Source organism: Triticum aestivum, chromosome 6B (genome assembly GCF_018294505.1).
Source record: "Triticum aestivum cultivar Chinese Spring chromosome 6B, IWGSC CS RefSeq v2.1, whole genome shotgun sequence".
NCBI classification, from domain to species: domain Eukaryota; kingdom Viridiplantae; phylum Streptophyta; class Magnoliopsida; order Poales; family Poaceae; genus Triticum; species Triticum aestivum.
This window is the reverse complement of record NC_057810.1, coordinates 483,851,210-483,923,298: the sequence shown is the minus strand read 5'-3', so window position 1 is coordinate 483,923,298 and position 72,089 is coordinate 483,851,210. Positions and strand designations below refer to the sequence as shown.

At 46.9% G+C, this 72,089-nt stretch overlaps 2 protein-coding genes across 2 annotated transcripts; both read right to left on the bottom strand.

Annotated features, from left to right (window-relative positions):
- Positions 1-37,019: 37,019 nt before the first annotated feature.
- LOC123134270 (CBS domain-containing protein CBSX5) lies at positions 37,020-38,943 on the bottom strand. The gene is made up of 2 exons (XM_044553542.1): positions 38,517-38,943; positions 37,020-38,375 (listed from the first exon to the last, which is right to left on the bottom strand). The coding sequence occupies exons 1-2, from the start codon at positions 38,840-38,842 to the stop codon at positions 37,535-37,537; spliced, it is 1,167 nt and encodes a 388-aa protein (XP_044409477.1). The 5' UTR covers positions 38,843-38,943; the 3' UTR covers positions 37,020-37,534.
- A 4,626-nt stretch (positions 38,944-43,569) lies between these two features.
- On the bottom strand, positions 43,570-69,999 carry LOC123137599 (uncharacterized). The gene is made up of 3 exons (XM_044557416.1): positions 69,541-69,999; positions 68,475-68,597; positions 43,570-44,064 (listed from the first exon to the last, which is right to left on the bottom strand). Exons 1-3 carry the CDS (start codon positions 69,800-69,802, stop codon positions 43,922-43,924), a joined length of 528 nt encoding a protein of 175 aa, XP_044413351.1. The 5' UTR covers positions 69,803-69,999; the 3' UTR covers positions 43,570-43,921.
- Between the last annotated feature and the right edge of the window lie 2,090 nt (positions 70,000-72,089).

The window sequence follows — 72,089 nt, the reverse complement described above, 5'->3', positions numbered from 1 at the left end:
AGATTCGGTCCCAGATAAGCTTTGCATTGCAAAGATGCATAATGTGCCTGAATTAATCTCTGGATAGGCAGGAACAGATGATATCCTTCGCCAAGATGTCAAGTCGAGTGTACTTGCGAATATCATCAGCGTCCGCCATCTTGCATAGATCAGTCAGACCAATCTCAGTGACGGTCCACAGCTCGCTGTTCATTGCCATGAGGCGCTTCCTCATCATGGCCTTCCACCTGGGATAATCATGACCGTCAAAGATAGGGCATGTCACTTTCTTCATACCTGTGGTCGACATAACTAAAACTCCAGGCGGTTAAACCAAAATCACATAGAACAAGGGAGTACCTTGCTCTGATACCAATTGAAAGTGCGTTATGTCAACTAGAGGGGGGGTGAATAGGCGATTTTTATGAATTCTTCACTGAGGAATTTGCCGGTGAGGAAATTCCTTAGCGAAGAACTATTAGCAGTGGAATAAGTACTCAGAAGTAAGCATAACAGAATACAAGCATGGTCATCATGATGAAATGAAGACTAGCACAGAGTACAGAAAGCGTAATCACAGGATAACACAAGATGAAGACAAACAGACTGAAGAAATTGAACTGAGGAAATTGAGAAAGTCTTCAGTCAAAGTCTTCAAACATAGATATGAATAAACACTCAACACAGTAATGAGGAAATGAAAGGGTTGAGGAAATAGAACCAGTTAGGTTGGTGAAGACAATGATTTGGTAGACCAATTCCAACTGTTGTCTCAGTTGTACGTCTGGTTGGAGCGGCTGAGTATTTAAACTCGAGGACACACAGTCCCGGACACCCAGTCGCTGAGCACGCAGCTCAGGACACCCGGTCCTCTCCGTATTCTCCTTGAACTAAGGTCACATAGACCTCGTCCAATCACTCGTGGTAAGTCTCCAGGCGACTTCCAAACCTTCATAGACTTGGTCACTCGGCAATCCACAATTCCTCTTGGATGCTCTAGACCTTGACGCCTAACCGTCTGGAAGAAGCACAGTCTTCAAAGTTAACAAGCGTCGGATCCACGCAGGATCAATTTCTTCAGTGATGCTCAATCACTTTGGGTTTGTAGGGGTTTGGTTTTGGGTTTTCCTCACTCGATGATTTTCGCTCAAAGTCCTCGGAGGATGGGTTGCTCTCAAATGACAAGTGTCAAGTTCTCTTGGAGCAGCCAACCAGCTAGTGGTTGTAGGGGGCGGCTATTTATAGCCTAGGGAGCAGCCCGACATGATAAGACATAAATGCCCTTCAATGATATGACCGTTAGGTGGATAAGATATTTTGAGACAGCTGGCGCGCAGCACAGCAACGGTCGGAAATTTGACTCTCAAATTCCTCAGGGCTATCATGTTCCTCACTGTGTAGGTAATTCGCACTGACGAATTCCTAACTCCTCAGTCAGAACAAATTCATCAGCGACCAGAAGAACTTCATCTCTGTCACTGAAGAAAGTGACTGAACTGTATGAGATTTCCAAAGGCTTCACTCGAAGGGATTGGTAGGTGTAGGATTTTGAGTTGAGCATCACATGGAAATTTTTCCTTAGTATTTCCTCGACCCCCTTTAACAGTACGGTGTTTCCTATGACTCAAGAAAGAGAAAATGAAACTACGAAAAAAAAAGTCTTCACGCTTCATGTTCCACAAATGAATACCAAGTCTTCAAGGTCACACCAATTTCTTCACTTTCAAAGTCTTCAGAAAGTCTTCAGAATATCAAAGTCTTCAGTTGAAGAACTTCATTTTTAGGGGTCGACTTTCTCTGTAAATATCAAACTCCTCATAGACTTATAGACCTGTGTACACTCACAAACGCATTAGTCCCTTAACCTATAAGTCTTCAATACACCAAAATCACTAAGGGGCACTAGATGCACTTACACTTTACTTTTGCAAGCTTACTTGTGTTGTATCTATTGCTTGCTTGTGTGCTAGTTGTCATTGCATCATATAGGTTGTTCACATAGTTGCATATCTAGACAGCCTATTTTGTTGCAAGGTTTAAATTGATAAAGAAAAGCTTAAAAATTGTTAGTTACCTATTCACTCCCCCCCCCCCTAGTCAACCATATCGATCCTTTCAATTGGTATCAGAGCCTCGTCTCTTTATTAAGGACTTTGCCGTCTGAAGAGTATGGTTGACACCGCAGACGGTGCGGAAGAGCACTCCGGTGTGAATCCTATCTCGTCTACGGTCGATGGGGGAACCTTGGTCTCTCGTGAGGAATTCAATGTGGCTCTAAACACATTGAAAGACTCCATGACGACCAAGGTTGAAAGCATGTTTACTAAATTTCTAGAAGGACTTAAACTATCCACCTCGCCGATGAAAGTGGGTGATTCCACAAACAAGGTGACGGATGCTACCTCCGACAAGGGGGAAGCTAATAGTGAAAAGGGTCCTTCTACTAGTGGTAAAAATGGCTCCGGCATCTTTGCCCATGTGGAACCTCCCACTTATGGTGGACCAATTCCCTCTACTCATTTAAATCATGCCGGTCCTCCTCCTAAGATTGTGAAAAATGAGGATTTTGATTCTTGGGTGTATCGTTTCAAGCATCATTTAAAACATATGAATACTAATCTTTGGAGAATCATTGAAGAAGGTTTCTATCCACATGACCCAAGCAACTTCACCCCTTGAGAAGTCGTGGATAATCAATTCAATGAGAGTGCTCTCTTCATCATCCAAGATGCAATCCTTCCCAAAGATCTCCCTCATCTTCGACCTCATGACATGGCCAAAGACGCATGGCAATGTGTTGTGTCTCTCTATCCAGGAAGTGCTAGCATTCAACGCTCCAACTATGAATTGGTACAAGATGAAGCCGATGAGTTTGCAATGAAAGAAGATGAAGAACCTCGTGAGCTCTTTCGAAGAGTGACCAAACTCGCAGTCTCACTCCGAGATCATGGGAGCAAGGACACGGATGACAATTGGATCAAGCGCAAGTTCCTCAAGGCCATGATGCCCTACAACAAGTCCATGTCCTCCGTCATTCATCAAAGACCGGACTTCCACTCCATGACCTCGAGTGAAGTGTTGGACGAGTTTGTTGCAATGAGCATTTTGGACAAGACCGCCGACAATGCGGTGCTTCGTTCCCAAAGGGCAAAGAAGCCCAACCTTGCTTTGAAGGCCAGGGTTAGTGTGGAAGAAGAGGAAGAAGAGGAATATGAGGAGAGCAACCCCGAAGACACCAAATATGATTATCATGAGCACATGGCTCTTGCTTCAAGACAATTTTGGAGCAAGAAGAATACAAGACCCAACTTCAACAAGAACAACTCAAGTGGCTTCAAGGGCAACCAACGAGTTAGAACTTGCTTCAACTGTGGCAATGTGAGCCATTTCGTTGCGGATTGTCCTTACGAGAAGCGGGAAGACAATGGTGGCAAGTTCATCCGAAAAGACAAAGCCAAGTCCTTCCCCAACAAGAACAACTTCACCAAGAAGACTCCTTCTTGTGGGTTGGTGGTTCAAGAAGAATACCATGAGGATGACGATGATGATGAAAATGGAGAAGCAATGGCCATGGCTCCGTTGCCATTGATACCACTCCCCGGGTGTCTCTCTTTGATTCACCCAACAAGAACATCACCGCCAAGTGCCTCATGGCTAAAGCTTCCAACAAGGTAACCCCCAACATCAAAACCACCATCATTACTAATCCTTCCTTGGAGGATTGCATTGATGAACATGATGGGTCTAATGAGGAAGTGAATGAATTTGAGTCTTTTATGAGTAAGCTCAAGGGAAAATCCAAGAAGCACTGTGTTGCTCTCTTGGAACAACTTGGTGAGGCCAATGACATGATCGAGGCTCATGAAGAAACCATCTCTAAGATGGAAGGTCATAGTCGTGACTATGCCGATGAGGTATCAGATCTCTCTAATGCTCTTGAGGAAGAGTGTGTGCATCGTTTGACTCTTGAGGAGTCATACAATGATGACCATGCTAAGTTAAAGAAAGATCTTGATCATGCTCTTGTCGTGTCTCGTGTGCTAACTTCCGAGAAGGCTAAACTTGGGGTTGATCATGCTAGACTCAAGGAGGAGTTTGAGGTACTTTACAACGCCCACAAGGTCGAAGGGTGCTCACGCTAACCTCAAGGAGTCTCATGCTCAACTCCAAGTTAAGCTAACCAAGGAAAAGGCCACCTTCCCTCATATGGTATTAATTGATAATGCATATGCTACTAACCCGTGTTGTGAGCATGTGCGTCTTGTGGAGGAGAATGCCAAGTTGAGGGACCAACTTGAGAAAGGCCTTGTGACTTGCATTCAAGGTGAGAAGAACCTCAACGACCTTTTGAGCAATCGAAAGGAAGTTGTGGCCAAGAAGGGAATTGGGTTTGCACCCAAGTCCAAGAATAAGAAGAAGAACGACAAGACCGAACGTCCTCCTCCTCTCAAGCAAACTTTTGTGAAAGAGGGAGAGGGTGCTCCTAAGGAGAAGAAGGAAAAAGTGATAATGCATATTGTATTAATTGATAATGCATATGCTACTAACTCGTGTTGTGAGCATGTGCATCTTGTGGAGGAGAATGCCAAGTTGAGGGACCAACTTGAGAAAGGCCTTGTGACTTGCATTCAAGGTGAGAAGAACCTCAACGACCTTTTGAGCAATCGAAAGGAAGTTGTGGCCAAGAAGGGAATTGGGTTTGCACCCAAGTCCAAGAATAAGAAGAAGAACGACAAGACCGAACGTCCTCCTCCTCTCAAGCAAACTTTTGTGAAAGAGGGAGAGGGTGCTCCTAAGGAGAAGAAGGAAAAACTGAAGGACGTTGATGTCAAAAAGGGCAAAACCATTTCCTCCAACAAAGCCGGCGACTTTAACCCGTCATATGTGTTGTGTCGTGCTAGTGATGGACATGCTTATGCTAAATTTGTTGGTTCTCCTTATGAGTAATTGAATGGTCTATTTGGGTTCCTAAGACCCTTGTTACTAACATCAAAGGACCCATTACTAAATGGGTACCTAAAACCAAGCATTGATCTCTTGTAGGTGTTTGCTTCCGGTGGGGGATCATGGTTGCTCGATAGTGGAGCAACAAATCATATGACCGGGAGCAAGGACTTGGTGGTGGACGTGCAAAAGATTCCATCTATGCCCACAATGTCGAGTGGGGTGATGCCTCACATTCTAAGGTATTGGGTCTTGGCAAGGTTGTCATTTCTCATGATCTAACGATCGAGAAAGTCATGCTTGTTGAGTCCCTTGCATACAACTTACTTTCCGTTTGTCAACTTGCACTCATGGGATTTGCCACTTTCTTTGACATTGATATCGTGGCCCTCTTGTGGAGCAAGACTCTTAAAGTAGCCTTTGTTGGGCATGTCGAGAACGGTCTCTATGTGATAAACTTTTCGGAGCGACCCACTAAGACCGCGACATGCCTAATGGCTAAAGTTGACGTGGGATGGCTTTGGCATCGCCGTTTTTCCTACGTCAATATGAGATCTTTGCAAAGTCTTCTCAAGGGGGACCATGTCAGTGGACTAACAAATGTTAGTTTTGCCAAAGACCGTGCTTGCAGTGCTTGTATTGAAGGAAAGCTCCATGAGAAGGCTCACCCTCCCACGACCATCATCTACTCGAAGAGACCCTAGGAGCTCCTTCACATGGATCTCTTTGGGCCCCCATCATTTGATAGTCTTGGAGGTAGAAAGTATTGCTTGGTGATTATGGATGATTATTCAAGATACACTTGGGTATACTTCTTCAAGAGGAAGAGTGAGACTCAACAAACCGTCATCGACTTTGCAAATGAAGCTCAACGTCAACATGATGCAAAGATCTTGACAATAAGGAGTGACAACGGCACCGAGTTCAAGAACTACACCTTGGATGAGTTTCTTAGTGATGAGAGGATCAAGCATCAATATGCTGCACCATATACCCCTCGACAAAATGGTGTAGCGGAGAGGAAGAACCGGACGTTGATGGATGCAGCAAGGACCATGATGGCGGAGTTCAAGTCTCCACACAACTTCTGGGCCAAAGCCATCAACACAGCGTGTCATGCATCCAATCGGCTCTATCTCCGCAAAGGTTTGAACAAGACTCCTTATGAGATTCTCACCGGCAACAAGCCCAATCTCAAGTACTTCCGGGTGTTCAGGTGTAAGTGTTCCATTCTCAAGAAATGTGTTCGTTTGTCTAAATTTGAGGCTAGAGCTTATGAGGGCATATTTGTTGGTTATGCTACAAACTCTCATGCTTACCGTGTTCTCAACAAGTCCACCGGACTCATTGAGGAGACGTGTAACGTGGAGTTTGACTAAAATAACGGCTCCCAAGTGGAGCAAAGTGGTACTTATGATGTAGGTGATGAAATTCCTCCTCAAGCCATAAGAAGAATGGGTATTGGTCATATTCTACCCATTGAGGAACCCCTTGTGGCCAAAGGAGAAGGACAATGCTCCACTCAAGTGGAGCCATCACCTCCTCAAGACCCACATGCTTCCGAAGAACAAAGTGAAGGCCCTCAACCTCGTGAACAAGACCAAGGGCAAGATCAATCTCAAGATGGTGGTGGACCTCCAAATTATGCCCAAGGTCAAGTTCTCCCCCTCGAGCAAGTTCAAGATCATGAGCAAGCTCAAGATCAAGAACAAGCTCAAGACGGCGCTCAAGATAATCAAGTTAACCCTCCTTCTTCCACAACTGAGGAGGAATTAGAGCATCGTGCTGTGAAGATTGCTTCCAAACTCACCACCAAAGGCCATCTCAAGGAGAATGTGGTTGGAAGCCTAAGAAAGGGGGTAAGCACTCGTAGACAATTAGCAAACTATTGTGAACATCACGCGTTTGTCTCTTGTGTTGAACCCCAGAAGGTCTATGAGGCGCTCGAAGACTCGGATTGGCTCAATGCCATGCATGAAGAACTCAACAACTTCGAGTACAACAAGGTGTGGAGATTGGTTCCAAGGCCATCGGGGAACCACAACATTATTGGAACCAAGTGGATTTTTTAAGAACAAGCAAGATGCTCATGGGAACATCGTTCGCAACAAGGCAAGATTGGTAGCACAAGGCTACTCCCAAGTCGAGGGTATCGACTACGGTGAAACCTTTGCTCCCGTTGCTCGCCTTGAATCCACTCGTTTGTTGATTGCTTATGCTTCCCATCACAACTTTAAGTTGCAACAAATGGATGTGAAAAGTGCATTTCTTAATGGTCCTATTAATGAGTTGGTCTATGTCAAGCAACCCCCCGGGTTCGAGGATCCCTACTTCCCGGATCATGTGTATCAACTCGATAAGGCACTCTATGGCCTTAAACAAGCCCCACGTGTATGGTATGACCACCTTACCGAGTTGTTACAAGATCGTGGATTTGAGGTGGGGCAAATCGATCCCACTCTTTTTACTAAGAAGGTCAAAGGGGAGTTGTTTGTATGCCAACTATATGTTGATGATATTATCTTTGGTTCCCCTAACAAAGCTTTCAATGAGGAATTCGCCGCTCTCATGACCTCCAAGTTCAAGATGTCTTCGATGGGAGAGTTGAAGTTCTTCCTTGGTTTTGATATCAAACAAAGAAGAGAAGGAACCTTCATCAACCAAGCCAAATATACTCAAGACATGCTAAAAAGATTCAAGCTAAGTGATGTCAAGCCGGCTTCTACTCCAATGCCTACCAAGTGCCAACTTGACATTGATCCCAATGGTAAAGCGGTGGATCAAAAGGTATATCGCTCCATGATTGGCTCCTTGCTTTACCTTTGTGCATCTAGACCGGATATCATGTTGAGTGTGGGAATGTGTGCACGGTTTCAAGCGCACCGAAGGAAAGTCACTATGTGGCGGTCAAGCTAATCTTTTGATATTTGGCTCATACCCCAAACTTTGGCTTATGGTACCCAAGAGGGGCAAACTTCAAGCTTGAAGGATATACGGATTCCAATTGGGCGGGAGACAAAGTGGATAGGAAGTCCACCTCCGGAGGGTGCCAATTTCTTGGTTGCTCTTGGTGAGTTGGTCTTCCAAGAAGCAAAGTTGTGTGTCTCTCTCGTCCACCGAAGCGGAATATGTGGCAGCCGGTAGTAGTTGTGCTCAACTCTTATGGATGAGGCAAACTTTAAAGGAGTACGGTGTCATTTCTGACAAAGTGCCTCTTTGGTGTGATAATGAAAGTGCCATCAAGATTTCTCTCAACCCAGTGCAACACTTCAAGACGAAGCATATTGAGATTCGGTATCACTTCATCCGGGATCACATTAGGCGAGGGGAGATCGAGCTCAAGTATGCCAACACTCATGATAACCTTGCAGATATTTTCACGAAGCCCTTGGATGAAGCAAGATTTCGCGAGTTAAGGCATGAGCTAAATATCATTGATTCGAGCAATGTGACTTGAACCCTTGCACCCCCCACCACACTCAACTTGTTGTCTAGTTTAGGTGTAGGCATGGACATAGGGGGAGTGTTGTTCTCTCAATGAAATCTCCCTCCCCTCATTATGCATAAATAGATCAACTCTTTCACATTAGCCATTTTTTATGGTACTTGTGCTTCAAAGACGAGTTTTGGTCATGGGCCCAAGGATAATTCTTCGCGGTGCCATACCAACTAACTCAAACATAGGTGGCTCTGGCCACCGCCCTCTCCTTTTGAGAGGTTGTGTCGCATGGTGGTTTCTTGTTGTCTTTCTGCCTTTGGGTTGTGCGTGTTCTTGTGGTGTCCTTTGTGCTAAAAGTTTCCTTGCAAAGATCTTCTTCTTTTGTTGAAACCTGCTTTTTCTTGAGCTCACGGTACTACCGCAGCCAGCTACGGTACTACCGCGTGTGGGGAGCACGGTACTACCGCCCCCACGCGGCAGTAATTTTTTACTGCCGCTTGGGAGAGCGGTACTACCGCTTCGGTGGCGGTACTTCCGCCCAAGCGGTACTACCGCGATGACATGCGGTACTATCGTGTCGTCATATACGCATGCGGATAAGGACGGGCAGGGGGAGTTCTAACTCCCCCATACCCATTCGTCAGTTCCCCCACATCGTCTCTCTCTCTCTCTCCCACGCTCAAGAACGGGGCCGGCGTCCGTCGCCGGATCTCCGCCTCCGGCTGCCCTCCCGTGATTCCGTCCGGTGGGATCATTCCCCGCCACGTGCTCTTGCCATGGACCAAGGTCTTTCCCCAACTCCCTCACGTTTTTTTTGTGTTCTTTGCCTCTAGGTTTTTGGGGGAGACTTGTGTGTTCTAGAGATTCTTAGGCTAAATCTATGCAAGAGTAGGATGAAGGAGAGTAGTATTGCGTAGGAATTATACTTGTCTTTTTGTCCTGTGCTAGATTTGATCACCGTAGCACCGTCGTTGTTTCGCGGTTCTTTTCAGATTCAAAATGTCGTTTGGATCTGACGCGGTGCGGTACTACCGCCCGTCTGGCGCGGTACTACCACTAGTCCGGTACTACCACCCGTCTGGCGCGGTACTACCGCACTCGCTGTGGCACTAAAGTTTTACTACCGCTCCCACCACGTTACTACCGTGACCTTGCAAGGTACTACCGCGACTTAGAGTGGTACTAAAATTTTAGTACCGCAGGCTCTGGCAGTACTACCGTGGATCACATCTATCTCATGGCAACTTTCACGTATACTTTCTATGTGTTTCTTGTGCTTTGCCGTGGTCTTTGCATTGATCCTTTTTGCGTTTCACGGGTGTTTTGCGTTTGTGTCTCAGGTGGTGGCTCTCGCCGTTCCAATCCCAGTCGTGACACGGGCTCCAAGCGTCTACGCAATCCAGGTGAAGCACCAGAGGGCTCCACTGCCCCCAAGCGCCATGTCAAGACATCCGCTAGCAAGCACAAGGAACCCACTATGGGCATGGAAGAGATACCCCAATCTGAGTACGTCCGTCTCAGGCAGCTCAACCCTTATGTGAACCCTCGTGCTACTGTCAGAGGTTGTGAGCTGTTTTGGAACAAGCAACCGACTCTCACTTATCTGGATGTCATCAAGAACAAGCAGAATACCTATGTGGATGTCAAATGGATAGAAATGCATCACCTGAGGAACGACAAGCATCGTGAGTACTTTGGAGAAGCTCTAGACTTGGTGGAGCAGTTTGGTATTGAACATGTGATCTCTTTTCACCTCGACTATGACCCTGAGCTTATCTGTCAGTTCTTTGCCTCAGTATACTTTCACCCTGATGAGGAGCGGAGGATGACCTGGATGACCAATGGTCGTAAGTTGACTGCTACTTGGAAGGAGTTCATGGATCTGCTCCATGTTCCTGATGACGGGCTCGCCACTCCCGTGGGTGTCTGCCCCCATGCTAATTCTGAGTCTGCTAACAAGGACAAGCTTCAGCCATACTATGTTGAGAAGGCGCTTGCAAATGGCAAGTCGGCGTGGGTGCTCAACTCCTTTCTAGATATCATGCATCGCATCTTCCGCAACTCATTGTTTCCCCGCATTGGTGACAAGGACAAGGTTCATGCCTATATGGTGGATATGATGCTCCTGTGTGAGGAGGCTCGTGTGTCTCAGACTCACCCACTTGATGTCTCACACATCATGTGGTGTGAGCTTCGGTTTGCGGTGTTCAACCGCAAGGTGCCTATCTATGGGCCATATCTGTTTCTGCTGATCTCGAAGACTTGGGAGAAGATGTTCCCTGGTGATGAGTTCCTTGCTCCAGACTGGATTCGACATGATCCCATCTGTCTCCGTGTCAAGCCCAACTGGGCCAACACTACTACTCATGCTGAGGCGTCTGCTCCTAGGGCTGCTGTAGATGAGGAGGATGCTGGCCCAGAGGATGTTGCTGAGGGCCGTGCTGCTAGATCTTCCCAGAGTTCCTCTATGCCCTCGTGGGCCAAGAAGCTGAAGGACAAGATGAAGACTCTTTTCTGCATGCAAGCCAAGGGGCAGTACAGGACTCACGTGGCATCTAAGGAGAGTCGCCGCCGGGACAAGAAGATCTTGCAGCTGTATGGCGAGGAAGTGTCTGGCGGTTCTGAGGATCGCATCACTCCAGAGGCCGAGTGGATGGAGAAGTAAGGCTACAGGTGGACTGATTCTGAGGAGGACATCGAGGAGACCATCCCTGCCGTCGAGGAGTCTGACGAGGAGCATTGGGATGAGTTCCCTGCTTGAGCCACCCCTTGTGTGTAGGTATCCTCTCTGCCTTTTTGGCGTCTCGATGACAAAGGGGGAGAGAGTGTAGGGATTTGCGAGTCGTGTGTCGTTGTTCGTGTTCGGTGTGTTTGCTGCTTGCTCGTTTGAACCTTGTTTGAACCTCGTTTGAACCTCGTTTCAGTTGCTTTGGGTTGCTTTACTTCATATGGTGTAAGACATATGCACTCTATCTATCTTAGCGAGCTTGTGATATATTGTGCTACCTTTGGGCTATGCTCTGCTTAGATGTTAGTTATCATGCCTTTGTCTCTAAAATATAGGGGGAGTGTTGATCCTAGTCTGTGTCCTATGCAGTCCAAAGCATCCATCTAGACTGCACACATCTAGGGGGAGCCCGTCTATATTCTAGAGAGGAGGGGTTTGCCTTTCCTCAATATTATCTCATCTATGTGCAAATCCTGTATTGTCATCAATCCACCAAAAAGGGGGGGATTGTAAGGGCATATTTATCCCTTGGGTGTTTTGGTGATTGATGACAATGCTTTTGCGGACTAATCGTCTGCCTTGAGTTTCTCAGACGCTTCATCACTAGGCACGAGACGATTCGGTGCCCCTCGAAGACTATTGAAGACGGCGTTGTTCTATGTTTCTTTTTGGTGGATTTGAGTCGTAGGAGAGCCATACTATTAAGAGGGGGTCCACGTCGGAAAGGTTCGGGTGGAATCATCACGTATACGTTTCCTTCCTTGCCTCCACCTTTCCCTTGCACTTTGGAGCTTTCCTCCGTTATCCTCTTTGTGCTTGCTCTGACGGCTACTGTTGTACTTGCGGTAGTACTGCTCTATGGAGCGGTAGTACCGCAAGCACCTGCGGTAGTACCGTTGGGGTTCACGGTAGTACCGCTCCTCTGGAGCCTTAGTACCATGGCTCCCAGGCCTAGTGCTGCTCCAGTACGGTAGTAGGGGCGGATGTAATTTTTTACATCCGCGCCCACACGGTAGTACCGCACGTCCAGCGCGGTAGTACCGCGGGAGCCCACGTTAGTACTGCTCCCCTGGAGTCGTAGTACCGTGGCCCTCATACCTAGTACCACTGCATCGCGGTAGTAGGAGCGGATGTAATTTTTTACATCCACGCCTCAACGGTAGTACCGCGCCTCGTGCGCGGTAGTACCGCGCGCGGCCTGGCTCAGCTAGGTTACGGTAGTACCGCGTCTTAGCGGTAGTACCACGTCAGATTTTTGCACTGTTTCATTTTCAGCGGAAGTAGGCACAGATGTATTTTTATTCATCCGCTCTCTTCGTAGGCTAGGACTTTCCTGCCTTGCGGTAGTACCGCAAGGGGGAGTGGTAGTACCGCGCTAGCAGAAGTACTGCTCTCAGTCAGGCAAGTCCCAGCCTCTGCTGCTGCCGCGGAAGTACCATGGTCCACCACGGTAATACCGCGTGGCCTTGCGGTAGTACCGCGCTCCTGGAGCGGTAGTACCGCATGTCGCAGGCTGAACATGTGGATAACGGTTGGATCTCTTCCATGACTATAAAAGGGGCGTCTCCTACCTCTAGTTGACCACCTCTTCCATCCCTAAGCTCCATTGTTGCTCCAAGCTCCATTTTCGGCCGATCTCTCTCCCTAGCCAATCAAACTTGTTGATTTGCTTGGGATAGGGTGACAAGGCCCTGATCTACACTTCCACCAAGAGATATTCAATTCCCCCCACTAATCCCTAGCGGATCTTGTTACTCTTGGGTGTTTGAGCACCCTAGACGGTTGAGGTCACCTTGGAGCCATAGTCCATTGTGGTGAAGCTTCGTGGTGTTGTTGGGAGCCTCCAATTAAGTTGTGGAGATTGCCCCAACCTTCGCCTTCAAGGGCACCAATAGTGGAATCACGGCATCTCGCATTGTGTGAGGGCATGAGGAGATTACGGTGGCCCTAGTGGCTTCTTGGGGAGCATTATGCCTCCACACCGCTCTAACGGAGACGTACTTCCCTTTAAAAGGAAGGAACTTCGGTAACACATCCTCGTCTCCACCGGCTCCACTCTTGGTTATTTCGTGCCTTTACTTTTGCAAGCTTACTTGTGTTGTATCTATTGCTTGCTTGTGTGCTAGTTGTCATTGCATCATATATGTTGTTCACATAGTTGCATATCTAGACAACCTATTTTGTTGCAAGGTTTAAATTGATAAAGAAAAGCTTAAAAATTGTTAGTTGCCTATTCACCCCCCCCCCTCTAGTCAACCATATCAATCCTTTCACTTTACCTAACCTTTTCACTCCAACAGAGATTGAAGCTTTCAAGATGATTGAGTTAGCTCGCATACAGAACAAGTATCTCACACAGGAGAATATTCTGTTGAAGGATCATATCTCCGGACTCAAGGGCATTATCCGCAAGTTGGAGCAGCTATTACGCTCAATGTGCGATTATCCACCGTCATCGCACCACCTCCATCACCTCCGAGGACATAATCACATGGGTATGAGCACTCCCCTTGGCAATTGCCAAGCTTGGGGGAGGTACCACCTATCTTTACCGCTTTATTTAGTTCGATCCTTTTAGTAGTATCTTGATCTAGTAGATTGAAGTTTTGATATCAAGTAGTTTGAGTTTTGCTTTGTGATCTCTTTTTTTAATCGAGTCTGTGAGCTTTCTATAATAAAGATTAGTGTTGAGTCAAGGGCTTTGCTATGTTGCTATGATCTTGAGAAAGTAGAAAGAATAAAAGAGTTCATATTGATCTTATGGATAGTGATAACTCCACACATAGAAAGTATGAGGCATAAAAATTGTTGAGAGTTGATGAACGTAGTTTTGGTCATTGTTGCAATTAATAGGAAGTGATAAGGAAAGAGGGGTTCACATACAAATATATTATCTTGGACACCTTTTTATAATTGGGAGCACTCATTAGGTATGACATGCTAAAAGAGTTGACGTTGGACAAGGAAGACAACGTAATGGTGTATGTTTTCGCGCATCTCAGTTAAAGTATATTGTCATTGACCTTCCAAACATGTTGAGCTTGCCTTTCCCCCTCATGCTAGCCAAATTCCTTGCACCAAGTAGAGATACTACTTGTGCTTCCAAATATCCTTAAACCCAGTTTTGCCATGAGAGTCCACCATACCTACCTATGGATTGAGTAAGATCCTTCAAGTAAGTTGTCATGTTGCAAGCAATAAAAATTGCTATCTAAATATGTATGACTTATTAGTGCAGAGAAAATAAGCTTTGTATGAACTTGTTGTGGAAGTAATAAAAGCGACGGACTGCATAATAAAGGTCCACATACAAGGGGCAATATAAAGTGATGTTCTTTTGCATTAAGTTTTTGTGCATCAACCCTAAACGCACATGACAACCTCTGCTTCCCTCTGCAAAGGGCCTATCTTTTACTTTATGTTTTTTACTTTATGCTTGAGTCAAGGTGATTCTCACCTTTCCCTTTTTCATTTTATCCTTTGGCAAGCTCCTCGTGTTTGAAAGATCATGATATATATATCCAATTGGATGTTAGTTAGCATGGGCTATTATTGTTGACATCACCTAAAGGTGAATACGTTGGGAGGAAACACAATAAGCCCCTATCTTTCTAAGTGTCCGGCTGAAACTCCATAACCACAAGTATTGCGTGAGTGTTAGCAATTGTAGAAGACTACAAGTTAGTTGAGTATGTGAGCTTGCTGAACAGCTCTATTGTTGACTCTTTCTGATGTTACGATAAATTGCAATTGCTTCAATGACTGAGATTATAGTTTGTTAGTTCCCAATGAAGTTTTTGAACCATACTTGACATTGTGAATTGATTGTTACTTGAGCATAAGAAATCATATGATAAAATCTATATATGTTGTTGTTATAAGAATGATCATGATGCCCTCATGTCCGTATTTTATTTTTATCGACACCTCTATCTCTAAACATGTGGGCATATTTTTCGATTTTGGCTTCCGCTTGAGGACAAGCGAGGTCTAAACTTGGGGGAGTTGATACGTCCATTTTGCATCATGCTTTTATATCAATATTTATTGCATTATGGGTTGTTATTACACATTATATCTCAATACTTATGGCTATTCTCTCTTATTTTACAAGGTTTACCATGAAGAGGGGGAATGCCAGCAGCTGGAATTCTGGCTGGAAAAGGAGCAAACATTGGAAACCTATTTTGCACGGCTCCAAAAGTCCTGAAACTCCACGAAACATCTTTTTGGAATTAATAAGAATTTTTGGGCGAAAGAAATACACCAGGGGGCCCACACCTCATCCAGGAGAGTGCCCCCCCCCCACTGGGCGCGCCCCTGTCTCCTGGACCCCCTGGTGGGCCCCCGGTGTCCATCTTCTGCTATATCATAGCTTTTACCCTGGAAAAAATCATGGGCAAGCTTACGGGACGAAACTCCACTGCCACGAGGCGGAACCTTGGCGCAACCAATCTAGGGCTCTGGCGAAGCTGTTCTGCCGGGGACACTTCCCTCCGGGAGGGGGAAATCATCACCAATGTCATCACTAACGATCCTCTCATCGCGAGGGGGTCAATCTCCATCAACATCTTCACCAGTACCATCTCCTCTCAAAACCCTAGTTCATCTCTTGCATCCAATCTTGTATCAAAACCACAAATTGGTACCTGTGGGTTGCTAGTAGTGTTGATTACTCCTTGTAGTTGATGCTAATTGGTTTACTTGGTGGAAGATCATATGTTCAAATCCTTTATGCATATTATTACTCCTCTGGTTATGAACATGAATATGCTTTGTGAGTAGTTACGTTTGTTCCTGAGGACATGGGTGAAGTCTTGCTATTAGTAGTCATGTGAATTTGGTATTCGTTCGATATTTTGATGAGATGTATGTTGTGTTATGTGAACATCGACTACATGACACTTCACCATTATTTGGGCCTAGAGGAAGGCATAGGGAAGTAATAAGTAGATGATGGGTTGCTAGAGTGACAAAAGCTTAAACCCTAGTTTATGCGTTGCTTCGTTAGGGGCTGATTTGGATCCATATGCTTAATGTTGTGGTTAGGTTTACCTTAATACTTCTTTTGTAGTTGCGGAGGCTTGCAATAGGGGTTAATCATAAGTGGGATGCTTGTCCAAGTAAGGGCAGTACCCAAGCACCGGTCCAGCCACATATTAAATTATCAAAGTACCGAACGCGAATCATATGAACGTGATGAAAACTAGCTTGACGATAATTCCCATGTGTCCTCGGGAGCTCTTTCCTCATTATTAGAAATTGTCCAGGCTTATCCTTTGCTACATAAAGGATTGGGCCAACTTGCTTCACTTTATTTACTTGATTTACTTGTTACTCATTACCATTTATCTTATCACAAAACTATCGAAAACCTATAATTTCAGTGCTTGTAGAGAAAACCTTACTAAAAACCGCTTATCATTTCCTTCTGCTCCTCGTTGGGTTCGACACTCTTACGTATCAAAAGGACTACGATTGATCCCCTACACTTGTGGGTCATCACTCCGCTTCACATGTAGATCCCGCCATGACGCTTTGTTTAGAACTACACCAACTGACAGCTCCACCGTTCAATATAAACATGTATCCGGTTTGTGACTTAGAGTCATTTGGATCAGTGTCAAAGCTTGCATCGACATAACCATTTACGACGAGCTCTTTGTCACCTCCATAAACGAGAAACATATCCTTAGTCCTTTTCAGGTATTTCAGGATGTTCTTGACCGTTGTCAAGTGATCCACTCCTGGATTACATTGGTACCTCCCTGCTAAACTAATAGCAAGGCACACATCAGGTCTGGTACACATCATTGCATACATGATAGAGCATGTGGCTGAAGCATAGGGAACACCTTTCATTTTCTCTCTATCTTCTGCAATGGTCAGGCATTGAGTCTGGCTCAACTTCACACCTTGTAACACAGGCAAGAACCCTTTCTTTGCTTGATCCATTTTGAACTTCTTCAAAACTTTATCAAGGTATGTGCTTTGTGAAAGTCCAATTAAGCGTCTTGATCTATCTCTATAGATCTTGATTCCCAATATATAAGCAGCTTCACCGAGGTCTTTCATTGAAACTCTTATTCAAGTATCCTTTTATGCTATCCAGAAATTCTATATCATTTCCAATCAACAATATGTCATCCACATATAATATTAGAAATGCTACAGAGCTCCCACTCACTTTCTTGTCAATACAGTCTTCTCCAAAAGTCTGTATAAAACCATATGCTTTGATCACACTATCAAAACGTTTATTCCAACTCCGAGATGCTTGCACCAGTCCATAGATAGATCGCTGGAGCATACACACTTTGTTAGCATCCTTTGGATCGATAAAACCTTCAGGTTGCATCAGATACAACTCTTCTTCCAGAAATTCATTCAGGAATGCAGTCTTTACATCCATTTGCCAAATTTCATAATCATAAAATGCGGCAATTGCTAACATGATTCGGACGGACTTAAGCATCGCTACGGGTGAGAAGGTCTCATCGTAGTCAACTCCTTGAACTTGTCAAAAACCTTTCGCAACAAGTCGAGCTTTGTAGACAGTAACATTATCGTCAACGTCAGTCTTCTTCTTGAAAATCCATTTATTCTCGATGGCTTGCCGATCATCGGGCAAGTCAACCAAAGTCCACACTTTGTTCTCATACATGGATCCCATCTCAGATTTCATGGCCTCAAGCCATTTCGCGGAATCTGGGCTCATCGTCGCTTCCTCATAGTTCGTAGGTTCGCCATGGTTAAGTAACATGACCTCCAGAACAGGATTACCGTACCACTCTGGTGCGGATCTTATTCTAGTTAACCTACGAGGTTCGGTAGTAACTTGATATGAAGTGTCATGATCATTATCATCAGCTTCCTCACTAATTGGTGTAGGGATCACATGAACTAATTTTTGTGATGAACTACTTTCCAGTAAGGGAGCAGGTGCAGTTACCTCATCAAGTTCTACTTTCCTCCCACTCACTTCTTTCAAGGGAAACTCCTTCTCTAGAAAGGATCCATTCTTAGCAATGAATGTCTTGCCTTCGGATCTATGATAGAAGGTGTACCCAACAGTCTCCTTTGGGTATCCTATGAAGACACATTTCTCCGATTTGGGTTCGAGCTTATCAGGTTGAAGCTTTTTCACATAAGCATCGCAGCCCCAAACTTTAAGAAACGACAACTTTGGTTTCTTGCCAAACCATAGTTCATAAGGCGTCGTCTCAACGGATTTAGATGGTGCCCTATTTAACGTGAATGCAACCGTCTCTAAAGCATAACCCCAAAACGATAGCGGTAAATCAGTAAGAGACATCATAGATCGCACCATATCTAATAAAGTGTGGTTACGATGTTCGGACACACCATTGCGTTGTGGTGTTCCGGGTGGTATGAGTTGCGAAACTATTCCGCATTGTTTAAAATGAAGACCAAACTCGTAACTCAAATATTCTCATCCACGATCAGATCGTAGAAACTTTATTTTCTTGTTACGATGATTTTCCACTTCACTCTGAAATTCTTTGAACTTTTCAAATGTTTCAGACTTATGTTTCATTAAGTAGATATTCTCAAATCATCTGTGAAGGTGAGAAAATAACGATACCCGCCGCGAGCCTCAATATTGATCGGACCACATACATTAGTATGTATGATTTCCAATAAATCTGTTGCTCGCTCCAAAGTTCTGGAGAACGGCGTTTTAGTCATCTTGCCCATGAGGCATGGTTCGCAAGTACCAAGTGATTCATAATCAAGTGATTCCAAAAGTCCATCAGTATGGAATTTCTTCATGCGCTTTACACCAATATGACCCAAACGGCAGTGCCACAAATAAGTTGCACTATCATTATCAACTCTGCATCTTTTGGCTTCAATATTATGAATATGTGTATCACTACTATCGAGATTCAACAAAAATAGACCACTCTTTAAGGGTGCATGACCATAAAAGATATTACTCATATAAATAGAACAACCATTATTCTCAGATTTAAATGAATAACCGTCTCGCATCAAACAAGATCTAGATATAATGTTCATGCTCAACACTGGCACCAAATAATAATTATTCAGGTCTAAAACTAATCCCGAAGGTAGATGTAGAGGTAGCATGCTGACCGCGATCACACCGACTTTGGAACCATTTCCCATGCGCATCGTCACCTCGTCCTTAGCTAATCTTTGCTTAATCCATAGTCCCTGTTTCGAGTTGCAAATATTAGCAACAGAACCAGTATCAAATACCCAAGCACTACTGCGAGCATTAGTAAGGTACACATCAATAACATATATATCACATATACCTTTGTTCACCTTGCCATCCTTCTTATCCGCCAAATACTTGGGGTAGTTCCGCTTCCAGTGACCAGTCCCTTTGCAGTAGAAGCACTCAGTCTCAGGCTTAGGTCCAGACTTGGGCTTTTTCACTTGAGCAGCAACTTGCTTGTCATTCTTCTTGAAGTTCCCCTTCTTCCCTTTACCCTTTTCCTTGAAACTGGTGGTCTTGTTGACCATCAACACTTGATGCTACTTCTTGATTTCTACCTCCGCAGCCTTTAGCATCGCGAAGAGCTCGGGAATTGTCATATCCATCCCTTGCATATTATAGTTCATCACGAAGCTCTTGTAGCTTGGTGGAAGTGACTGAAGAATTCTGTCAATGACACTATCATCCGGAAGATTAACTCCCAGTTAAATCAAGTGATTATTATACCCAGACATTTTGAGTATATGTTCATTGACAGAACTATTCTCCTCCATCTTGCAGCTATAGAACTTATTGGATACTTAATATCTCTCAATCCGGGCATTTGCTTGAAATATTAACTTCAACTCCTGGAACATCTCATATGACCCATGACGTTCAAAACGTCATTGAAGTCCCGGTTCTAAGCCGTAAAGCATGGCACACTGAACTATCGAGTAGTCATCAACTTTGCTCTGCCAAACATTCACAACGTCTAGCGTCGCTCCTACAGCGGGTCTTGCACCTAGCGGTGCTTCCAGGATGTAATTCTTCTGTGCAGCAATGAGAATAATCCTAAAGTTATGGACCCAGTCCGTGTAATTGCTACCATCATCTTTCAACTTAGTTTTCTCAAGAAACGCATTAAAATTCAACGGAACGATGATACGTCTCCAACGTATCTACTATTCCAAACACTTTTGCCCTTGTTTTGGACTATAACTTGCATGATTTGAATGAAACTAACCCGGACTGGCGATGTTTTCTGCAGAACTGCCATGATGTTGTTTTATGTGAAGAAAACAGAAGTTCTCGGAATGTCCTGAAAATCCACAGAGATAAGTTTTGGAAAATATAAAAAATGCTGGCAAAAGAATCAAGACCAGGGGGCCCACACCTTGTCCACGAGGGTGGGGGCGCGCCCTCCCCCCTGGGCGCGCTCCCATGTCTCGTGGGCCCCCTAACGCTCCACCGACCTCAACTCCAACTCCATATATTCCGTTTCACGGAGAAAAAAATCAAAGAGAAATTTTCATCGCGTTTTACGATATGGAGCCGCCGCCAAGCCCTAATCTCTCTCGGGAGGGCTGATCTGGAGTCCGTTTGGGGCTCCGGAGAGGGGGATTCGTCGTCGTCATCATCATCAACCATCCTTCATCACCAATTTCATGATGCTCACCGCCGTGCGTGAGTAATTCCATCATAGGCTTGCTGGACGGTGGTGGGTTGGATGATATTTACCATGTAATCAAGTTAGTTTTGTTAGGTTTTGATCCCTAGTATCCACTATGTTCTGAGACTGATGTTGCTATGACTTTGCTATGCTTAATGCTTGTCACTAGGGCCCTAGTGCCATGATTTCAGATCTGGACCTATTATTCATGAATATATGTGTGTTCTTGATCCTATCTTGCAAGTCTATAGTCACCTATTATGTGTTATGATCCGACAACCCCGAAGTGACAATAATCGGGATACTTCTCGGTGATGATCGTAGTTTGAGGAGTTCATGTATTCACTATGTGCTAATGCTTTGTCCCGGTTCTCTATTAAAAGGAGGCCTTAATATCCCTTAGTTTCCGCTAGGACCCCGCTGCCACGGGAGGGTAGGACAAAAGATGCCATGCAAGTTCTTTTCCATAAGCATGTATGACTATATTCGGAATACATGCCTACATTACATTGATGAATTGGAGCTACTTCGGTATCACCCTATGTTATAGCTATTACATGAGGAATTGCATCCGACATAATTATCCATCACTCATCCAATGCCTACAAGCTTTTCACATCTTGTGCTTCGCTTATTTACTTTTCCGTTGCTACTGTTACAACTACTATAAAAACTATTATCTTTACTTTTGCTACTGTTACCTTTATTATCATACTACTTTGCTACTAAATACTTTGCTGCAGATACTAAGTTATCCAGGTGTGGTTGAATTGAAAACTCAACTGCTAATACTCAATAATATTCTTTGGCTCCCCTTGTGTCGAATCAATAAATTTGGGTTAAATACTTTACCCTCGAAAGCTGTTGCGATCCCCTACACTTGTGGGTTATCGAGACTAATTTCTGGCGCCATTGTCGGGGAGCATAGCTCTATTATTTGAGTCACTTGGGATTTATATCTGTTGATCACTATGAGGAACTTGAAAGACGAAAGAACCAAGATTTTTCCCTCAACTATGAGCGGAGGTAAGGAACTGCCATCTAGCTCTGCACTAGATTCTCCTTCTATTTTGAGTAAGCTTGCGACACCTAAGCCTGCTACTGCTATGAATTTTGATATGTCGCATGTTATTGATGATCCCACTTCTGCTATGCATGATACTTATGATGAAACTACTTCTGTGCGTGATACTACTTTGCCATTAGGTGAATTTCTTGATGAACAACTTGCTAGGGTTAGAGAGAATGAAATTATTGAAGATGCTATTATTGATGATAGTGATGATGAAAGTTCTCCTCCTGATTATGAATTACCTGTTATTCCTGAGGGTTATGTTATGGATGAGGAAGCTGCTAGAGCTATCTTTGCTTGCAAAGATAGATATGATCTTAAGAAGTTATTAGCTAAATGGAAGCAGCAGTCTCTTAACGCTAGAATGAAACCTGACCCTGCTTTTGCTACTTCGCCTATCCGTGTTACTGATAAGGATTATGAATTCTCTGTTGATCCTGAGATTATTACTTTGGTTGAATCTGATCCTTTTTATGGCCTTGAATCTGAAACTGTTGTGGCACATCTTACCAAGTTGAATGATATAGCCACCCTGTTTACTAATGATGAGAAGTCTCGCTATTATTATATCCTTAAGATATTTCCGTTCTCATTAAAGGGTGATGCTAAGACTTGGTTTAATTCTCTTGATCCTGGTTGTGTGCGTAGTCCCCAGGATATGATTTATTACTTCTCTGCTAAATATTTCCCTGCTCATAAGAAACAAGCTGCCTTACGGGAAATATATAATTTTGTGCAAATCAAAGAAGAGAGTCTCCCACAAGCTTGGGGGAGGCTTCTCCGATTACTTAATGCTTTGCCTGATCATCCTATTAAGAAAAATGAAATACTTGATATCTTTTATAATGGACTAACCGATGCTTCCAAGGACTACTTGGATAGTTGTGCTGGTTGTGTTTTCAGGGAAAGAACAGCCGACCAAGCTGAATTACTATTGAATAATATGTTGACTAATGAAAATAACTGGACTCTTCCCGAGCCAATTCCTGAGGCAATTCCTGAACCAATTGAGCCAACTCCTGAGCCTATTCCTAAACCCACTCCAAAGAAGAGAGGTGTTTTATTTCTCAGTCCTGAAGATATGCAAGAGGCAAAGAAATCAATGAAAGAAAAAGGTATTAAAGCTGAAGATGTTAAGAATTTACCTCCTATTAAAGAAATACATGGTCTTAATATACCGCCTGTTGAAAAACCACATTGTCTTGATAACCCGACACAGGTAGTAAAGGTAAATTCTCTCTATAGATATGATAAGGTTGAAATTCCGTCTACTAAATTTCATAGCCCATGCTTAGATGAATTCGATGACTTTATGGCTAGACAAGAAAGTTTTAATGCTTATGTTGGTAGAGAATTAAAGAATAGTTCTTTCGAGATAGGACGCTTGAGTGATTATATGGCTAGAGTTAAGGGTGAACTTAAACTCATTAGCAAATACGCTTCTATGGTTACCACTCAAGCTGAGCAAGTACTTAAAGCTCAAAGTGATTTGCTCGATGAATTAAATAATAAATATGACTTTGTTGTTAGAGTGGATACTAGAACTGGTAGAATGAATCAGGAACCTTTGTACCCTGAAGGCCACCCTAAGATAATCGAGCAAGATTCTTAGAGAAATAATTTAGAGGCACCTAGTTCTTCCAAGAAGAAGAAAAAGAAAAACGATAGGACTTTGCATGCTTCTAGTGAACCTGTCGTAGACACACCTGAGAACCCCAATGATATTTCTATTTCTGATGCTGAAACACAATCAGGTGATGAACGTGAACCTAGTGATAATGTTAATGATAATGTTCATGTTGATGCTCAACCTATCAAAAACAATGATGTAGAGATTGAACCTGCTGTTGATCTTGATAACCCACAATCAAAGAATCAATGTTATGATAAGAGAGATTTTGTTGCTAGGAAGCACGGTGGAGAAAGAGAACCATGGGTTTAGAAACCCATGCCCTTTCCTCCTAAACCATCCAAGAAAAAGGATGATGAGTATTTTGAGCGCTTTGCTGAAATGATTAGACCTATCTTCTTACGTATGTGCTTAACTGATATGCTTAAAGTAAATCCTTATGCTAAATATATGAAGGATATCATTACAAATAAAAGAAAGATACCAGAAGCTGAAATTTCCACCATGCTTGCTAATTACACTTTTAAGGGTGGAATACCAAAGAAACTTGGAGATCCGGGAGTACCAACTATACGATGCTCCATTAAAAGAAATTATGTTAGAACTGCTTTATGTGATCTTGGAGCCGGTGTTAGTGTTATGCCTCTCTCTTTATATCGTAGACTTGAATTGAATAAGTCGACACCTACTGAAATATCTTTGCAAATGGCTGATAAATCAACTGCTATACCTGTCAGTATTTGTGAGGATGTGCCTGTTGTGGTTGCAAATGTCACTATCTTAACGGACTTTGTTATTCTTGATATTCCCGAGGACGATATTATGTCGATTATCCTTGGTAGACCCTTTTTGAATACTGCAGGGGATGTTATTGATTGCAACAAAGGCAATGTCATTTTTCATGTTAATGGTAATGAGCATACAGTACACTTTCCGAGGAAACAACCTCAAGTTCATAGCATCAATTCTATTGGAAAAGTTCCAACTATCATTATTGGAGGTTTTGAATTTCCTCTTCCTACTGTCAAGAAAAAATATGATATTCTTATTGTTGGGGATGTTCATATCCCCGTTGGGTAACCTAGTGTTATTTGAAATTTCTCCGGTTCCCTGTTATTCGGAATGAGTTTGTTAACAAGACTTGATCAACCTTGTTAGTGGATTCATTTCGATGATCATGAGATGGATGAAACTAGAAGGCACAACCTTCTGTACCCTCTTTTTACTTTCTGTTATTTAGAATAAATAAAGCAAAAATAGTATTATCCATCTGTTTTCTGATTTATCCGTGCGATAAAAAATATCCCAAAAATAGAAGTGCTCCAAATGCCCTGCAAATTTAGTATGATTTTTTATGGAATATTTGAGGATTTTAGGCACTGAAAACACTGCAGGAGGGGCAAGCACCTGGCCACGAGGGTGGAGGGCGCGCCCCCCTGTCTTGTGGGCCCACGGTGGCCCCCCTCCACTTATTCCTGCACCCACACACTCCATCTTCTTCCCAAAAAATCCCCATCCATTTCAAGCACGAGTTCTAGCTCATTTTGCTGTGATTTTCGATCTCCTTGCTCAAAGCTCCATTCACAAAACTGCTTTGGGAGATTGTTGCTTGGTATGTGACTCCTCCATTGGTCCAATTATTTTTTGTTCTAGTGCTTTATTCTTTGCAAATTTTTGCTGCATAGGTGACCTTGTTCTTGAGCTTGCATGTTAAATTTATGAGGTCCCAAGTAATTCTAATGCACGATATGGGCTCTAGGCACTTGTAGGAGTAGTTGCTACCAATCTTGTTTAGTTTTATTCACTTTTATTTTGAAGTTACTAAAAATTTCAAAAAAAAATCAGAAAAAGAAATATGTCTAGGAGAATGTACCAAGGTGGTTCCTCAACAAAGAGAGGACCTAGGCGTGCTATGCATGAGCAAGACGATGAACTACCAAGGGATGCCGAAGTGCGAGCTTGTGAGTGGCCACCAGACGAGTTTATGGTCAATGCAGGCATCAAGGATGAATTTGACGCATATGTGCATAATGCCAATCTTGAGGAGTTTTTACAAGATAAGTGTCCTCAGTACTATCAATCGACTGATTCATTCGTAAGAAGTTTTAAATATAAATCTTTGTGTAATTCTCAGAGTGTCCTGTTTGATATTTATGATAAATCTTATACCATGGACTTAGAAGATTTTACAACTGCTTTCAAACTCCCGCAGTGGGGCAATGTTCATGAACCCCACAGATCTGAATATAAAGACTTTCTTGCTAGTATTACTGTGGGAGAATCTAGGGATATAGCACAAGCTACCATAGGGAGCATTCATTTTCCTGCTATACATTATTTTGCTCTCTTCATTGGTAGATGCATTAATGGTAAAGATGAAGCATGTCACATGTGTGTCCCTGATCTTTGTGTCCTCAAGAGTGTTGTGTTAGGTAATAAAGATTACAACTTGGGGGCAATAGTTGCACGTAGGTTGCATAATGATGGTATATCTGGAGATTTATTTGGAGGGATTTATGCGACCCGTGTTGCTAATCATCTTGGTATAGCCCCACGAGAGGAGGATATGGAGTTGCTTCCTGCTTATTTAGATTATGACGCGATGGTCAAACATCGTTTTCTTTTGGGGAATGAAGAATTCCTCCAGTATCGACTAATCTTTGACAGACGTAGCTCTGTCCATGTTACTCTCCTTGCTCCTTCCCTTTTTGATTACCAGGAAAAAGGAAGATATGTTGTTACCAGGGAGGAAGCAGCTGAACACGAGGGGAGAGCGGAAGTGGCTCGCCAACATGCCGCAGCTCAGGAGGCATTTGCTGCTGCATCTCAGTACGACCCCAGTTACAACTATGGATATCAGCCAGGCTACCCTTGGCAATAAACCAACTTAGGCCAAAAGCCTAAGCTTGGGGGAGTACGTATTTCTCACCGACTTTACATTCATGTTCACACACTATTCTAGTTGTCGGTGCTCATACTCTTTCATTGTATCATCCATGCTAGTTTAATTTCTTTTTCTAGCTTTCTTCTTGTGTGTTTGATAAACCTTAAGAAAAACCAAAAAAATAGTTAGTTTAAATTTTCGTGCTTGTAGTGAAATTAAAATGAAAACCCAAAAAGTTTTCTCGTTCTTCTTTTATTTGTTGGAGCTTTCCCGTGTAAATAGTTTTCTTTTCTTTTCTTTGGGGGTCGAGAGTAGAAGACCATATTGAAAATGTTTAGTGGCTCTCATATGCATGATTGTTTATTTAACTTAGAGCCCATATTACCTTGTCTTCTCTCTTGAGTTGAATGCTTGCAGATTCCAGCTTAGTCCAATGCACGTGCACAATTATTATTATACACATCGTTCGGTCGTGCAAGTGAAAGGCAATAATGACGATATATGATGGACTGATCGAGATGAGAAAAGCTGGTATAACTCGACCTCTCTTATTTTTGTAAATATGATGAGTTCATCGTTCCTGATTCAGCTTATTATGAAGTAAACATATTTGCAATGACATTTAGAGATTATAGTTGCTAGTGCCATGCTTGATTAGCTATGAGTTATAATGGTTTATGTTGCGTGGCAACATGCTATTAAAATGATAATGATGTGGTATGATGGGATGGTATCCTCCTTTGAATGAATTGAGTGACTCGACTTGGCACATGTTCACGCATGTAGTTGAAACAAATCAACATAGCCTTCATGATATGTATGTTCATGGTAGATTATATCCTACTCATGCTTGTACTCGGTGTGAATTAATTTTAATGCATGTTCATGATTGTTGTCGCTCTCTCAGTTGGTCGCTTCCCAGTCTTTTGCTAGCCTTCACCTGTACTAAGCGGGAATATTGCTTGTGCATCCAAACTCCTTAAACCCCAAAGTTATTCCATATGAGTCCACCATACCTTCCTATATGCGGTATCTACCTGCCGTTCCAAGTAAATTTGTATGTGCCAAACTCCAAACCTTCAAATGAAATTCTGTTTTTTATGCTCGAGCAGCTCATGTTTCAACTAGGGCTGCCTATATCTTCCATGCTAGGTGGGTTATTCTTAAGAGGAGTGGACTCCGCTCCTCATTCACGAGAAAGGGTCGGTAACCAGGATGCCTAGTCCCATGATCCAAAAAGATCAAAGCAAATCAATATAATTAAACAAAACTCCCCTAGGGATGTTGTTAGTTGGAGGCACTCGTTGTTTCGAGCAAGCCATGGATTGATGCTTGTTGGTGGTGGGGGAGTATAAACTTTTACCATTCTGTTTGGGACCTGCCTATAATGCATGTAGTATGGAAGATACAGCCATCTCATAGTTGTTGCGTTGACAGTGAAAGTATGCCGCTCAAAATGTTATTCCTCTCTATTTTAAAATCGAGCTCTGGCACCTCTACAAATCCCTGCTTCCCTCTGCGAAGGGCCTATCTATTTACTTTTATGTTGAGTCATCATCCTTCTTATTAAAAAGCACCCGATGGAGAGCACACTGTCATTTGCATTCATTACTATTGGTTTATATTGGGTATGACTTGACTGGATCTCTTTTACCATGAATTACAATGTTTAGTCAGTCCTCGATCTTTAAAGGTGCTCTGCATTTATGTTTTGCGGTCTCAGAAAGGGCTAGCGAGATACCATTTTGTTATATCATATTGTGATTGTTTTGAGAAAGTGTTGTCATCCGAGTTTTATTATTATGGCTCGCTAGCTGATTATGCCATTGATATGAGTAATTGTGAGACCTAAGTGTTATTGTGAGTATGGTTAGTTCATAATATTTGCTGAAACCTGAATGATGGCTTTACATGTTTACAACAACCAGAGCAAACAGAGTTTGTAAAAGTTTTTCTTTATCACTTTCAATTTACCAACTGAATTGCTTGAGGACAAGCAAAGGTTTAAGCTTGGGGGAGTTGATACGTCTCCAACGTATCTACTTTTCCAAACACTTTTGCCCTTGTTTTGGACTCTAACTTGCATGATTTGAATGAAACTAACCTGGACTGACGTTGTTTTCAGCAGAACTGCCATGATGTTGTTTTATGTGTAGAAAACGGAAGTTCTCGGAATGTCATGAAAATCCACGGAGATAAGTTTTGGCAAATATAAAAAATACTGGCGAAAGAATCAAGACCAGGGGGCCCACACCCTGTCCACGAGGGTGGGGGCGCGCCCTCCCCCCTGGGCGCGCCCCCTGTCTCGTGGGGCCCCTGACGCTCCACCGACCTCAACTCCAACTCCATATATTCCGCTTCGCGGAGAAAAAAATCAGAGAGAAAGTTTCATTGCGTTTTACGATACGGAGCCGCCGCCAAGCCCTAATCTCTCTCGGGAGGGCTGATCTGGACTCTGTTCGGGGCTCCGGAGAGGGGGATTCGTCGCCGTCGTCATCATCAACCATCCTCCATCACCAATTTCATGATGCTCACCGATGTGCGTGAGTAGTTCCATCGTAGGCTTGTTGGACGGTGATGGGTTGGATGAGATTTACCATGTAATCAAGTTAGTTTTGTTAGGGTTTGATCCCTAGTAACCACTATGTTCTGAGGTTGATGTTGCTATGACTTTGCTATGCTTAATGATTGTCACTAGGGAACGAGTGCCATGATTTCAGATCTGAACCTACTATGTTTTCATGAATATATGTGTGTTCTTGATCCTATCTTGCAAGTCTATAGTCACCTATTATGTGTTATGATCCGACAACCCCGAAGTGACAATAATCGGGATACTTCTCGATGGTGACCGTAGTTTGAGGAGTTCATGTATTCACTATGTGCTATGCTTTGTTCCGGTTCTCTATTAAAAGGAGGCCTTAATATCCCTTAGTTTCCGCTAGGACCCCACTGCCACGGGAGGGTAGGACAAAAGATGTCATGCAAGTTCTTTTCCATAAGCACGTATGACTATATTCGGAATACATGCCTACATTACATTGATGAATTGGAGCTAGTTCTATGTCACCCTATGTTATAGCTATTACATGAGGAATTGCATCCGACATAATTATCCATCACTGATCCAATGCCTACAAGCTTTTCACATCTTGTGCTTCTCTTATTTACTTTTCCGTTGCTACTGTTACAACTACTATAAAAACTATTATCTTTACTTTTGCTACTATTACCTTTATTATCATACTACTTTGCTACTAAATACTTTGCTGCAGATACTAAGTTATCCAGGTGTGGTTGAATTAACAACTCAACTGCTAATACTCAATAATATTCTTTGGCTCCCCTTGTGTCGAATCAACAAATTTGGGTTAAATACTTTACCCTCGAAAGCTGTTGCGATCCCCTACACTTGTGGGTTATCAAACGACAGCACGGGCCATCTATCTACAACAACATAGACATGCAAAATACTATCAGGTACTAAGTTCATGATAAATTAAAGTTCAATTAATCAAATTACTTAAGAACTCCCACTTAGATAAATATCCCTCTAATCATCTAAGTGATCACGTGATCCATATCAACTAAACCATGTCCGATCATCACGTGAGATGGAGTAGTTTTCAATGGTGAACATCACTATGTTGATCATATCTACTATATGATTCACGCTCGACCTTTCGGTCTCAGTGTTCCGAGGCCATATCTGCATATGCTAGGCTCGTCATGTTTAACCCGAGTATTCTGCGTGTGCAAAACTGGCTTGCACCCGTTGTATGTGAACGTAGAGCTTATCACACCCGATCATCATGTGGTGTCTCGGCACGACGAACTTTCGCAACGATGCATACTCAGGGAGAACACTTATACCTTGAAATTTAGTGAGATCATCTTTTAATGCTACCGTGGATCTAAGCAAAATAAGATGCATAAAAGATAAACATCACATGCAATCAATATAAGTGATATGATATGGCATCATCATATTGTGCCTTTCATCTCCATCTCCAAAGCACCGTCATGATCACCATCGTCACCGGCGGGACACCTTGATCTCCATTGTAGCATCGTTGTCGTCTCGCCAACTATTGCTTCTACGACTATCGCTACCGCTTAGTGATAAAGTAAAGCAATTACATGGCGATTGCATTTCATACAATAAAGCGACAACCATATGGCTCCTGCCAGTTGTCGATAACTCCGTTGCAAAACATGATCATCTCATACAATAAAATTTAGCATCATGTCTTGACCATATCACATCACAACATGCCATGCAAAAACAAGTTAGATGTACTCTACTTTGTTGTTGCAAGTTTTACGTGGCTGCTACGGGCTAAGGAAGAACCGTTCTTACCTACGCATCAAAACAACAACGATATTTCGTCAAGTATGTGTTGTTTTAACCTTCACAATGACCGGGCGTAGCCACACTCGATTCGAATAACGTTGGAGGAACTGACACCCGCCAGCCACCTTTGTGCGAAGCACGTCGGTAGAACCAGTCTCGCATAAGCGTACGCATAATGTCGGTCCGGGCTGCTTCATCCAACAATACCACTGAATCAAAGTATGACATGTTGGTAAGAAGTATGACTAGTATCACCCACAACTCACTTGTGTTCTACTCGTGCATATAACATCTACGCATAAACCTAGCTCCGATACCACTGTTGGGGAACGTAGTAATTTCAACAAAAAAATCATACGCACACGCAAGATCATGGTGATGCATAGCAACGAGAGGGAAGAGTGTTGTCCATGTACCCTCGTAGACCGTAAGCGGAAGCGTTATGACAACGCGGTTGATATAGTCGTACATCGTCACGATCGACCGATCCTAGTACCGAACGTACGGCACCTCCGCGATCTGCACACGTTCAGCTCGGTGACGTCCCACGAACTCACGATCCAGTAGAGCTTCGAGGGAGAGTTCCGTCAGCACGACGGCCTGATGACGGTGTTGATGAAGCTACCGATGCAGGGCTTCGCCTAAGCACTGCAATGATATGACCGAGGTGGATTATGGTGGAGGGGGGCACCGCACACGGCTAAAGATCAATGATCAACTTGTGTGTCTTGGGGTGCCCTCCTACCCCCGTATATAAAGGAGCAACGGGGGAGGCGGCCGGCCTAGGTGGAGGGCGCGCCAAGGGGGGAGTCCTACTCCCACCGGGAGTAGGACTCCCCTTTCCTAGTAGGAGTAGGAGAAGGGGGGAAGGAAAGGAGAGGAGAAGGAAGAAGGGGCGCCGCCCCTCCCCCTAGTCCAATTCGGACTAGGCTTGGGGGCGCGCGACCCAGCCCTAGCAAGCCCCTCTCTCTCTCTCTTCCTAAAGCCCATTAAGGCCCATATACTTCCCAGGGGGTTCCAGTAACCTCCCGGTACTCCGGTATTTATTCGGTGATCCCCGGAACCCTTCCGGTGCCCGAATATAACCTTCCAATATATCAATCTTTATGTCTCGACCATTTTGAGACTCCTCGTGATGCCCGTGATCTCATCTGGGACTACAAACAACCTTCAGTACATCAAAACACATAAACTCATAATACCGATCGTCACCGAACATTAAGCGTGCGGACCCTACGGATTTGAGAATATGTAGACATGACCGAGGCATGTCTCCAGTCAATAACCAATAGCGGAACCTGGATGCTCATATTGGCTCCTACATATTCTACGAAGATCTTTATCGGTCAAACCGCATAACAACATACGTTGTTCCCTTTGTCATCGGTATGTTACTTGCCCTAGATTCGATCGTCGGTATCTCCATACCTAGTTCAATCTCGTTACCGGCAAGTCTCTTTACTCGTTCCGTAATGCATCATCCCACAACTAACTCATTAGTCACATTGCTTGCAAGGCTTATAGTGATGTGCACTACCGAGAGGGCCCAGAGATACCTCTCCGACAATCGGAGTGACAAATCCTAATATTGATCTATGCCAACTCAACAAGTACCATCAGAGACACCTGTAGAGCACCTTTATAATCACCCAGTTACGTTGTGACGTTTGGTAGCACACAAAGTGTTCCTCCGGTATTCGGGAGTTGCATAATCTCATAGTCATAGGAACATGTATAAGTCATGAAGAAAGCAATAGCAACAAACTAAACGATCAAGTGCTAAGCTAACGGAATGGGTCAAGTCAATCACATCATTCTCTAATGATGTGATCCCGTTAATCAAATGACCAACTCATGTCTATGGCTAGGAAACACAACCATCTTTGATTCAACGAGCTAGTCAAGTAGAGGCATACTAGTGACACTTTGTTTGTCTATATATTCACACATGTACTAAGTTTCCGGTTAATACAATTCTAGCATGAATAATAAATAATTATCATGATATAAGGAAATATAAATAACAACTTTATTATTGCCTCTAGGGCATATTTCCTTTAGTCTCCCACTTGCACTAGAGTCAATAATCTAGATTACATAGTAATGATTCTAACACCCATGGAGTCTTGGTGCTGATCATTTTTTGCTCATGAGAGAGGCTTAGTCAACGGGTCTGCAACATTCAGATCCGTATGTATCTTGCAAATCTCTATGTCTTCCTCCTTGACTTGATCGTGGATGGAATTGAAGCATCTCTTGATGTGCTTGGTTCTCTTGTGAAATTTGGATTCCTTTGCCAAAGCAATTGCACCAGTATTGTCACAAAAGATTTTCATTGGACCCGATGCACTAGGTATGACACCTAGATCAGATATGAACTCCTTCATCCAGACTCCTTCATTTGCTGCTTCCGAAGCAGCTATGTACTCCGTGACACGTCCATTTTGCATCATGATTTTATATCAATATTTATTGCATTATGGGCTGTTATTACACATTATATCTCAATACTTATGGCTATTCTCTCATATTTTACAAGGTTTACCATGAAGAGGGGGAATGCCGGCAGCTAGAATTCTGGCTGGAAAAGGAGCAAACATTGGAAACCTATTTTGCACAGCTCCAAAAGTCCTGAAACTCCACGAAACATCTTTTTGGAATTAATAAGAATTTTTGGGCGAAAGAAATACACCAGGGGGCCCACACCTCTTCCAGGAGAGTGGGGGGCACCCCCCCCTACTGGGCGTGCCCCCCTGTCTCCTGGTTCCGCTGGTGGGCCCCCGGTGTCCATCTTCTGCTATATCATAGCTTTACCCTGGAAAAAATTGTGGGCAAGCTTACGAGACGAAACTCCACCGCCATGAGGCGGAACCTTGGCAGAACCAATCTAGGGCTCTGGCGGAGCTGTTCTGCCGGGGACACTTCCCTTTGGGAGGGGGAAAATCATCACCAACGATCCTCTCATCGAGAGGGGGTCAATCTCCATCAACATCTTCACCAGCACCATCTCCTCTCAAAACCCTAGTTCATCTCTTGTATCCAATCTTGTATCAAAACCACAAATTGGTACCTATGGGTTGCTAGTAGTGTTGATTACTCCTTGTAGTTGATGCTAATTGGTTTACTTGGTGGAAGGTCATATGTTTAGATCCTTTATGCATATTATTACTCCTCTGATTATGAACATGAATATGCTTTGTGAGTAGTTACGTTTGTTCCTGAGGACATGGGTGAAGTCTTGCTATTAGTAGTCATGTGAATTTGGTATTCGTTCGATATTTTGATGAGATGTATGTTGTCTTTTCCTCTAGTGGTGTTATGTGAACGTCGACTACATGACACTTCACCATTATTTGGGCCTAGAGGAAGGCATAGGGAAGTAATAAGTAGATGATGGGTTGCTAGAGTGACAGAAGCTTAAACCCTAGTTTATGTGTTGCTTCATTAGGGGCTGATTTGGGTCCATATGTTTAATGTTGTGGTTAGGTTTACCTTAATACTTCTGTTGTAGTTGCGGATGCTTGCAATAGGGGTTAATCATAGGTGGGATGCTTGTCCAAGTAAGGGCGGTACCCAAGCACGGGTCCACCCACATATTAAATTATCAAAGTACCAAACGTGAATCATATAAACGTGATGAATACTAGCTTGACGATAATTCCCATGTGTCCTCGGGAACTCTTTCCTCATTATTAGAAATTGCTTATCCTTTGTTACATAAAGGATTGGGCCACCTTGCTGCACTTTATTTACTTTATTTACTTGTTACTCGTTACCATTTATCTTATCACAAAACTATCTATCACCTATAATTTCAGTGCTTGCAGAGAAAACCTTACTGAAAACCGCTTATCATTTCCTTCTGCTCCTCGTTGGGTTCGACACTCTTACTTATCGAAAAGACTACAATTGATCCCCTACACTTGTGGGTCATCAAGACTCTTTTCTGGCGCCGTTGCCGGGGAGTGTAGCGCTTTTGGTGAGTGGAACTTGGTAAGGAAACATTTATATAGTGTGCTGAAATTTTCTATTACTTGTCACTATGGAAACTAATCCTTTGAGGGGCTTGTTCGGGGTATCTTCACCCCGACCAGAAGAGCAAAGAGTTGCTCCTCAACCTACTGAACTTTATGAAAATGTTTACTTTGAGATTCCTTCGGGTATGATAGAGAAACTGCTAGCTAATCCATTTGCAGGAGATGGAACATTGCATCCCGATTTACACCTTATCTTTGTGGATGAAGTCTGTGGATTATTTAAGCTTGCAGGTATTCCCGATGATGTTGTCAAAAGTAAGGTCTTCCCTTTATCTTTTAAGGGAGATGCATTGACATGGTATAGGCTATGTGATGATACAGGATCTTAGAATTATAAGCGATTGAAGTTGGAGTTTCACCAGAATTTCTATTCTATGCATCTTGTTCATCGTGATCGTAATTACATATATAATTTCTGGCCTCGCGAAGGAGAAAGCATCGCTCAAGGTTGGGGGAGGCTTAAGTCAATGTTATATTCATGCCCCAATCATGAGCTCTCCCTGAAAATGATTATTCAGAACTTTTATGCTCGACTTCCTCTTGATAATCGCAACCTACTCGATACTTCCTGTGTTGGTTCTTATATGCTGAAGACTATTGATTTCAAATGGGAATTATTGGAAAGAATTAAACGCAACTCTGAAGATTGGGGTTCCGACGATGGTAAGGAGTCAGGTATGACACCTAAGTTCGATTGTGTTAAATCTTTTATGATATAAGGAAATATAAATAACAACTTTATTATTGCCTCTAGGGCATATTTCCTTCAGCGCGGGCTCGTGCCACGTGGTGGGCCTTTGGTCCCGGGTCGTGCTGAACCGGGACTTAGGGGGGGCCTTTAGTCCCCACCCTTTAGTGCCGGTTATAGAACCGGGACTAAAGGTTGTTTTTATATTAGTATGGCGACAAAAGAGAGGCGGGAGGCATGGCTATAGGGCTTGCCCGGATCTTCAAGCACTAATACCAAAGAGAACTCTTGGAAGATGCTATGGAAAAGAGACGATGTCGAACCGATCGTTGAGGCCCTTGATGACGTTGGTGACGAGGTCCGAGTCGGAGACCGGGGCGCCAACCTCGCCGAGGGCGTCGGTGCCGCCTTCTGGAGCTGTAGGTACTCGGTGATGGGGCGGTCCTCTTGCTTGACATTGCGGAATTCTTCGGCGAGGTAAGCCTCGCGGGTCTTCTTATTTCCATTGAAGAGGCCGTGGACAGCCGTCCAGACCATGTACGCGGTAGCGGCGGGGGCGTCGGCCGAGGTCGAGGTGGGCATGACGAGGTCGATGATGTCCATGGCCATGGAGCCATAGAGCCACCGAAGGATCATGGAGTCGAGGCGGAGCCACGTGGCGCCGCCGGTAGGAGGCGTCTAGGTGGTGAGGTGGTCCTCGAGGGCGTAGGTGGTGACGGCGATGGTGAAGAAGGTGCGCCACTTGGGGAAGACATTGGTCTTGAAGTCGAGGACGACCGGGACGAGTGAGCGAACGCTCTGGATGGCGGTGGCGTGCGCCCAGAGGTGGGCGTTGGGGTGGGGCGCGGCTGGTTCGGACGGCGCCATGGGAGGAGGAGCGGAAGCAATTTTCAGGAAGTTTGGGCTGATACCGTGTAAGAAGATTGACCACGCTTGGGCCATTCCATTCCACGTCTATAAATAGACAAGATTACAATCCTAGCCATAACTACTACAATCAATGTCATAACTCATAACTATTGAATATTGTGGAGATCACAACAAATACGGAAACTCCACAATCATATTTGTCTAACAATTTCTTTACTGGCAAGCATTCAATTCCAATTGAAGATGTAAGAGCCCATTGCCATATGACCGATTCAAGTGCTTGCGGATTATGTGATGCACCAGATTTGTGGAGGCATTCATTGGTGGAGTGCACCGTGGCTAGGTGTATGTGGGCACTGGTGGATGACGAAATTGCTCAACACCTTATTGCAACAATAAAGCCAAATGCATGACACTGGTTGTTCTCGTTGATGGAGTCTCTTCCACACACGCAATTCACCCGGGTAGCGGTCACTGTTTGGGCCATCTGGTCATCGAGGGGGAAAGCTATTCAATGAGGAATTTTTCAAAGGCCGCAAGCCACTCATATTTTCATTGACAAAGTATATAAGAGAGTTGGAGATTCTGAAGGAGTCTAGGCCGATGCAAAACACCGGAACTGCAGCGGTGCCAAGAGGTGTTAGAAGGCAGATGGTGCCACCAGCCGGCTATACCGAAATCCACATGGACACCAGGGTGTCAACGCCATCGAGGGGTGGCATGGCGGCAACGGTTTGCCGAGATGATCAGGGGAATTATATGGGAAGCTCGGTATTGGTTGTGCCTGGACTCCAAGACCCGATGACTCTAGAGGCTATTGCGTGCAGGGAAGGGTTAGCGCTGGCAGCAGATTTGCTCATGCAAAATTTTGTGGTGGCCTCGGACTCCAAACAGGTGGTGGGAGACATTGACAAGGGCAATCGCGGGAGATACGGTACTATTGTTAGTGAGATTCTTCAGAGGGCTATTAGTTTTACTTGTCATTCTATGTTTGAAAGTCGAGATTCGCATAGCAAAGCTCATAGTCGATCTTTAGGTCAAGGGCGTCATATGTGGCTTGATCAACCCCATGATCCGAGATGTATTCTATGATGAATATAAAACTTGGCTACCCCTAAAAAAACTGGAACCAACATGTTCTAAAAAAAAGCTGGACCGATCCTTAACAAAAAAAAAGCAGCAGGTCTCCAACCGTCGTAGCAGGGCGGCAGGACGGGAAATCGCCGAGCTCTAGCTATGCTTACGCATCTGCAGGCTATAGCGATTGATCACAGATCATCTGCATGGCACTCTAGACGGAGATGGTCCCGGAGCACAGTAAGCACATCGGCGCAGCTGACGACTCCGACTAGAACGCCGCTGACCTCATCGACGACCCAAACATGCCCTACTCGGTGCGCGAGCGCTTGGGCCATGACGGCGACCAGCGAACTCTCAGCATGACACGCCGCCACGTCCTCCGTCGACCGCCACCGGAAGCTTCCCGACGACATCTTCCTCGCGCGCCTGGCAGGCGCCAATGGCAAACACTCCTCGTCAGATGACGTTGATGACGAGGACAGAGCTGCAACGTCCGTTGTGTAGGCGGCATCCATGAGGTCGCACATGGCATGAAGCCCTTTGTCCGTGAGCTCGGCTCTGATGGAGCGGAGCAGGAACTCGGGCGGCGAGAAGTAGCAGTCGATGTACGTCATGGCGTCGCCGGCGGAGAGCGCGGCGAAGGCGGCGGACACGGACTCGACGTCGTCGCAGGAGCCGAGCACGCCCGGGCAGATCTCTCCGACGAGCGCGTCGTCGTCCGCGACGACGGCCACGGCGGTGCCTTGCCCGATGGACCTCCGCAGGAGAGGGATGGCGTCGAGCGCGTCGTCGTCGACGTGGACGGCGTGCACGTCGTCCCGGCGCACGAGGCCGAGGGAGGACACGGAGAGCGCGGCGACCGGGGAGAAGAGGGAGATGGAGCCGAAGAGGTGGCGGACGATGTCTTGCTGCGTCAGCACGCAGTAGCCGGCGGAGGCGTGCTGGTGCTTCTTTCGGGCCCGGGCGTGGAGCGGGACGACCAGGCTGTGCGAGTTGTTGGCCAGCAGCGCGTCGATGGCGTCGAGCAGGCTGCAAAAGTTGGACCGAACAGTCAGTTTTTTAGTCCAAAATGGGTTGGTATGGCTGAGAGAAACGGTTCCGATTTCAGAACAAAGTAGTAGCAAGACTCAAAAGGTACGGCGGCGGCTGACCGCGGCCGTATTCACGCACCTCGTCTGTGGATCCACTCGGCGAGTGACGCCGTGATCGCCCACCACGGCCGTGAGCACGGACACGGGCCGGCCTAGCGCGGCCGCGGGGTCGCCGAGGTTGCCGCAGACGTAGCACAGGATCTCCGCGACGCTGACCTTGACGACGGACAACGCGGCCGTCTTCTTCGCGTCCGGGGGTGCAGCGTCCACGAAAACGAATGGGTCGGCACCGGCGCGGAGCGTGGCGAGGGCCGCCGCGATGGGAGTCGACGGCGGCAGCACACGCACCGCCGGCTTGCCGATGCAGAGGTCAGAGACAACGTGGGACAGGATGCTCGCAGCCATTCTGGCACGAGAGGAGTGCAGAGAACGTGTATTACTCGAGAGCGGGATGAGGCGATACTAGTCATGGAGAGGTGAGGGCTATTTATAAGTGGGTCAGACGGGATGTGCGATGTGCTGTAATCTTGCGAGGACATTTGGAATGTTCTGCAACAGAATCAATCCGTGTTTCACTGCTCATTACTCTATTGCATGCGGAGTAACATTATTTACTCTCCATGCATGCATGTAGTAATACTTTTCCTTTGATAGGTTAGATGGTTAACACCCTATCTATTGCAGCGAGATAGCTCGCTCAGGTGTCATGTATCGAGCACCAAACAACTCCCCATTTTCAACCATTTTGGTCTGGTCCAATCAGTGCGTGCTACTAGTGCCACTTCAATTTGTCCTGCTTCATACAGGCTGGGACAGTCCTACTTCAATTTGGCTTGCCCAAAACACACACATGGCCGTCGTCAATACAGTATATTAACATTTGCCACGGCAGACACGACGGGAAGATGCGTCCTGTCCCCGTACGACACATTACAGTCCAAATCTGAAGTACGAATACACCCTGAGACGAGCAACAGCTATTACACCCGGATGCAGACAAGCCCTGGAACGGCGCGAAGTAGCGTCCCGGTAGACGCCAACCCCGCGGTCTTCGAACACGTCGACGAGCCGTGCTGCCGTGCAGGAACAGCTGAGCTCCTCGCCGTACGTATCGAAACGGCCAATGGCAGATCACATGGTGGCAGTTGGGGCCGTATCGCTACGAGACGACGGATGGCGGCGCCGCACCATGCGCCGCCGCGGTCGTCGGCGCTTATCACCTTCCATGGAACTTCGTGCATCGTGATCCCAGCTCACGGCCCTGTGTTCCGAGGGGATATCACGACAAGAAACCAAAATACGGTGGAAATCAAGGCCACGTTTGGTTGCTCGCATTAGGCCCGGTCAGGCCCTGGTGAACAGTTTTCAGCTTGTTTGGTTGCCTTCCCCGCATACAAATCTTGATCCGTACGAACCTTAAAACAGTGCTCAGCCAGGCCCGCTAGAAATAGCCGAATCGGCAGTTTCCAGCGAGTCAAGCTCGAGCGATGCAGGGGAAGAGAACAACACGTTGCGCGGCTGCGGGCAGGGAAATGGCAGGAGCGATGGCGCGTCTCCGAAAAAATGACGGGACGAATTTGAGTCACCGCCTGCCGATTCGGTCACCCTATGTAGCCAGGGTGACCGTCGCGGTAATACTCCCGCCACCATTTTCCCCCTCTCGAGCTTTTCCTGCAGTGCGGATTGACTTCCGCGACGAGGTAAGTGGCGCAACTACTACGGCGACCAGTTGACTGTGGCAGTGGATCGACTGCTCCTCTTCTCCGAATTGTCAGGCACCTCCTCCGCGGATCCTCCGATGGCGTCTGTAAGTTCAATCACCCCCTCCCCTCTACTAGTTCTAGCTAGATTTGTCGATGTGGTAGGGTTATCTTCCGGTCTGTTTGACCATGATGTTGTAGTAGCTAGCCGTGATGGATTTAAAGCATGCTAGGTGTTGTTTCCATGTCCGCATTGATAGCTAGTGGCCATGGAGAGAATGGTAGTATGCTTAGATGTGTGGTATACTAGCGTGCAAGTGTTAAACAAGAACATCCATGTGTCCATGATTAGTTCGATTTGTCCATGTTTTACTGGTAGTTCCTCCCGTCCATGTATAGTGTGTTATGGTGTTGATGGCGCTTACATTTGTAGGACATGACCGCGCAAGAGTTTTGCCAGGCCCTCGTGTTGTCCAAGAGCCAGTTCCCGCCATCCTACGTCGAGGACTTGCAGGCTCCCAACGACCAGATGCCTTCTGATTCAGACGTTTTCAAGGTGTTGCCTATTGTTCCTCCATTTGTGCTGGCTCAGCCCAATGTTGTTGCTCATTCTGGTGCTCAAAAGGCAGTCGCAAAGGAGAAGAAGGATGGTAGAACAACATGAAATGGCAGCCGTTCCTCTCCACTTTTGCGCTTAACAAGATGCGTGAGATCATAGCCGTTCCTCTCCAGAACTACCACCAGATGTAGCAGATCTTCTCCTTCGGGCTGGCAACCAGCAAGCATGACATGGGCTTTGGTAAGCCGTTTGGTAAGCCGTTGGGCTCGCCGATGACCAAGTATTCAGATACCCAGGAGTCAGACACCATCAACGTTGATGCTCCTGAGAAGAACGGTGAACACGTTCATGTGGGGCAAGCTTCATGGAGGAGGAGCTGAGCGTCTTCAACAGCATGACTCGGGCAGTGAAGGAGGTGGAAACCGCCATCAATGAGAGCAAGACGGTCGACGTCCACCCTGAGCTCTACGGCGTCGTCATGGAGCAAGGTGGCTTCAGCCCATAGGCTCTCATGGTGGCGTGTTAGGTTTGCTGGACAACAAAGCCCATCGTGTGGGTTTGCTGCCATGGGAGATGCCCACACGATGCTCTAGTTGAGGGTCTGGCTGGGCCAGCACTACTACTAGTGTTGCTTCTGCTGGTGGTGACAACGTGCATGATCCTCGACATCGATGACGATGACGACGTATATTTTGTGTAGTTAAGGCTTGAATACAATCTTATGGTCTGTATATTTTGGTGAGGTGGTATATAACTTAAGGTGGTAGGATTACACCCTCTGTTGGATGTGGGTAGATTGAACTTGCTATGCGGTATGATCATGCATGCTTACTAATGCCCTTCTGCTCCATTGCTTATGTTCTTCATTGCTTGCTCGTAGAGTGCTTCATTGCTTGATATTTGTGTGTTCCAATGCTTGTTGCTTCAACATATTGCTCATTTGCATTGCTAGGGCAAGTGGTATGCGGTGTTCGTAGGGAGGGTTCCAAGGGTTTACAGTTTATGGAAAGCTTGCAACCAACAAGTTTCAGGGTACATCGATAGCAGCCACAAAGGGTTTAAGACTAGGCAGGCAACAGAAGATGCTTACTCCAAGTATGTGCGAGAGCAGGCATGCAGCAAGGTTGAGGTTCGCAAGATGGATCGTCCGCCAGGGCTGAAGAACTTCAGCATCTTCATCCAGTGCATCGCCATAGCAGTGATGTGGCGTTGGTGTGCTCGGTATGATCGTGTGTATTGGATAAGCTCACCAAGTAGGGTACAAGATGAGCGCAACTCTATGCTCGTATGCAACCAAACAGCATGCACTCATCTGACCACATACAATGCGAGCAACCAAACGCGGTGCATAGAGGCATTGTTACGAGAGGATATGCATGCAACCAATCAACATGCAGATGTAGATGTTTATGTTTTGCCTACATATACTCAGTCATGCCCAACTAGGACAAGCATGCAAAGTGTCTAAAAATGATGCAGGTAACCAAACGCATCCCACACAAAAACGATGCTTCAAAGTTTAAAAAATATTGAAAAAAATATCGGATGTTAAGAGGGTGTTGTAAACTCAAGTACAAACACATTTTACTGATTATTTTTTTCATATCTCCCACCTCGTAATGTGTTTTGTCTTCATTTTTGGCATGGCAATAGAACATCTACATTTTACCATCCCGTATTTTTTAAAGATATTTTTCAAAACTTTTGAACGTAATTTGCACAAAGTAATCTTTGAATGTTGGTTTTCATGTGTTATTCTCTCCCTTCCTCCACTGCAAGCTAAGGCAACGGCGCTTCAGTTTGCAATGCAGATGGTGGCCCACATTCAGAACTTGCCTACTATTACTTCATCTTAAATTTGTCTAGATACAGTATTTGACAAGTAATTCGGGACCAAGGGAGTACTTTCTACACAGACAGCCTCACACTACTTGCCTACTACTTTCCACGGACAGCCTCACACTAGCCCACGCCGCAACCCCATTCTCTACCCTGGGCATTGGGAAATTTGAGGTCAACTAGCAGGTTTCTTTGCTGCAACATCTCCAGATTAACACCCAGGTGCTCCATATGGCCATATCTCTACGAATCTTAACAGGGAAGCACACACATGTGCATCCAATGTTTATTACTTGAAATTAATGTGAGTACAATAGTGAGATGTAGCACAGCGCACAGAGATGTCCTATGCTCTTAGGCAATCTAAATGTAAAATACTTCTTGATGGTAATATATCCCGCTTTTGTCTCCCCTTGTTCAAAAAATAAAATAAATACTGGAAGATATCATCAGCACATTACTGAGACCATCAAACATACAAGCATCAAGATGCAAGAAAGAAAGACTCTTGATTCCGGTAATTGCCTTTGACTCCTAGGTGCATATGCACCCATTGTCGAAATACACATTTCGAAAAGTTGAAAAATTTGAAACAAAAATCCCTCGTGTATATCCGGACATTTTATATGCGTGCATAAGGTTTCAGTGAAAAACGACGTCTTTTGTGGCTTGTGTAAAAAAGACACTTTCTGATGCTTCATTCTGACTATTCACGAGGCATTTCTTTATCTTTTTTACACAAGCCACAAAAAACGTCGTTTTTCACTGAAACCTTATGAACGCACATAAAATGTCTGAATATACACGTGAGATTTTTGTTCCGAATTTTTCAACTTTTCGAAATGTGTATTCCAACAATGGGTGCATATGCACCTAGGAGCCAAAACGCCGCTCTCGATTGATTCATGAGTTAATCACGAAATTAATTTTGTTGTTATGTTGCTAACAGGAAAATTTGCGGAAAAAGTATACTTGAATGGTAGATAAAACATAAATGTTGCTGCAACTTTTAACGGGGCAATGGATTATGAACGTCCATAAACGAGATCAAAACCATTAGCATCTACTCCCCAACAGCAAGACAGGATATATTACTACAAACACAATACTTTGACACAACTCTTGGTAAGTGGCGTTATCAAGTTAATAATTTCTACAGTCAAACATGTTCAATGTCACATTCCAAGTTTCTGACAGGCATAAGTGACAAGCACAATATAATTGCACCTATGAGCTTAGATTGCTCTATGGGTGTGCTTTTGTGCTGAAGACGATGATGCCAATTTAACGGAGATCAATAATATAATGTAATCAGCAGTTTGACGATGATTGCCCTCCCTGAAAGAAGGACACAAGTCTACATGGTCTTCATATAAGGAGGCATCATTATGTTGGTAAGTCACAAGCAGCCATTTGATTCTTTGATTTCACCTGTCCAAGCATCTCAGCTACGGTCTTGCAGCGACATTGTTTGCCAGGACGAATGACATCCCCATAGACTGCCATCTCGATTACATCAAGCTCCTTGTCTGACCAAGATGGAAGAAACGCTAGCAAATCAGGCCAAGTTTGCATGATATGAAACTGGAAAAGATGTTTATGCATGCCAAATAATCTAGATGAGGAAAGTTGCACAATAGGGGATTCTGACTTGATTTCTCAATTTATATCGTTATGGTTTTATATAACGGAGGACAAAAAAGAATAGTCCAAAAATAGTCTGTTGCATACTTACCAGATTCATGATTCGTCCAGTTTGCGATTCAAATTCGCTAGGTCCTACAAATTGGATTCAATAGGGAGTATACATCTCCGGCTCGCAAACCCACTATTCAATAAGCTTCAGAAGCAAATAGCCACAGAAGATCCCAGATCAATACAAAAGGGAAATAGAATAATTATGTCGGTTGGCCCATCAGCCCAAACGGGCCTCCCGCTTGGCCTGCTTCCCAACATTACTCTCTCCTGTGGTCCCCTCCTGCTCATAAAACCCATTAAGCGTCGCGCGAGGGGCGGTCGCTGAGCCGTGCCACGTGGAATCTACAGTTCCGAGGGAAAAACAGCAACGCAAAAAAGAAAACACATCTCACATACTCCAAAGCAAGACCCACCCTTTCTTCTTTCTCTCCTAAAAAATCGCCTCACGCAACCTCCTGTTTCGTTCCTCCCTTCCCCGGGTGGGCTATGGTTGCGCCGCCGTCGCCCCCGCCAATCAGCCATCCCGGCTCCTCCGGCTCCCGCCATCAGAGAAGGCATCCTCCTCAGATCCACTCATCCACTGTCCCCAAGCCTTTTTGTCTTCTCGTTCCACCCGGCCTCCATGATGGTAGCAGAGGAGGGGGAGGAAGGGGATGTCATATAGGTGCCGATGGAGGCACTGCCTCGGGGCGGCGAGTCGCAGAGGCGATCATGTGGACGTTTTATGCGAGGTGGGGATGGAGATGCACCACGGCAGCGCGGCGTGGGAGGTGGCACGACGGGCGCGCGTGGCCGTTTGGGTGGAGCGCGGGAGCGAGAGCTTCAGAGGTGCGTGCTCTAATGAAATGTGAATGGATGGAGATGGAGCCATACATACGGCTTAGTTGTTTCTCTTACACCCATGCGATGTGGGTTAATGAATGGAACCCATCTGCCCTTTGACATCTGTTACGAAATCTCAAGTCGAGGTGTCCTCGATGATGCCTGTTAGCAGTGGGCTAGAGTTGTTAGTACAAGGTGTTTGTGGAAATGCATGGAAGAAGAAAACCAGCGACTGGCCTATTTTTCAGTTTTCACAAATCAACAGTTTACCCTTTATGGTGCTTTATCCCTTGGAAGAAATCTTTATGGTGCTTCCATGCTCTCCTAAAAGGCAGTTTAAACAGATTTAAAGAGTAGTGTTATCAACGGACAGTGAGGGAGCACCCTTATCTTGCTTTCAACCACTTGTTTCTGGGCTTCACTTGCTTTTTTATGTACTGAAGAACCTCCGCAAAGTTCGCATTCTCCTACTGAATTAATAGTGCCAGGTCATAAAGTCTGCAGCTAAATTTCAGGGAGAAGAAATTATCAAAAGACAACATAGGATAAATGTTACATACTCGTAGATTATTAATATTATTAGAAATGCACTGCCCGCATACTATTTGGTGCGTTTTGCTACTCATGTGTCTATTCCCTTCACAGCAAAATAAACATGACCAATTTGCCGCATTTTTTATTGGCCATGGGTTCTGAAAATAAATATCTGAAAAGCAAGATAAACATGACTCTGAATCTTTGGCTAGGTTGACTGGGTTCATCTGGCTGTTAGAGGGCAGTACTAATTATCTTGGTAAAGTTATTAGAAAAGGAGAAGTTGGTAGACCTATCATGTTTGTCCTGGTGGCACTTCTACTTGTGTTCTCATCGTTATCCTAAGGTGCTAAAGGATAAAGATTCCTAAATGTGAAGTGCATTCTCATTGTAGACATCAGTTGTGCTGTCCATTTGGTAAGATTGATGAATGTCTATGAGGTCAATATCCATGCATGTAATGTGGTCGTTCGTTGAAAGTTGAAACTTTGAACTCTTTGCCTCTTTGGTCCACTTGGCATAATCTTGGCCTATTTCTGCTGATAAATTTGGTGTCACCAAAAATCCTTTGGCTATAGTGTTCATCATCTAATTTATATCCTTGTTTTCCTCATGGCCATGTTTCAAATGTTTTGTACACGATGTCCCTGAAAAACTGGAGTTGATATACCCAGGCTAAGTATCACTTTCTTTAGAAATAAGGCTAGGATAGCTGATGTTAAAATAGAGACCGTGCCAATGAGTAATTCATCAACGTTTTGTAGCTAGCATTCCTATTGTTCTAGAGAAGCTGCTTATGCTTCTTAGAGTAAGGGGCCATAATTAGTACAATTGCTTCCAAGCTCTCGGTGACATATTTTTCCTTCCATTCCATTTGCAACCTGTAAGTACTAATGCCGTCAGAAGGTTTGCTGTGGAGAGTTCGGGGTGACCTACCTCTGCATGGACTACACCACCAGGGAGGCCCTCGCTCTGCGAGTGTGGGGAGCTCTTCGACCGGATCGTTGTGAGGGGGCACTACACGGAGCGCGCCACCACTGTGGTCACCAAAACCATCGTCGGGGCCGTGTAGGTGGGAATGGCCCCTCGATTCCTTCATTTGCCATTTGGTTAAGGCTGTGCTAACAGTATGCGGGGACACGTTCATTCTGTGATTCATGGTAGAAATATTTGTTGGCTATATGTTCCATTGAATAGGTTATGATCTAATCTGTGAAGCAATTAATTTCTGCATTTTCTGTTGTTCATTCGTGGAAGGGGAGCCTTGGCGCAGTGGTAAAGCTGCTGCCTTGTGACCATGAGGTCACGGGTTCAAGTCCTGGAAACAGCCTCTTGCAGAAATGTAGGGAAAGGCTGCGTACAATAGACCCAAAGTGGTCGGACCCTTCCCCAGACCCTGCGCAAGCGGGAGCTACATGCACTGGGGCTGCCCTTTTTTTTTCTGTTGTTCATTCGTGCTGTTAGATTATCCAAGATCACATTTAACTTGGTAGTACTTAGATTGCTGCAACTTCATTGTGTAAATTTCTTAAGATTTTCGCATTTTCTTAAGATAATTTAATTGCATTGCTCGTGTCTCATGTCCATAATTTGTATTTTCTTCCAGTTCATCCCTGGTTGCAGAATATTAAGAAGGCTCCAAATGTCAATTTGGGTGAAACAGTTAAGGCCAGACTCAAACAATTATCTAAGAATGCACCTGGGAGCAGATCCGCGGCAGAGCGGGATAAGTGACACCGGCCTCTGCTTTTGCACGCCGCCATCAATCGCTTTTGAACCAATGATTGATCAGTGCTAAGCTGCTCCGCATATTAGGAAAAATTCTTGTATTTTAATTAGAAAGTATAATTTCTTTATTGAACCAGTGACCGATCAATGTTGAAATAGCTTCCAATTTTTTTGTGGAAGTTCATAGAATCACTTGTTTGAATCTTTATATCAATTATGATTGTTTTGGTATAAATAGGAAAGTGGAAGGGGCACCTTCCACCTGGCACCGCCCCAACTTCTTCTCAGGAGGCGCCACAAGGGGGCGCCCCACCAACTAGTACTCCTGATAGATGGAGAGGAGCCTGCGCTCCGTGCATGTACCGCAGCGAGCAAGAGTTGCTGTTGCTGACAATGACTGGCCGGCCAACTGGATCTTGGATTCCTGGCCAGCGTCACTGTTCTCACACAGATGGTCCTAGCACCAGGGGAGAACGATTTCATTCTTCTGTTCGCAGATAAACGACTCAGGGTGCAGGCTCAGACCAATCTGAGCGATCTCAAACCCTGATCTAGATCAATCGACCGCGGTCAGGGTTCAAAGCTTGTCCGAGTGAATCTGGTAACTATGGTCTGTTGGTAACTTGAATCTCCTCTGGCCAATGCAGCCAATAACAAATAATTGACACCTTGTTTGGCTACCAGGTATTGGAGCTGGAATTGGGGAACTGTAATCGGATTCCGTAAATTTAAGTGTACGGCTGACACTGGAATCAGAATCCTTGACTGTTGACTCAGACCTCGAATCCCAACGAACTATCCAGCAGCAGGGGTACGATTATATCTGTAACACATCCTTTGTTCAATAGGCGATGTCTCTCCCACCTCAAATTCTCCTTGCAATCAGCCAATCACGTGATTGTTCGCACCAACCAGATCTTTTTTTGTTGTGCTTCCCCCTGTCCAGTGACATCTCCTATCCTTGAAAGCATCATCTTCTATGGTGCTCCTCGACAACTTCAATAGAGCTCGACATCACCATCAACGCAGGTTGGTTGACTTGCGAATTAGCCTTCATCATGTGCTTGTGATCAGGGGCAAAGACAGGACATGGGCACGGTGAGCCACGGCCCAGGTTGTGACGGCCAAATCCTTGGGTAGTAGCACCCAGGCTATACTACTGTGGCTACATGCCGGCCTGGCTCTGCCACTGGTTGTGATACCTATACTCGAAGACCCTGGAGCTTCATGCCGGCCTGGCTCTGCCACTGGTTGTGATACCTATAGTTCGATCTACACAAGATTGGTTACTGGTACTGACACTAGGATATGGAAACATCTAGTTCATTTGCTACTTCTACCGATTCTCTGAATTAGGGATATGTTTTGTTGTTGTTTAGATGTAGTACCGACTACCAAGTGCTCCATCAAGTGCTTGCACGTTTTGACCAATTTAGCTGCTAGGAGAACCCACTAGCCATCCTGCCACTTGAGAGGTCACTGTAATGTGCAAGAGCATTTGACATAGGAGCATGTATTTGGCTGCCTCAACAGATAGTAGTACAAGAGCTGTGCTGCCTGTCACATTGACCGATACCATAACTCTGCAATGAGTATATTTAAGCATCTCCACATAAACAGTAACTGTTTTTTGGCTGAAAATATCACAGAAAGGATGGAAAAACATACACATGCATAGTGCAGTACGAGAAGTGAGGAGGAGGGTGGGCAACAGGCTTTTGCAGATAAAGGAGAGACAGTATGGCCCAAGGGAAAGTAGAAACTGATGGCACAGTGGATAAGCGTGGTTCAACACTCATACTAGGAGTGGTGAAAGAACTACTACCTCTTGGCAGGGACCAAGAATTGCTCCCTCACCGACAACATGCAGCAGCTAGGCATCTGGCTGCAGGCAAAGCAAAGTGGCTCGGGAAGTCGGAGGAAGCATTCAAAGAGAAGCGGAGCAAGCCACCGCATGGTCGATAGATATAGTGTTTACTACAGTGATTACCAATGTAAAGCTTTGTCATGAATTGCAGAATTTGTTTGTCAAAATGCCCCATGCTAGATTTTCATATTTACATGGTAATTATTGATGGATCCCAATGACTGTAACTTGTGTGTCGAAGTCATAATCAGATTCCTGGTTTACCATTCTAGATAACATGCAAGCAATATGGATTTCATTTCATTTTAGAAATCCAAACCGCAGCCAAACGCAAGTATTAGAGATGTAATCCATTTCTTGCTAATCACGTCCAGAATAAATGGTATTTGAATTTAACTGAATTCACCAAATTCAATTCACAGCTGCCAAACAAGGTGTGAGTGAAAACGTAAACTTGTAACTGTAAAATTCACTGACATTATATTTGTTCATACGGAAGAGATGCAAGTGAGTCAACTCAGCAATCATTAAGAGTCAAAAAGGTTGTCACAGTTCAAAATTCAACCCTACCTCAAGTGATGATTAGCTTATGAAAGAAATTGCTATTTCCGAAGCAAATGGACTAGGATGGGATACTAAATATACGTTGTAGCAGCTAATGTATGTTGTAGCAGCTATTGCAGACACATAAATGGGGAAAGTTTACCACAAACTAGATTATTATGTGTCAACTGCCTACTCTGATCGAACAGGTGAAATGACGTCAAGCCAGGACAGGCACACACACACAGTCCTAAAATGGAATAGAAGAAACAACTGAAGAAACTGATATGGTCATGCGCAAAGCAGCAAAGTTAGCCCATGATCAAATTAGCCTATGTTGTCTAAACATAGCCGGACCCAAGCCCGGGTAAAGGAGGAGGGTTGTGATAGGCTTGGCGAGCCAACGTCAAAACTCAGCCACTCTTATGGAAATGAAACCCAAAACCAAAAGATTTTTGTTGGGGCATAACCCTCTCAGCGACGCGCCACATCGCAATCCGGGTGTGGTGTCAAATGGGCAGGGCCGGGCCGTCACCCCCCCCCCCCCCCTCCCGAAGGTGCGGCGTATCTTGATCTGGATATGGTGGCAAGTGAGCAAGAATCGGGTCGTCGCATCCTTAGTAGCGCGCTACACCGATGCCCCGGGGTTAGGACGTGTGTGCAGAACACACACGTGACACCATGGACTCAAGACGTCCTTCTGCTAGTTCGTCGTTAGGGGCACAAAGGCATGTACCTACTCTACTAAATCATGCACAATATACACAGTGGTTTACCCAGGTTCGGGCCGCAATGTGTGTAATACCCTACTCCTGCTTTTTGGTGTGTTTGATGGGTGGATTAGAGGTACAAAACCTTCTCATGAATGGGGAGGACAGTTTATCCCTACTGGTGTTCTACCAAGTGTCCAACCTTTGCTATTTTCCCTGGGTCCAACCCCCCTTTCCTTCTCTGGCCCGATCCTCCTTTTATACTTCAAGGGGTACCACAGATGGCTTCGAGGCTAAGGAAAAGGCTACTGATCCGACCAAGTAGGTGGGAGCATTAAATGCGCGATGAGGTGTCATCGCCTTCTGTCATCCGGGAACTGACCCCTGTCTTGTCACAACCGACTTAGGTGCCGCCTGCCCGAGGCGCGGAACAGGTGTGCACCATGCAGCAGCGTGGGTGAGCGAGTCACCCCTTGCGACTTGTCCACCGGCCGCGTGGTGCGAGAGCCCTGCGAGCGCAGAACCACTGCGCCGCGTGTAGGTGAGGCAATAGCTTGCTATCAAAGGCTGGCTGAGTGCGCGCCAGATGTGGACAGCCGTTGTCGGGTGAGGTCGTTTCGGGTCTTGCCTAGTCGTTGTTGCCGGCTGTCTTGGTTGGGTAGTTGTTGAACTTTGTGGACGTCGGAGGAGGACGCAATCCCTGTTGTACAAAGATTTGCATGCCACCACCGAGCCCAAAGCTTGCTTGATAGATCTTCTTGTTGATATTCTTCTTCACGAAGATCTGCATACCACCACCAGGGAGGATGATGGCACGCAGCTCTTCTCTCTTCTTGAACTTGGTCCGTGGCGACCGTGAGGCGCACCGTGGGTGCGTGGCGACCGTGAGGCGCACCTTTCACGACACCGACACCCGGTGTAGTGGAAAATGAGCAAGGATATTCGCATTTGACTCGACGAGTGTGAAGGGTAAGGAAGCTAGCCGAGCCTAGGAGGATCCGCTTAGGTAGCTGGAACGTAGGGTCCCTGACAAGTAAGCTTCTAGAGCTAGTTGATACAGTGCTGAGGAGAGGTTTTGATATCCTTTGCGTCCAAGAAACCAAATGGAGGGGACAGAAGGCGAAGGAGGTGGAGGATGCCGGCTTCAAGCTGTGGTACCCCTTGGGATCCACTGAGACAAACACCACAGGGACGAAATTCTGACTCTCTCAACAAGGCTGAAAACATCGGTTCCGGATCCGCGGAACTAAAATGGGTACACGTGGTTTTGTCGACGTCTTCGCCCCCTTAGCAGCGTGTTGTGATGCATGTTGAAGGTGAACTTAATAGCAAGTCTTTTCTTCCCAGACCCCATGCCGAGAAGGACGTTTCGACGGGTAATGGAAACACAATCCACCGCTTCGTACTGTCTCATTTTTACTCAATGCCGTCGACAAGGCGGAGGCAGAGAAAGAGATTTCCGATTGCGGTGAGGTGATAAAAACATGCAAAGTGGACCTTCCGACGAGCACTCCTCAAGATAAACAGAGCGGAACACGTCGAGTTAAACAGCAAGTAGAAAAAGTATCTGGTCAAAAACGAGGGTATTCATGACGCACGCCTAATGCTTCCAACCATGGATTAATGGTGGTATTTTAGGCAAACCACAAATACAGACAACACACTAGTTCTTTTAAACTTGCAGGTTAACAAGACAGTCGTACTCCATATCCGAGAACGAGTGTTCTCGGTCGACCATTGCACAGAAGTGTGCTTAACACCCACAAAACTCTCTGAACAGTGGATACTTAACTTATTTGGCACTTCTAGTGCTAGATGTGACACCACCAGGGCGCTCGGGCGCCCACTGGGCCTCAAGCACTGACCAAATCCAGGTCCACACTAACAGTGTGGGTCTCATCATCAGCGCGCCCAATCTTGCTGACGAAGGAGTTCTTCTGCTCGATCGGCCTCCCCAACAGCACCGTCTCCATGAACGTTGGATGCATTGCCGGCTTTGGCCTCAAGGCAGCAAGCCGCCATCTACCATCCCCCAAAAGGTGGCTAGCTTCCTCTGCCCGGGCTCATTTGTGAGCAAGAGCATATAGCTCTACCACAGTATGCACCCAACAAGCCACCATCGCCTCGCAGACCCGAGGATTGCGAGCACTGAGGTAGAAAACCGTGATGATGGAAGCAGGGAGCCCTTCAATCTTGTCCTCCACTCGCCGAAAACGCCGGACATAGTCCCGAAGCGGCTCGCCTAGCTCCTGCTTGAGGTGTTGGAGCGTCGAGTATGTGGGGCAGCCACCTCGATGGTTGATCTTGGTGGCAGCCACTCGGGGGCACCGTGGATGATGTCCCACCTCGCCGCTCTCAGGGGCGAACTGCACAGTCCGATTTTTTCCAGACGTGGGGTCCTTCCGAGCGCGAGGCGGGGCACCGTCCTTCCACCGGCATGGGCGGAGCTGCTGCGGACGCCCAGGGTGTGGAGCCGCAATCTTGGGAAACCACACCCTGGCCATCCTGCTTGTTGGTGAAGATGAAGCTAGTGCCGACAGGGACACTGGCGGCTTTGTTCATGTAGATCCGCACAAGCACCCCCCTGCCTGGCGAGCCACATGTCGGGGCGCGTGTACAGAACACACGCGTGACACCGTGGACTCAAGACGTCCTTCTGCTAGTTCGTCGTTGGGGCACGAAGGCACGGACCTACTCTACTAAATCATGCACAATAGACACAATGGTTTACCCAGGTTCGGGCCGCATTGTGCGTAATACCTACTCATGCTTTTTGGTGTGTTTGATGGGTGGATTAGAGCTACAAAACCTTCCCGAGAACAGGGAGGACAGTGTATCCCTACTGGTGTTCTACCAAGTGTCCAACCTATGCTATTTTTCCTGGGTCCAACCCTCCTTTCCTTCTCTGGCCCGGTGTCGTGGTTCTAAGCCTGACAGTAGAGTGGGGGTAGGTATGGAGAGGCAAGGTCCTAGCTATGAAGAGGTTGTAAACGCAAGAGATGTACGAGTTCAGGCCCTTCTCGGAGGAAGTAAAAGCCCTACGTCTCGGAGCCCGGAGGCGGTCGAGTGGATTATATGTATAGGAGTTACAGGGTGCCGAACCCCTCTACCTGTGGAGGGGGGTGGCTTATATAGAGTGCGCCAGGACCCCAGCCAGCCCACGTAGGAGAGGGTTTAAGGTGAGTTAAGTCCGGGGCGTTACTGGTAACACCCCACATAAAGTGTCTTTACTATCATAAAGTCTACTTAATTACAGGCCGTTGCAGTGCAGAGTGCCTCTTGACCTTCTGGTGGTCGAGTGAGTCTTCGTGGTCGAGTCCTTCAAGGCAGTCGAGTGTGTCTCTCGTCGGTCGACTGGAAGGTGACCTCTTCTAAGGGTGTCCTTGGGCAGGGTACTTAGATCAGGTCTGTGGCCCTACCCTAGGTACATGACCCCATCATTAGCCCCCGAATGGATTGAGGCTTCGAGTGAGGAAGGAGTTGATGTTGTTTCCGATTAACTTTTGCACACTGGTCGTGCGTTGTTCTGGACCAAAGAATCTCTTCGTTGGTAGTGAGCAACTTGTCTTCAGTCGACTCGATCCATTCTCTTCTTTCGTCGAGTGATCTTTCGGGCTTCGACGATTTCCGAGCGACGGATCGCAGGAAATCCCGCGTCTGACAGACCGATCTGCCGTTCGCGGATTCCGCGGGATGCGAAATTTGGGGAAGCGCGCGAAGCGGAGCGGACCGCGGCGTTCGGATGGGACGGGACATAGACGCCTCGATCCCCGCGCCGCTTTCTTCGCCACGTATCCCGCCTGCATAACTGTTCCTGGATATGATTAGATCGACCGGGCCCACCTGTCATCCACTCGGAAGGGACCTTATAAATACGCCCGGTGAGGGTTTTTTGTACAGTGCCTCAGCATTCTCTTTCTTTGCTCCCTTCGTCTCCGTCCAGCGCGCTCGCTCTCGCCTCCGCACAACTTCTCCTCGCGCGTCTCACCGGCAACCATGGCCAAGGAGAAGACGGCGGCGCTGGAACGTGCGAAGAAGGCGTCGGCGAAGGAGAAGGCGAAGGGGAGATCCACCAGCCGCGGCGGGTTTTCGTCTAGATCCCGCCTGCCGAAGGGCTGGGTCCAAGGAGATTGGATCCAGTCAACCATCACGGAGAAAGATCTCCTCGACATGGCCAACGAGGGTTTGATCCCTCATGGAGCTGCGAGGCTTCCGGGGAAGGAGTGGCAGCCCCAGCCAGAAGAGGGTGAGTGCGTGCTCCTGGCTACCCATGTCGACCGTGGATTTTCTTTGCCGCCGAGTATTTTCTTTCGTGGGTTCTTGAACTTCTTTGGAGCGCAACTCCATCACTTTACCCCAAATTCTATCGCCTATCTTGCCGCGTTCGTGTCCATGTGTGAGGGTTTTCTGGGCTGTCGACCGCACTGGGGCTTGTTCAAGCATATATTCACGTGTCACTCTCAGACCGTGAAGAAGGCGAGCCCAGGCGACGAAAGGACCCGAGTTGTCCAAATGTGTGGGGGCCTGGGGATCCAGGTGAGGAATAAGAGCACCTTCCCAGCCATGACTTTTCCCGAGTCAGTCAGAGGCTGGCAGTCGACCTGGTTCTACTGCCAGGATCAGTCGACGCCGGGGCAGTCGAGTGGACTCCCTCAGTTCACCATGGACTGAGTGAGCAAGCCCTCCTCTCTGAAGTTGATTCCGGAGGAGAAAGCTGACGTGAAGATGTTGATGGAGCGCGTAGTACAGTTGGTTCGGGAGGGAGTGACGGGCATGGATCTCCTGGAGGTTTTCCTTAGGCGTCGTATCCAGCCTCTTCAGTTTCGGAGCCACTGCATGTGGTTGTACTGTGGGACTGAGGACGAGACTCGGGTCCATCCAGAAGCAGTCGACGATGTCACTCTGGAAAGGTGGATGGCCGCCGTTACCGGAAACAAGGACAACCCACGCGGAGCCAGAAGGATTCCTCCACTCGACCACCACAGTGATCCAAACAAAGTATGCCTGCTCTGCTCTCCACTGTGTTCTTGTGATATTCATTTCTGTTTATTCTGCCAATCGGTCGATTGATCTTTGTCTTGATGTCTATCAGGCCCTCACCGAGCTGTACTCGATGCCCAATGGAGCACAGGCTCCGACTGAGGAGGGTGAGGCGAGTGGGGGCGAGAGCCAGGAGGAGGAGTGGGACTCGGACGTTGCTGAGGATGATGACGACGATGACGACGATGACGGTGATGAAGATGATGCTGAAGATGAGGAAGAAGAGGAGGAGGAGGTCGTACCACCGCGCTCGGAAAGGCGGTCGAAGCTTGTCCACGACCCTGCGACTGAACGTGGCAAGGGGGTTGCGACCGTTGCTCAGTCGACCAAGCGCCCTCGGACCACCTCTCCGGCGCCGACTGAAAAGGTGTCGAAGCAGCCCAGGGCGGCTTCATCAAAGCCGACCAAGCTCCTGCCGAAGATGAAGGTGTCCATCCCCACCATATCAGGGTAATCATGCTGCTTAAGACTTCCTATTTTGTGTGAACTTTGTCTCTGGTTGGCGCTGGAGTTAGTCGACTGATTCTTTGGAGTTGCAGTGCTGCTACTTCTGAGACCTCAGCCCGGGCTGATGACCATGAGATGGAGGACGCAGCAACCTCAAAACCAGGTACTATACTCTTAACGCCGTTTTTAGTCGACTGACTCATGATCTCTAATCCTGATTCTTTTCTGTAGCTCCACCGAATGTTGTTATCACTCTCCCTGATGATGAAGATGAGGAACCGCTGAAGCACAGAAGGAGTAGGAAAGCGTCTGCCAGCAGGGTGCCCCAGGATGTGACGGTGCCTGAGACTCTGGTTGCGGAGGAGAACACCACTCGACACACTGTGTCCTTCGCAGATCCACTGACGAGTGCTCAGCAGCCCTCCCTCTTCACGACGCACCATGTCCCAGAGGACCAAGCTGGCGCCGCGAAGGAGGCGATACGCCAGGCAAGGATCATGATGGAGCAGTTAAGGACCATCCGGGATGCGAGCCAGGCAGCTTACGATGCTAGTTCCGCCCTTCAAAGCAATGTTCAGGTCAGTCGACCACCGCCTGTTCTGTTAAGATATGCTATCAAAAACTTCTCTTTCCAGAATTTATAGTAGTCACCCAGTGGGTGTGTCGACTTAGACTCCGTGTTAGCGGGGGCACGCTGAGTGCACCCGCTGGGTGTAGTCCCCAAGGCTAAGGTCGACTGCTGGCAGTCGGCCTTAGGCTTTATAATTTCAGTCTTTGCGTCATTCGACTATGTCGACTGGATTTCGCAAACTGGTCGACTGGTCGACTCTCTCACTCGGAGGCTACACCCAGTGGGTGTGTCGACTTAGACTCCGTGTTAGCGGGGGCACGCTGAGTGCACCCGCTGGGTGTAGTCCCCAAGGCTAAGGTCGACTGCTGGCAGTCGGCCTTAGGCTTTATAATTTCAGTCTTTGCGTCATTCGACTATGTCGACTGGATTTCGCAAACTGGTCGACTGGTCGACTCTGTCTTCAATAGGATTAGTGGGGGCACGCTGAGTGCACCCACTGGGTGTAGTCTCCAAGGCTAAGGTCGACTGCTGGCAGTCGGCTTTAGGTTTTATAATTTCAGTCTTTGCGTCATTCGACTATGTCGAATGGATTTCGCAAACCGATGGGGGCACGCTGAGTGCACCCACTGGGTGTAGTCCCCAAGACTGTGGTCGACTGCTTGCAGTCGATTACAGTCTTAAAGAATACATCTCTCTCTCTCTCTCTTTTTTTTTTGAGGTCGACTGGTCGACTCTATCTTCGATAGGATTAGTGGGGGCACGCTGAGTGCACCCACTGGGTGTAGTCCCCGAGACTACGGTCGAATGCTTGTATTCGGCTGTAGTCTTAGAAACGTGTGATTTTTCCTTTTTCACTCGAAAGTGAATTATATTTGACATTTAGTCGATTGGTTCTTCGCAGAACTCATGTGATCTTGTGGCTCGCTACTCTGAGCTGGAAAACAAGCACGTTCAGCTCGAGCTGAATTTGAAGCTGGTTCAGGAGAAACTGACGAAGGCAAAGGAGGAGACCGAAGGTATGTTTGGTGAGACCTTGACGACTGATTTTCCCCTTCGTTTGTTTCAAAATCTGATCTTGCTGTAATTTGCAGGTAAGGTAAGGGAGGCCCAACAGAAAAAAGACCTTGAACTAGCTGAGAAGATCAAGCTCGCTGACGAGAAGCTAGCTTCAGTCACCAAGCTTGAACAAGACAATACCAATCTGAAAGCTGCTCTTGGGATTGCCAACAAGGAAGTCAGTCGACTGAAAACTGATAAAACTGCCCTGACCGACCAAGTCAGTAAGTTGACTGGGAAGAAAAATGATCTGGAGGTCTTCCTGAGTGGTCTTGCCAAGAAGCTGTTTCTTATGCTTGAAGGTAAACCTCTATGCTCGGCAATCATTTCCAATCGTGATTTTTTCATTCGACCATCGCCTTGACTCGGTGATCGTCCTTGCAGAATTTTGTCAAAACTTTGAAGAAAAAACTAGCCGGCTGGAACCAAACCTCGACCCCGTCAATTCCCCGGTGAACGACGAAGTTGCCATGAATGTTTTCCGACTGGAGTCCCGTGTTGCAGCTGCCGTGGACTATCTTGCAAGGCTGAAGGTCGCCACATCTCGCATCGACTCGACGCTCTGGCCCGGGGAGACACTTCAAAATGACCTTGAGTCGCTGATGGCTCGCTTGAACACGATCCCTGGTCGAGTGCAGGAGTGGAAGAAGTCCTCGGCTCGGTGCGGTGCAGATGTTGCTCTGTGTCTGGCCCGAGTCCACTGCAAAGATGCGCAAGAAGAGAAGCTGGCGGCCCTCCGGGTGGCCAACACCAAGAAACACGACTTCAGGTCCTTTATGGAAACTTTCCTTGCGGCTGCCACTCGGATCGCAGATGGAATTGATCTTGATGAGTTCGTTGCACCTTCCAGCCCTCCACAGGAGGGGTAAAAAACTTCTTCTAAGCTCGACGCTTTAAATTTGCCTCGGTATGCCGAGTGGAGTTGTAACCGATAAACCTTAACGGGCTTAGCACCCGAGCACTTTCGGTTCCTTTAGGTATCGATCCGAACTTGAATTTGTCGTTTGAATATGATTGCTCTTGGCTCGAAATGTCTTTTGTAGGTTCAAAGCAGGGCGCTTACTGCAATCGACTTATTCCTTAGTCCACTTAGGTGAGCGCTGGGCTGCAGCTAAGCCCCCGAGTGGAAGTCTGGCTTACCACTCGGCAGGATTTTTATAACTTAGGCGAGTACTTGGACTGCAGCTAAGCCTCCGAGTGGAAGTCTGACTTACCACTCGGTAGGATTTTTGATTACTTAGGCGAGTACTTGGACTGCAGCTAAGCCTCCGAGTGGAAGTCTGGCTTACCACTCGGTAGGATTTTTATAACTTAGGCGAGTACTTGGACTGCAGCTAAGCCCCCGAGTGGAAGTCTGGCTTACCACTCGGTAGGATTTTTGATTACTTAGGCGAGTACTTGGACTGCAACTAAGCCTCCGAGTGGAAGTCTGGCTTACCACTCGGTAGGATTTTTATAACTTAGGCGAGTACTTGGACTGCAGCTAAGCCCCCGAGTGGAAGTCTGGCTTACCACTCGGCAGGATTTTTGATTACTTAGGCGAGTACTTGGACTGCAGCTAAGCCTCCGAGTGGAAGTCTGGCTTACCACTCGGTAGGATTTTTATAACTTAGGCGAGTACTAGGACTGCAGCTAAGCCCCCGAGTGAGTGGTTTGCTCTTCACTCGGTAGGATTTTTATAACTTAGGCGAGTACTTGGACTGCAGCTAAGCCCCCGAGTGAGAGGTTTGCTCTTCACTCGGTAGGATTTTTGATTACTTAGGCGAGTACTTGGACTGCAGCTAAGTCACCCACTAGGGGGAATTTTATTAGACAAAATAAAAAGTGACAAAAATTATGGAGGAACTATGACACTATTATTTTGAGGTCCATGAACTACAGAAGTACTTTATTGCAACTCATCCGAGTGATAAAACTTAAGTGTAAAATGGGCAGAGTAGTTCCGCGTTCCAAGCTCGGGGCTCGTCGATATTATGCTCGACGTTGTAAAGACGGTACGCCCCGTTGTGAAGAACCTTGGTGACGATGAAGGGACCTTCCCAAGAAGGAGCAAGCTTGTGTGGTTTGCGCTGATCCACTCGGAGAACCAAATCTCCTTCCTGGAAGGCTCGACCTCTCACATTTCTGGCGTGGAAACGACGCAAATCTTGTTGGTAGATGGTCGACCGGATCAAAGCCATCTCCCTTTCTTCCTCTAAAAGGTCGACTGCGTCCTGCCGCGCTTGTTCAGCTTCTGCTTCGTTGTAGACTTCAACTCGAGGAGCATTGTGGAGAAGATCACTCGGCAAGACTGCTTCAGCTCCGTAGACCAAGAAGAATGGAGTTCTTCCGGTCGACCGATTAGGTGTGGTCCGCAGTCCCCAAAGCACTGAGGGAAGTTCGTCGACCCAAGCTCCAGCTGCATGCTTGAGATCACGCATCAGTCGGGGTTTCAATCCCTTGAGAATCAGGCCATTGGCTCGCTCTGCTTGTCCATTCGACTGCGGATGGGCGACTGAAGCGTAGTCGACCCGTGTGCCTTGAGAGTTACAGAAATCTCTGAATTCCTCCGAGTCAAAGTTCGACCCATTATCCGTAATGATGCTGTGCGGGACTCCATATCTGAATATTAGTTCCCTGATGAAGCTAACAGCAGTACCAGCGTCAAGGTTCTTGATTGGTTTAGCCTCAATCCACTTGGTGAACTTGTCGACTGCCACCAGTACATGCGTGAAGCCACTTCGCCCTGTTCTCAATGGACCGATCATGTCCAACCCCCATACAACGAAAGGCCAGACGAGTGGAATGGTCTTCAGGGCTGATGCAGGCTTGTGCGACATATTCGAGTAAAACTGACATCCCTCGCACTTATCCACTATCTCCTTTGCCATCTCATTCGCCTTTGGCCAGTAAAATCCGGCTCGGTATGCTTTGGCCACGATGGTCCGAGAGGACGCGTGATGACCACAGGTCCCCGAGTGAATATCATTAAGGATGATTCGACCTTCTTCCGGCGTTATGCACTTCTGACCGACTCCAGTCGCGCTTTCTCTGTATAACTGTCCTTTGATTGCGGTAAAGGCCTTAGATCGGCGGACGATCTGTCGAGCCTCTTCCTCATCCTCCGGGAGCTCTTTTCTCAGGATATACGCGATATATGGAACTGTCCAATCGGGAATGACCACCAAGATCTCCATAACCAAGTCGACCACTGCTGGGACTTCAACCTCAGTCGGATCTGTGGCACTCTTGGGCTGTGGAGCTTCTTCGGTGAAAGGATCTTTTTTGACTGACGGAGTGTGTACATGCTCCAAGAACACACCACTCGGAATGGCTTCTCTCTTGGAACCTATCTTTGCTAGATCATCAGCTGCTTGATTTTTCAGTCGGGGTATATGATGGAGCTCTAACCCCTCGAACTTCTTTTCCAGCTTCCTCACTGCACTGCAGTATCCAGTCATGGCTGGGCTTCTCACGTCCCACTCCTTCATCACTTGATTGACCACTAAATCCGAGTCGCCATAGACCATCAAGCGACGGACGCCGAGTGAAATGGCCATGCGCAACCCATATAAGAGGGCCTCATATTCTGCCTCATTGTTGGAGGAATCAAAGTGAATCTGGAGCACATATCTGAGCTTATCTCCTCTGGGGGAAACCAGAACAACCCCAGCACCGAAACCATTCAACATCTTAGAGCCATCAAAGAACATGGTCCAATGCTCCGAGTGAACTTCAGTCGGCTGCTGCTGTTCAATCCACTCGGCGAGGAAATCTGCTATTGCCTGGGACTTAATGGCTTTCTTTGCCTCAAACTTGATATCAAGGGGAAGAAGTTCAACCGCCCATTTGGCCACTCGACCAGTTGCATCTCTGTTGTGCAAAATCTCTGATAGTGGAGCGTCGCTGACGACTGTGCTGGAATGATCAGAGAAATAATGAGCAACCTTCTTTGTGGATGTGACACGGCATATCCATCACATCGTTTTCTTCTTTATCCTTTACCTTCTTAGGGTTCCAAAATCATTTTGGTTTCCCTTTAAACTTTCCCTGAGTCACGGCCAGAGCCTCTCCAGGAGCTGCCGGTTCAGCCTTCCGCTTCTGTTTCCGACTGGTGTTTCCCTTTTCCGGCTGACTCGGCTTGCGCTTGCCGCTTCGGAGTCGGTCTTCTTCTTCGCCGTTGGCGTACTTGGTAGCAATCTCCATCATCCGACTCAAGGTCATGTCACCGGTTCGACCAAACTTCAAGCTCAATTCTCTGTTCTTGACGCTAGCTTTAAAGGCGCAGACTGCCTGATGATCAGACACATTCTCCACAGTATGGTGCAAAGTGATCCATCTCTGAATATACTCTCTGAGAGTCTCATTGGTCTTCTGCACGCAGACTTGCAACTCCGTCAGTCCAGCCGGTCGCTTGCAAGTTCCTTCAAACGTTCTGATGAACACTCGGGACAGATCTTCCCAAGTGTAAATGCTGCTATGAGGTAATTGAGTCAACCATGCCCTGGCAGAACCTTCCAGCATGAGGGGCAAATGCTTCATGGCCACCTCGTCGTTCCCACCACCAATCTGAACCGCCACTCGGTAGTCCTCAAGCCAAGTTTCAGGCTTAGACTCACCAGTGAACTTGCTGACTCCTGTTGCCAACCTGAAATTGGGAGGGATAACTGCGGCTCTGATAGCTCTGCTGAAACATTCAGGACCAGAAACATGCACTCGACTGCTTGTGGGCGCATCTCTGTCGAGTCCGCCTCGATGGGCTCTGTTCCGGTCGACCAAACCTTGCACGATAATGGATCGCGCGTCGAAGCCTGGTTCTCTGGGGTCGACCGGAACTCTTCGCCCCGTACTGAACTGACGTCTGTCATCTTGCTGCCGAGGAGCGTAAGACCCACCCCTCGGAGGGGAATTGGGCACTCGACGCCTATCATCTCGGTCGAGTCGGTCACCATATTGGTCTCGCCGATTCTCGCGCCCTTCGCGCCGCGGAGGCGATCTGGGGCTGTGAGCCGACTGAACCGTATTCGCAGCGACGGATCGACTGTGAATTCTGTTGCGCGACTGCGACACAGCCGAATTCTGATCTCCTGCTGCCCGGAGCAAATCCCTGATCTGCATCAAGCCTCTGCCAGCTTCCGACTGAGAGGGTTGGATGGACTCTGCTATACGGGTCGCAGCTGCTAAATTCTGGGAGGGGTTCGATATACCTGAGTCGGCGGGAAGAGTTGACGTCGATTGGTGTCGGGAATTCGTTGCCGCGCGCGCTCGTCGAGTGCTCGCTGAAAATTCTCCAGTCGAGTGCGTTCGGCCAAATTGGCCAAACGTGCCTCCTCCAAGGCGCGAGCCTCGGGGGTTTCTCCTGCGATGGGAGTACGCAGGACATCCACGTTCCTGCGGCGAAGTTCTTCTCTTTGCAGAGAGTCGAGTGGCTCGGGCTGGTACTCTTCGTGGTCTCGTCCGGGGTCGCCTCCGTCGCCTGCTCCACCATCACGGGCGAAGCCAGGGGGACTGCGGGGCCCGTCGACCATCAGAATTTCCGCCGCTGGATCACTGCTATCGCACTCGGATGCGGTCTCTACGGAGCCAGTCGACAGATCGAACAGGCCATAGAGAGATTCGTCGGGCTCGATTGCCGCAACTTGGGTGGTGGCCGTCTGGCGAGCCACCGCGTGCCTCACCCACCGCTGAATCCTCGACCGGCCCGAGCGCTTGCGCTGACGGGAGACCGGGAGGGTGGTCGATGGGGATGTCGACCGATACGGGGTCGACGGTTGCCGCAGCAGAACGCCGCGGACACATGCGCGAAAATGTGTCGCACCGCGGACGGGGAGCGCATCAACGTCGAGTGGAGCCTCCTGGAGCCAGGCGGAGTCGTCGGCGAAGAAGGTGAGAGCGCCGAGACGGATCTCTCGACCCTCAACCAAAACTCCAGCAGCCACCATGATGAAAGTACTCGAAAGAATCGCAACTTCTCCACAAAATTGCTAAAACACCTGCCCCACGGTGGGCGCCAACTGTCGTGGTTCTAAGCCTGACAGTAGAGTGGGGGGTAGGTATGGAGAGGCAAGGTCCTAGCTATGGAGAGGTTGTAAACGCAAGAGATGTACGAGTTCAGGCCCTTCTCGGAGGAAGTAAAAGCCCTACGTCTCGGAGCCCGGAGGCGGTCGAGTAGATTATATGTATAAGAGTTACAGGGTGCCGAACCCCTCTACCTGTGGAGGGGGGTGGCTTATATAGAGTGCGCCAGGACCCCAGCCAGCCCACGTAGGAGAGGGTTTAAGGTGAGTTAAGTCCGGGGCGTTACTGGTAACGCCCCACATAAAGTGTCTTTACTATCATAAAGTCTACTTAATTACAGGCCGTTGCAGTGCAGAGTGCCTCTTGACCTTCTGGTGGTCGAGTGAGTCTTCGTGGTCGAGTCCTTCAAGGCAGTCGAGTGTGTCTCTCGTCGGTCGACTGGAAGGTGACCTCTTCTAAGGGTGTCCTTGGGCAGGGTACTTAGATCAGGTCTGTGGCCCTACCCTAGGTACATGACCCCATCACCCGGTCCTCCTTTTATACTTCAAGGGGTACAACAGATGGCTTCGAGGCCAAAGAAAAGGCTACTGATCCAACCAAGTAGGTGGGAGCAAATAAATGCGCGGTGAGGTGTCATCGCCTTCTGTCATTCGGGAACGGACCCGTCTTGTCACAACCGACTTAGATTCCGCCTGCCCGAGGCGTGACAAGTCTCAGAAGGTGTGCACCATGTGGCGGTGTGGGTGAGCAAGTCACCCCTTGCGTCTTGTCCACCGCCTAACGCGCCTGCCCACCGGCCACGTGGCGCGAGAGCCCTGCGAGCACAGAACCACTGTGCCACGCGTAGGTAAGGCGATAGCTTGCTATCGAAGGATGGCTGAGTGCACGCCAGCTGTGGACAGCCATTGTCCGGTGAGGTCGTTCTCGGGTCTTGGCTATCCGTAGTTACCGGATGTCTTGGTTGGGTACTTGTTGAACTTTGTGGGCGCCGGAGGACACAATCCCTGTTGTACAAAGATTTGCATGCCACCACCGAGCCCAAAGCTTGCTTGATAGATCTTCTTGTTGATATTCTTCTTCATGAAGATCTGCATACCACCACCAGGGAGGATGATGGCACGCAGCTCCTCTCTTCTTGAACTTGGTCCGTGGCGACCGTGAGGCACACCGTGGGTGCGTGACGCACCTGTCACGACATCGACACCCGGTGTAGTGAAAAATGAGCAAGGGTCTTCGCATTTGACTCGACGAGTACGAAGGGTAAGGAAGCTAGCCTAGCCTAGGAGGATCCGCTTAGGTAGCTGGAACGTAGGGTCCGTGACAGGTAAGCTTCGTGAGCTAGTTGATACAATGGTGAGGAGAGGTTTTGATATCCTTTGCGTCCAAGAAACCAAATGGAGGGGACAGAAGGCGAAGGAGGTGGAGGATACCGGCTTCAAGTTGTGGTACACGGGGACGAACGCGGACAGAAATGGAGTAGGCATCTTGATCAACAAGAGCCTCAAGTATGGAGTGGTAGACGTCAAGAGACATGGGGACCGGATTATCCTGGTCAAGCTGGTAGTTGGGGACCTAGTTCTCAATGTTATCAGCACATATGCCCCATAAGTAGGCCACAATGAGAACATCAAGAGGGAGTTCTGGGAAGGCCTAGAGGACATGGTTAGGTGTGTACAGATTGACGAGAAGCTCTTCATAGGAGGATACCTCAATGACCACTTGGGTACATCTAACACATGTTTTGAAGGGGTGCATGGGGGCTTTGGCTATGGCATCAGGAATCAAGAAGGAGAAGATGTCTTAAGCTTTGCTCTAGCCTACGACATGATCGTAGCTAACACCTTCTTTAAAACGAGAGAATAACATCTAGTGACTTTTAGTAGTGGTCAACACTCTAGCCAGACTGATTTCATCCTCTCAAGAAGAGAAGACGGGAGTGCGTGCCTAGATTGTAAGGTGATACCTGGAGAGAGTGTTGTCCCTCAGCATAAGCATGTGGTTGTTGACTTCCGCTTTCGGATTCATGTCCAACGGGATAAGCGTGCCAAAGTCGCTAGAACGAAGTTGTGGAAGCTCAAGGGGGAGGTAACTCAGGCGTTCAAGGAGAGGGTCATTAAGGAGGACCCTTGGGACGAAGGAGGTGATGCAAACAATATGTGGACGAAGATGGTGACTTGCATTCGTAAGGTGGCCTCAGAGGAGTTTGGAGTGACCAGGGGAAGTAGAAGCGAAGCTAAAGATACCTAGCGGTGGAATGATGATGTCCAGAAGGATATTAAGCAGAAGAAAGATTGTTTTAGACGCCTATACCTAGATAGGAGTGCATACAACATAGAGAAGTACAAGATGGCAAAGAAGACCGCAAAGCGAGCAATGAGTGAAGCAAGGGGTCGAGCGTATGAGGATCTCTACCGGCGGTTAGACACGAATGCTAAAAGGTCATCTATAAGATGGCCAAGATCCGAGAGAGGAAGACAAGGGATGTGACCAAGTCAAATGCATCAAGGACGGAGCAGACCGGCTCCTGGTGAAGGACGAGGAGATTAAGCATAGATGGTGGGAGTACTTCGACAAGCTGTTCAATGGGGAGAATGAGAGCTCTACCATTGAACTGGATGACTCCTTTGATGATACCAACAGGCGTTTTCTGCGGCAAATCCAAAGGGGTCTGAGGTCAAGGAGGCAATACTATGGGCGCTGATTGAATCCCCATTGAGGTGTGGAGAGGCCTCGGAGGCATAGCTATAGTATGGCTAACTAAGCTTTTCAACCTCATTTTTCGGGCAAACAAGATGCTAGAAGAATGAAGGCGGAGTATATTAGTACCAATATTCAAGAACAAGGGGGATGTTCAGAGTTGTACTAATTACCATGGAATTAAGCTGATGGGCCATACAATGAAGCCATGGGAGAGAGTCATTGAGCACCGCTTAAGAAGAATGACAAGCGTGACCAAAAATCAGTTTGGTTTCATGCCTGGGAGGTCGACCATGGAAGCCATTTTCTTGGTACGACAACTGATGGAGATATATATAGGGAGCAAAAGAACAACGTGCATATGGTGTTCATTGACTTGGAAAGGCCTACGATAAGATACCGCGGAATGTCATGTGGTGGGCCTTGGAGAAACACAAAGTCCTAGCAAACTACAGTACCTCATCAAGGATATGTACGATAATGTTGTGACAAGTGTTCGAACAAGTGATGGTGACACTGATGACTTCCCGATTAAAATAGGATTGCACCAGGGGTCACCTTTGAGCCCTCATCTTTTTGCTTTGGTGATGGATGAGGTTGAGAGAGATATACAAGGAGATAACCCATGGTGTATGCTCTTTATGGATGATGTGGTGCTAGTCGATGATAGTCGTACGGGGGTCAATAGGAAGTTAGAGCTATGGAGACAAACCTTGGAATCAAAAGGTTTTAGACTTAGTAGAACTAAAACCGAGTACATGAGGTGCGGTTTCAGTACTACTAGGCACGAGGAGGTGGAGGAGATTAAGCCTTGATGGGCAGGTGGTGCCTTAGAAGGACACCTTTCGATATTTGGAGCAATGCTGCAGAAGGATGGGGATCGACAAAGATGTGAACCATCCAATCAAAGCCAAATGGATGAAGTGGCGTCAAGCTTCTGGCATTCTCTGTGACAAGAGAGTGCCACAAAAGCTAAAAGGCAAGTTCCATAGGACAGTGATTCGACCCGCAATGTTGCATGGCGCTGAGTGTTGGCCGACTAAAAGGCGAAATGTTCAACGGTTAGGTGTGGCGGAGATGCACATGTTGAGGTGGATGTGTGGCCACACAAGGACCGAGTCCGAAATGATGATATACGAGATAGAGTTGGGGTAGCACCGATTGAAGAGAAGCTTGTCCAACATCGTATGAGATGGTTTGGGCATATTTAGCGCGGGCCTCCAGAAGCGGCAGTGCATAGCGGATGGCTAAAGTGTGCTGATAATGTAAGAGAGGTCGGGGTAGACCGAACTTGACATGGGAGGAGTCCGTAAAGAGAGATCTGAAGGACTGGAGTATCACCAGAGAACTAGCCATGAACAGGGGTGCGTGGAAGCTTGCTATCCATGTGCCAGAACCATGAGTTGGTTGCGAGATCTTATGGGTTTTCACCTCTAGCCTACGCCAACTTATTTGAGACTAAAGGCTTTGTTGTTGTTGTTGTTGATCAAATAAAGATAGAATATTGGAGCTGGCCTGTAACTTGAGCTTTAGAGCCTCTCTTTCTGTCAGGAACAAGCCTTATAGTGGGTAGCTGAGGGCAAGCACAATATCCTCAGTCTTTGAGCCCTTGTCCAAACCCAAATTCATCCATTGTGAGACAAGGTTCATAACAGAAAGAAAAGCCGGAATATTTCCCAATCTATGTTAGTAGAAGCTGTCAGATAGTCTAACTTCTGGAGCACTTCTAGATGGTTTTGCATGTTTTTCGCCTACATCACATGTTAAATTCAATCTAGACTCGTTTCAGAAATAGTACCAACATATGAACGGCCAATTGATTAATGTAGAAAAGAATTAAACCAATCAGCACCCCTACACTACACCTAAATCAAGAGTCATCACAACGAAAAACACAAGTCCCAGATGGTCCAGGAATATGCTATTCAACATATAACGATACTCAAGTAGTCAAGTCTAGTAGACTAATAGCAATTCTGCTTCCACAGCTCACCTAATTTTCTTTCTTATAAAGAGATTATATGCAGTACTTTTCAATACCCTATTACCCTTTATTTCCGATGGGAATATGTATATAAGCGATGACATAAGTGTGTCTCTGTGACACTGTTGCCCAATAACATTAAGCAAATCATGTATCAGAAATTCATCTGCCAAAAATGAAAAAACAGAGCAGGTATATTCCCTATCATTGTTAAAATGTAAGAATCAAAATATTGTTTAGCTCACCTGTGAACTTGATATCGCAGGAAAAGCCTTGCATCTCTGCCTTCTCCACCCATGCTTTATCAGACTTGGAACGGTTCACCCTAGTCTGAAGGATCTGGCAATTCTCAACAGTAGATTCCCCTCCTAAATCCAATGATCAACAGTTGAACTGAGCAGTCTATAATAACTAATGGCAGAAAAATCAGAGTCTCAAAGAGAACATATTGTACCACTTCCAGGTACACTGCAAAAGGGCCGCAACAAAAAAATTACGGACAAACAAGGATTAGGAAAGAGTAAAAGGTAGAAAAAACAAATGATGCAAGATGTTCTTGTTTAGAACATAGCTCATACACCTCAGGAAGTAAAAGATGCAACGATTAATCGACATATTTGGTAGCACAAGTTGTTTGGATAATTCTAACTTAAAACATTCAGGCATGTGATCCTGCACAAGATATACAAAGAAAGCTAGGAATCCTATCTTCAGCGTCATGGGTATGGAGGGACGGCTGCACAAAGGAGGTAAGCACATGTTGTCTTTTGTTTGCCACATACATAAAATCAGGTCTGTTAGTCGTGTAATATTTGGTTTGGTAGGTATGTTATCCTTTAATTTGTCTGCAGTTATTTCCAACTAATCAAATCCAAACCCACATCTGATAAATTTAAGACTTAGACCCAGCTATGAGCCTATGATATATTGATATATATCGTAGAATAAAAAAATTAACAGCATTTTAATACACGCAAAAAAAATGGTAGCATCCACTGTTTCGACAACACTGTTATCAAAATCCATACTACTAAATATTCATCCATTCAGATTTCGGAGCTAAAGAGCATGTGCTTTGGAAGAGTTGGATTTCTAAACTCAAAGATGTATCTGTAAGAATCACCTCATATGCCCCTGAACTAAACTTACGAGTGTTCAACAAGACACTAACCAGATAAAAAACTAATCAACGTTTTGAACATGCTCACAAAACTGCCCACAAAGTAGGCGGTTTGTTTAATCCCCATCCTCTCTTTTAAGCAATAAAATAAGAAATGAAGTGCTTTCTGGCGGAAATAAGTCAAAGCTGACCTTTGGAGAAGGGAATGATGTGATCGTATTCATAGCAGAGGCAGCCGTGGCAGCTCCAGAAGCGGCGGCACACCACGTTGCCAGCGGCGTCCTGCCGCCACCGCTCTGGGTGTCGCCCTGCCAGCACCGCCGCCTTACGCCAGCACGCAGTCCGCGTCTTCTCGTCAAAGGACCTTGGCCGCTCCTTGTCCTTCGATTTTGAGCCCGCCCCGCTGCTGCTCGCCTCACCGTTTTGCTCTCGATCGGATGTGGAAGGCGCCATCCAACTCGATCCCTGTAGCTTTCTCTGTAGCAAGCAATTGTAGGACACGAGTTAGGGGGCGCGCCGCCGTTGACGGCTAGGGTTAGGAGATGCCGCCGCCGCGTATGGGTGTGTGCCGGAATCGGGTGAGAGGAATCGGGGGAGAGATGGAAGGAAGAGAGAGCGCCGGGTCGGGTTGGGCTGGGCCAACGGGCACATCAGCTGACCGCGCTGGTCCAAAAGAAAAACTGGCGGCTATCGGTTTTCCAGTTTTCCTCGAATTTTTCAAAAGAAAAATATCTCACTAACCTGTCTTATTTTTTTAGAAAACTTCCTATTTATTCTACAAAGAACATAGAAATGACAAAAAAGATGCATCCATGTTCATAGACACATGAACTAGGTACTAGAACAGCAAGCGTCGCTGATGAAAAGAAATATAGATCGAAAGAATCCAACTTGTAGAAATAAGAGCGATGACTAGATCCAAATAGATCCACTAAAGACCCGAACCGACCGATCCTGCGAGATCCGCTGGAGGCACACCTCCTCATGCCGTCCAAAGATATTGTATGCATCATCGAAATAGAGACTAGGCGGGGGTAACCTTATTCCATCTTCAAGTCTTCTTTTTAAAAAGTGAAAAAGACACATGTGTGCTTTCAAAAGAATGAAAAACATGGATGTCGGGAGGATGGACCCTGGGCAGGCAACGGAACCCGGATCCTCTTCAAAAACAACAGGGCTGGCACCGCCCCTAAATACCGGCACGCGCTTGGCCGGATCGCTCGACCCGGCCAAGCCCCGCAACCCAGCCAGACTCGCCGACCCGGCAAGACACGGCGACTCGGCCCCAACGACCAACGCAAGACGGCCAAACCCGGCACGACCAAGCTTCCTCAACAAGCAAGCACCACCCGTAGCGTGTTGCGCAATCCGGCCACGGGTCAGCTCCCGTCCCATCCAGGTCGTACGATGGGACGAGTCTTCAATCAGCGATGACCGAGGTAATAGTGCCCCGCCCATGCCTCTGGTCAACTGAAGCATGGCAACAGTGCCCCTCACCTACCCGCTGAACAGGGCCGGCGTGGCTATGGTGCTCCCGCCCTCACCGCTGACGACAGCAAGCGGCAGCCTGACGGAGAGCATTGTACACGACTCGACTCGGCCACGCCCTGACGATCGACAAGACGGCACACAGTTCCCCTAGGCATGCGGGGCCCGCATCTAGGGGAACCCGGCGAACCACAAGCCCTCAGCGGGACCCAGCCCGGGTCCCCGGACGCCGACAATACGGACCCACCGACTTGTAACATTACCATTGTACCCTCGGGGGGTTGGTCTATAAAACCCCCCAGAAGCCCACGATCATACGGGCAAGCAAGAAAGCAGAGAACGCATACGAGAGGAAAGCTGATAAGCATAGGAGTAGCCACCAGACAGCAACACTGGAGAGAAGGAGCAACCCAAGCCTTGGCCAGCTTCCTTCATCCTCCATACAGCTCCAGGAGCAACATTGTACTATCGATTATCCAACTACACTCGGCAGGACTAGGGGTATTATCTCTCCGGAGAGCCCCGAACCTGGGTATGTCCGGCGTCCCGCGCCCGCTCATGCCAACCTCGCCTCTGGAGCCCACCAGCGTCCTCGAGCCTCCTCCTTTCTTTAGCCATCCCTTGGCATCTGTCGTGCACCCACCACGACAGTTGGCGCCCATCGTGGGGCAGCTCGAGGAGCTGGCCGGGAGCATGCTTCAGACGGGGCCCTTCTCCTACACCGACGTGTCCGTCATGCTGGCGGACGATGTCGGTGGCGCGCTTGCCGCCTCCTTCTCCGTGCTGCGCATCACCGATGCGTTCGCGGCCGATGAGTACCCCAGCGAGGTGCTCAGCTACTCCGACTCTCCCCTCTCCCTCGGCGGCGGCGTTTCCGCTGGGGGAATGGACATCCATGTGAAGGTCTTCGTCACTGGCGACGGCGCCTCCTCCTCATCGAGCAAGACGAGGAAGGCTGACGAAGCCAGGGCCACAGCGGAACGGACCGAGCCGTCCGATCCGCTGCGCGCCGCGATGCAGAGCCTCCGCATCCCCGTCGGCACCGACGTCGACGCCACCAACGTCGCCGAGGCCCGAACCCAGCTTGAGGAAAGGCGCCAGCAGATGCTGGACCTGTCCGAGACGCTTGCCGCCACTCAGCGCCGCCTGGACGCTGCTCAACTGGAGCGCAATGTCGCCTACGGGTTCATGCCCGCCGCGGCCGAGCCCAGACGGGTCGCCGACGTGAGTGCCCGGGAGGCGCGATCGGCTG

Coding starts and splice junctions, on each gene's coding strand:
- LOC123134270 (XM_044553542.1), bottom strand. CDS start 38,842: ATGGCTGCGAGCATCCTGTCCCACGTTGTCTCTGACCTCTGCATCGGC. Junction 38,376..38,516: donor CGAGTGGATCCACAGACGAG/GTGCGTGAATAC, acceptor CAACTTTTGCAG/CCTGCTCGACGCCATCGACG.
- LOC123137599 (XM_044557416.1), bottom strand. CDS start 69,802: ATGGCGCCTTCCACATCCGATCGAGAGCAAAACGGTGAGGCGAGCAGC. Junction 68,598..69,540: donor CATCATTCCCTTCTCCAAAG/GTCAGCTTTGAC, acceptor CATTGGATTTAG/GAGGGGAATCTACTGTTGAG. Junction 44,065..68,474: donor CTGCGATATCAAGTTCACAG/GTGAGCTAAACA, acceptor CATCTTGGTCAG/ACAAGGAGCTTGATGTAATC.